The sequence below is a fragment of the Mesoplodon densirostris genome, chromosome 10, assembly GCF_025265405.1.
Source record: "Mesoplodon densirostris isolate mMesDen1 chromosome 10, mMesDen1 primary haplotype, whole genome shotgun sequence".
Classification (NCBI taxonomy): Eukaryota; Metazoa; Chordata; class Mammalia; order Artiodactyla; family Ziphiidae; genus Mesoplodon; species Mesoplodon densirostris.
In genome coordinates this window covers 47,074,994-47,147,082 of record NC_082670.1, presented here as the reverse complement: position 1 = coordinate 47,147,082, position 72,089 = coordinate 47,074,994, and the positions used below count along the sequence as shown (strand labels likewise).

The 72,089-nt window shown below is 40.5% G+C and overlaps 1 pseudogene; it reads left to right on the top strand.

Moving 5' to 3' along the window:
• Nucleotides 1-38,341: 38,341 nt before the first annotated feature.
• Nucleotides 38,342-40,680, top strand: LOC132497920 (malignant T-cell-amplified sequence 1-like; annotated as a pseudogene).
• The last annotated feature ends 31,409 nt before the right edge of the window (nucleotides 40,681-72,089 follow it).

Sequence of the window (72,089 nt, the reverse complement as noted above, 5' to 3'; positions counted from 1 at the left end):
TGGATTGTGTTAAGAAGAGAAGATATGGAACAACAGTGTTTCCCTGCCACAATTGAGCCTGCAATGCTGTAAATCCCAGTGATGAAAAATGTTTCCCTTCAAGCTCTATTTTCCAGAGGGAACACAGTGCATTCTCCCTGCACTTTCTTGTTGAGTTTTGTACTTCCCAGGTGCGGTAGAAGGGATATACTTTTCTTGTTCACATTTACACCTTTTAGTGGCTTAAGGAAAGAAGGCCTCCATTGCCCTTCTTTTGGCATATAGTTGTCCTCAACTGAACGTGGCTTACACTTCCCAGAAGTATCGGGCAGTCCATCATTTACATGTTGCATCCTAGTGCAGAGGCCCATGGCCTTAGACACCGTAAACGCTTCCTGCTTTTAAAGCACCACTTTGACACACGCTGTCTTGTCCCTGCGGCCTGTCTATCTGTGTTACCAGAAAAAGAGAGCTTGAGCTCGAGGCTATTCATTCCATGTGGTTTACCTATTCACTAGCAATCCTTACTGAATCCCTTCAAACCCTGTTTTCCAAAGGGACCACAAAGCACTCCCCCTTTGCCTTCCTTCCATCTTTGGGGCTTCCCTGTGCTGTGGAAGGTAGATACTTCTCTTGTTCACATTGACTTCTTTTAGTGGCTTCCAAACACGCTGAAAGGTTTCAGGTCAGTTTTCAAGCCCTATTCCCCACAAGGAACACAGAGCATTCACCCCTCGCCTTCGTTCTGTGTTTTGGACTTCCCAGTTGTTGTAGAAGGGAGATCCATCTGCTGTTCACATTTACACATTTTAGTGGCTAAGAAAAGAAGTCCTCCAATGACCTTCTTTTTGCATATAGTTGTCCTCAACTGAACGTGGCTTACATGTCCCAGAAGTGGTGGGCCATACGTCGCCTACATCTTAGAATCTAGTGCACAGCCTAGTGGCCTATGACACCATAAACGCTTCCTGGAGTTAAAGCACCACTTTGACACATGCTGCCTTCGACCCGGGGCTTGCCTATTTCTGTGAGGAGAAATGGATTGTGTTAAGAAGAGAAGATTTGGAACAACAGTGTTTCCCTGACAGAATTGAGCCTGCAACTCTCTAAATCCCAGTGAGGAAAAAAAACGTTTCCCTTCAAGCTCTCTTTTCCAAAGGGAACACAGAGCATTCTCCCTGCACTTTCCTTTTGAGTTTTGTACTTCCCAGGTGCGGTAGAAGGGAGATACTTCTGCTGTTCACATTTACACCGTCTAGTGTCTTAAGAAAAGACGGTCTCCTTTGCCCTTCTTTTGGCATATTGTTGTCCTCAACTGAACGTGGCTTACACTTCCCAGAAGTTTCGGGCAGTCCGTCGTTTACATGTTGCATCCTAGTGCAGTGGCCCATGGCCTAAGACACCGTAAACGCTTCCTGCATTTAAAGCACCACTTTGACTCACGTTGCCTTGGACCTGCGGCCTGTCTATCTGTTTGATGAGAAAAAGAGAGCTTGAGCTCGAGGCTAGTCGTCACATGTGGTTTACCTATTCACTAACAATCCTTACTGAATCCCTTCAAACACTGTTTTCCTAAGGGACCACAAAGCACTCTCCCTTTGCCTTCCTTCAGTCTTTTGTGCTTCCCGGTGGTGTAGAAGGTAGATACTTCTGTTGTTCACATTGACACATTCTAGTGGCTTCAGAAAATGCTGAACATTTTCAGGTCAGTTTTCAAACTCTATTCTCCACAAGGACCACAGAGCATTCCCCCTGCCCCTTCGTTCTGTGTTTTATACTTCCCAGGTGTGGTAGCAGGGAGATACATCTGCTGTTCACATTTACAGCTTCTAATGGCTTAAGAAAAGAAGGCCTCCATTGCCCTTATTTTGGCATATAGTTCTCAACTACTGAACGTGGCTTACAGGTCCCAGAAGTGACGGGCATTCCGTCATCTACATCTTAGAATCTAGTGCACATTCTAGTGGCCTATGACATCATAAACACTTCCTGGAGTTAAAGCACTGCTTTGACACAGGCTGATTTGGACCTGGGGTCTTCCTATTTCTGTGATGAGAAATGGATTGTGTTAAGGAGAGAAGATATGGAACAACAGTGTTTCCCTACCAGAATTGAGCCTGCAAAGCTCTAAATCCCAGTGAGGAAAAAAACGTTTCCCTTCAAGCTCTCTTTTCCAAAGGGAACACAGAGCATTCTCCCTGTGCTTTCCTTTCGACTTTTGTACTTCCGAGGTGCGTTAGAATGGAGATACATCTGCTGTTCACATTTTCACCTTCTAGTGGCTTAAGAAAAGATGGCCTCCATTGCCCTTCTTTTGGCATATAATTGTCCTCAACTGAACGTGGCTTACAGGTCCCAGAAGTGACGGGCAGTTCGTCTCCTACAACTTAGAATCTAGTGCACAGCCTAGTGGCCTATGACCTAATAAACGCTTCCTGTATTTAAAGCACCGCTTTGACACACGCTGCCTTGGACCTGCGATGTGCCTATCTTTGTGGAGAGAAAAACAGAGTGTGAGCTCGATTCCAGTCTTTCCATGTGGTTGGTCTATTCACTAACAATCGTTTTTGAATTCCTTCAAACCCTATTTTCCAAAGGGACCACAGAGCACTCTCTCTTTGCCCTCCTTCGGTCTTTTGGGCTTCCCAGTGTTGTAGAAGGTAGATATTTCTGTTGTTCACATTGACACCTTCTAGTGGCTTAAGAAAACGCTGAATGTTTTCAGGTCAGTTTTCAAGCTCTATTTTCCAAAGGGATCACACGCATTCTCCCTGTGCCTTCCTTCTGTGTTTTGTACTCCCCAGGTGTGGTAGAAGGGAGATATTTTGCTGTTCACATTTACACCTTCTAGTGGCTTATGGAAAGAAGGTCTACATTGCCCTTGTTTTGGCATATTGTTGTCCTCATGTGAACGTGTGTTACACATCCAAGAAATAATGGGCAGTCCGTCGCTTACATCTTGGATCCTAGTGCAGACCCTATTGGCCTAAGATAGCATAAACGCTTCCTGGATTTAAAGCACCTCTTGGACACATGCTGCCTTGGACCTAGGGTCAGCCTCTTTCTGTGAGGAGAAATTCGTTCTCTTAAGAAGAGAATGTATGGAACCACAGTGTTTCTCTGTCAGAATTGAGCCTGCAATGCTATAAATCCCAGTGTGTAAAAGAACGCTTCCCTTCAAGCTCTCTTTTCCAAAGGGAACACAGAGCATTCTCTCTGCACTTTCTTTTTGAGTTTTGTACTTCCCAGGTGCGGCAGAAGTGTGATAATTCTGTTGTTCATATTTATACCTTCTAGTGGCTTAAGGATAGAAGGCATACATTGCCCTTCTTTTGGCATATAGTTGTCCTCAACTGAACGTGGCTTACAGGTCCCAGAAGTGAGGGGCAGGCCGTTGCCTACATCTTCGATCCTAGAGCACAGCCTAATACCCTATGACAACATAAACGCTTCCTGTATTTAAAGCACCACTTTGACACATGCTGCCTTGGACCTGGGGCCTGCCTATTTCTTTGATGTGAAAGGGACTGTGTTAAGAAGAGAAGCTATGGAACAACAGTGTTCCCTGGGCAGAATTGAGCCTGCAATGCTCTAAATCCCTGTGAAGTAAAGAATGTGTCCCTTCTAGCTCTCTTTTCCAAAGTGAACCCAGAGCATTCTCCCTGCACTTTCTTTGTGAGTTTTGTATTTCCAGGTGTGGTAGAAGGGTGATAATTCTACCGTTCACAATTACACCTTCTAGTGGCTTAAGGAAAGAAGGTCTACATTGCCCTTCTCTTTGCATATAGTTGTCTTCAACTGAACGTGGCTTACAGGTCCCAAAAGTGAGGGACAGTCCATCGCCTACATCTTGGATCCTAGTGCACAGCCTAGTGGCTTAAGACAACATAAACGCTTCCTGGAGTTAAGTCACTGCTTTGACCCATGCTGCCTTGGACCTGGCACCTGGCTATTTCTGTGACGAAAAAGGATTGTGTTAAGAAGAGAAACTATGGAACAACAGTGTTTCCCGGGCAGAACTGTGCCTGCAATGCTCTAGATCCCAGTGAGGAAAAGAAAGATTCCTTTCATGCTCTCTTTTCCGAAGGGAACACAGAGCATTCTCCCTGCACTTTCCTCTTGAGTTTTGTACTTCCCATGTGCGGTAGAAGGGAGATACTTCTGCTGTTCCCATTTACACCTTCTAGTGGCTTAAGGAAAGAAGGCCTACATTGCCCTTCTTTGGCATATAGTTTTCCTCTACTGAACCTGGCTTACACCTCCCAGAAGTGAAGGGAAGTCCATCGCCTACATCTTGGATCCTAGTGCAGAGCCTAGAGGCCTAAGACAACATAAACACTTCCTGGATTTAAAGCACCCCTTTGACACATGCTGCCTTGGACCTGTGGACTGCCTATTTCTTTGACGAGAAATGGATTGTGTTAAGAAGAGAAGCTATGGAACACCAGTGTTTCCCGGGCAGAATTGAGCCTGAAACTCTCTAAATCCCAGTGAGGAAAACAAAGTTTCCCTTCAAGCCCTATTTTCCAAAGGGACCACAGATCATTCTTCCTGCACTTTGTTCCAGTGTTTTCTATCACTCAGGTGTGGTAGAAGGGAGATTCTTCTGTTGTTCATATTTACAACATGTAGTGGCTTAATAAAGAAGGCTTTCATTTCTATTCTTTTGGCATATAGTTTTCCTCAATTAAACAGGGCTTACAAGTCCCAGAACTGACAGGCAGTCTATTGTTTACATCTTGGATCCTCCTTCAGAGACCCGTGGTGTGAGACACCATTGACAATCCTGGATTTAAAGAACTGCCTTGACACAGGCTGCCTTGGACCTGTGGCCTGCCTAGCTCTGTAATGAGAAAAAGAGAGCATTAGCTCAAGGACAGTCCTCCGGTGTGGTTGGCTTATTCACTAGCAATCGTTGAAGGATGAGGAGCTGGTAGGAATTCATAGCCAAGTGTTGTTTCACAGAATATAACTTGTCCTCCCAACACCATTGTGCCACAAAGAGAAGATGGGCCAAAACAGTGTTTACCAAGGACAACGGAGGTGGTGAATCAGCACTTTCCAATGAGGACAATAAAGTTCCCCAGGAAGCCTCACTTCCCAGCAGGACCAAGCGGTGTATTATCCAGTCGCTTCTGACCCTCCCCTGCACATCCTGTGGACACAGTGAGTCGTGACTTTAGTAACAATTGCCATGCTGGGATGTATGTTGCTTGCATAAGGATATCTAGGTGATGGCTTATGTAGGCCTAGGGGACTGTGTTTCTCCAGAATACCGCTAAGTTAATGGAAATGCAGAATGTTAGGCAGCTGGAGCTAAAGTGTAGTTGCCGCTTGACATAGACCGAGGTCATGGATTCGTTCCCAGACGCCATGGACGGCTAATTGCATTTTTCAGTGCAGCTCATGGTTTCTCAAGAGAGTAGACACCCTTTGCACCACAGAAAGCACAGAACGTTGACAACTGTGTTTGCTTTCAAGCTCTTGCAATCCAGGTGTCTAAACAACGAACACCTTTACTGCCCATCACCGGGAATCTAGTTGTTACCAACGGTAGAAGGCTCTCAGCTCCCCAAAGACACAGGCAGTCCTTTAGTTCGTTTTGGAACCTAGTGCAGACCGGCGTGTCAAAAGAGAGCTGATATGCTTCCTAGAGTTCAAGAACCACAGGGAATAAGGCTCGGTGGTATCTGTTGCATGCTTACTTCTGTCCAGAAAAACGCTGAAGTTTAGCTTGAGGCTAGAGGTCCCGTGTGCTTGGCCCATTTCCTGAAGATTACCAAATGAGGAGCACCCAGCCAGGAATGGCAACCTCCAAGTTTCATTCCTAGAAACTCACGTCATCACACTGGCAATTGTGTTATGAAGAGAAGATGTGTAACAACAGTGTTTCCTGGACAGAATTGAGCCTGCAACTCTCTTAAGTCCCAGTGAGGAAAAGAAAGTTTCCCTTCAAGCCCTATTTTCCAAAGGGACCACAGAGCCTTCTCCATGCACTTTCCTTCTGTGTTTTGTACCTCCCAGGTGTGGTAGAAGGGAGATACTTCTGTTGTTCACATTTACACCTTCTAATGGATTAACAAAAGAAGGCCTCAATTGCCCTTCTTTTGGCATATAGTTGTCCTCAACTGAACAGGGCTTACAAGTCCCAGAAGTGTTGGGCAGTCCCTCATTTACATCTCAGATCCACCTTCAGAGCCCCATGGCCTGAAGCACCATAAACAAGTCCTGGATTTAAAACACCGCTTTGACACAGGCTGCCTTGGATGTGCAGCATGTGTATCACTGTGATGAGAAAAAGAGATCATTAGCTCGAGGCCAGTCTTCCCGTGTGGTTGGCCTATTCAGTAACAATCTTTAAGGGATGAGGAGCTAGCAGGAATTCAAAGCCAAGTGTCATTTCACAGAAAATAACTTTTCCTCACAAACACTGTTGTGCCACAAAGAGAAGATGGGCCACAACTCTGTTTACCAGGGAACACAGTGGCCGTGAGTCAAGAGTTTCCAACGAGGACAATAAAGTTTCCCGGGAAGCCTCAATTTCCAGCAGGACCAAGCAGCGTATTACCCAGTTGCTTCTGACCCTCCCCTGCACATACTTTGGGCACAGTGGGTCATGACATTAGGAACCATTGCCATGCTGAGATTCGTGATGCTTGTGTAAGGATATCTAGGTGATGGATTATGTAGGCCTAGGGGACTGCGTTTCTCCAGAATACCTCTCAGTTAATGGAAATGCAGAATGTTCGGAAGCTGGAGCTAAAGTGTTGATGCTGCTTGACGTAGACCGAGGTCACAGAATCGTTCCCAGAAGCCCTGGTAGGCTAACTGCATGTTGCAGTTCAGCTCACACTTTCTCATGAGTGCAGACACCTTTGCATGATGGAAAGCAGGGAACGTTGACAACTGTGTTTGCTTTCAAGCTTTCGCAATCCAGGTGTCTAAACAACGAAGCCCTTCACTGCCCATCACTGGCAATCTAGTTGTTCCCAACGGTGGATGGCTCTCAGCTCCCCGAAGACAGAGGAAGTCCTTTAGTTTGTTTCGGAACCTAGTGCAGAATGGTGTGTCAAAAGAGAGCTGATATGCTTCCTCCAGTTCAAGAGCCACGGAGACTAAGGCTCTGTGGTATCTGTTGCATGCTTACTTGTGTACCGAGAAATGCTGAGGGTGAGCTTGAGGCTAGATGTCCCATGTGATACGCTTTCTAGAGTTCAAGAACCACAGGGACTAAGGCTCGGTGGTATCTGTTGCATGCTTACTTCTCTCTGGAGAAACGCTGAACGTTAGCTTGAGGCTAGAGGTCCCGTGTGTTTGGCCCATTTCCTGAAGATTACTGAACGATGAGCAACCAGCCAGGAATGGCAACCTCCAGGTTTATTTCCTAGAAACTCAGGTCATCACACTGGCAATTGTGTTATGAAAAGAAGATGTGTAACAACTGTGTTTCCCAGGCAGAATTGAGCCTGCAACTCTCTAAATCCCAGTGAGGAAAACAAAGTTTCCCTTCAAGACCTATTTTCCAACGGGCCCACAGAGCATTCTCCATGCACTTTCCTTCTGTGTTTTGTACTTCCCTGGTGCGGTAGAAGGGAGATACTTCTCTTGTTCACATGTACACCTTCTAATGGCTTAACCAAAGAAGGCCTCAATTGCCCTTCTTTTGGCATATAGTTGTCCTCAACTGAACAGGGCTTACAAGTCCCAGAAGTGACGGGCAGCCCATCATTTACATCTTGAATCCTCCTTCAGAGCCCCGTGGCCTGAGACACCATAAACAAGTCCTGGATTTAAAGAAATGCTTTGACACAGGCTGCCTTGGACCTGCAGCATGGCTATCTCTGTAACGAGAAAAAGAGATCATTAGCTCGAGGCCAGTCTGCTGGTGTGGTTGGCCTATTCACTAACAATCGTTGAGGGATGAGGAGCTAGCAGAAATTCAAAGCCAAGTGTCATTTCAGGGAAAATAACGTCCTCACAAAGACCGTTGTGCCACAAAGAGAAGGTGGGCCACAACAGTGTTTACCAGGGAACAAGGAGGCCGTGAGGCAGCACTTTCCAATGAAGACAATAAACCTTCCCATGAAGCCTCAATTTCCAGCAGGACCAAGGGGCGTATTACCCAGTTGCTTCTGTCCCACGCTTGCACATCCAGTGGACACAGTGGGTCGTGACGTTAGTAAATTTGCTATGCTGGGATTCGTGATGCTTGTATAAGGATATCTGGGTGATGGTTTATGAAGGTCAACGGGACAGTGTTTCTCCAGAATACCTCTCAGTTAAGGGAAACGCTGAATGTTCGGAAGCTGGACCTAAAGTGTAGTTGCCGCTTGATGTAGACTGTGGTCATGGATTCGTTCCCAGAAGCCATGGTAAGATAATTGCATTTTTCAGTGCAGCTCAGGGTTTCTCAAAAGGGCAGACACACTTTGCACGATGGAAAGCATGGAACGTTGACAACTGTGTTTGCTTTAAAGCTATCGAAATCCAGGTCTCTAAACAAGGAAGCCCTTCACTGCCTATACCTGGGCATCTAGTTGTTCCCAATGGTAGAAGGCTCTCAGCTCCCCGAAGACACAGGCAGTCCTTTAGTTTGTTTCAGAAACTAGTGAAGAATAGTATGTGAAAAGAGAGGTGATATGTTTTCTAGAGTTCAAGAGCCCTGGGGACTAAGGCTGTGTGGTATCTGTTGCATGCTTTCTTCTGTCCGGAGAAACGCTGAACGTTAGCTTGAGGCTAGAGGTCCCGTGTGTTTGGCACATTTCCTGAAGATTACTGAATGACGAGCACCCAGCCAGGAATGGCAACCTCCAAGTTTCTTTCCTAGAAACTCAAGTCATCACACTGGCAATTGTGTTATGAAGAGAAGATGTGTAACAACAGTGTTTCCTGGACAGAATTGAGCCTGCAACTCTCTAAATCCCAGTGAGGAAAAGAAAGTTTCCCTTCAAGCCCTATTTTCCAAAGAGACCAGAGAGCATTCTCCCTGCACTTTCCTCCTGTGTTTTGTATGTCCCAGGTGTGGTAGAAGGGAGATATTTCTGCTGTTCACATTTACACCATCTAGTGGCTTAGGAAAAGAAGGCCTCAATTACCCTTCTTTTGGCATATACTTGTCCTCAACTGAACATTGCTTCCAAGTCTCAGAAGAGATGGGCAGTACATCGTTTACATCTTGGATCCTAGGGCAGAGCCTCGTGGCCTAAGACACTGCAAATGTTTCCTGGATTTCAAACACCGCTTTGACACACACTGCCTTGGACCTGCGGCCTGCCTATCTCTGTGATGAGAAAAAGAGAGCTTTAGCTCGAGGTCAGTCGTCCCATGGGGTTGGCCTATTCACTAACAATCGTTGACGGATGAGGAGCTAGCAGGAATTCAAAGCCAAGTGTCATTTCACGGAAAATAACTTGTCCTCACAAAGACCATTGTGCCACAAAGAGAAGATGGGCCACAACAGTGTTTACCACGGACAACGGAGGTGGTGAGTCAGCACTTTCCAATGTGGACAATAAAGTTTCCCAGGAAGCCTCAATTTCCAGCAGGACCAAGCGGTGTATTACCCAGTCGCTTCTGACCCTCCACTGCACATTCCGTGGACACAGTGGGTCGTGACGTTAGTAAACATTGCCATGCTGGGATTCGTGATGCTTGTGTAAGGATATCTAGGTGATGGCTTATGTAAGCCTAGGGGACTCTGTTTCTACAGAATACCTCTCAGTTAATGGAAAGGCAGAATGTTCAGAAGCTGGACCTAAATTGTAGTTGCCGCTTGACATAGACCGAGGTCACAGATTCGTTCCCAGAGGGCATGGTAGGCTAACTGCATTTTTCAGTACAGCTCAGAGTTTCTAATGAGGGCAGACACATTTTCACGATGGAAAGCATGGAAAGTTGACAACTGTGTTTGCTTTCAAGCTCTTGCAATCCAGGTGTCTAAACAACGAAGACCTTCACTGCCCATCCTGTGGCATCTATTTTTTCCCAACGGTAGATGGCTCTCAGCTCCCCGAAGACACAGGCAGTCCTTTAGTTCATTTCAGAACATAGTGCAGACTGGCGAGTCAAAAGAGCTGATATGCTTCCTAGAGTTCAAGAACCACAGGGAATAAGGCTCAGTGGTATCTGTTGCATGCTTACTTCTGTCCGGAGAAATGCTGAACGTTAGCTTGAGGCTAGAGGTCCCGTGTGTTTGGCCCATTTCCTGAAGATTACCGAACAACGAGCACCCAGCCAGGAATGGCAACCTCCAGGTTTCTTTCCTAGAAACTCAGGTCATCACACTGGCAATTGTGTTATGAAGAGAAGCTGTGTAACAACAGTGTTTCCCAGGCAGAATTGAGCCTGCAACTCTCTAAATCCCAGTGAGGAAAAGAAAGTTTCCATTCAAGCCCTATTTTCCAAAGGGACCACAGAGCATTCTTGCTGATCTTACCTCCTATGTTTTGTACCTCCCAGGTGTGGTAGAAGGGAGATAATTCTGCTGTTCTCATTTACACCTTCTAGTGGCTTAACAAAAGAAGGCCTCAATTGCCCTTCTTTTGGCATATAGTTGTCTTCAACTGAACATTGTTTCCAAGTCGCGGAAGTGACGGGCTGTCCGTCGTTAACTTCTTGGATCCTAGAGCATAGCCCTGTGGCCTAAGACACTGTAAACACTTCCCGGATTTAAAGCACCATGTTGAAACACGCTGCCTTGCACCTGCGGGCTGCCTATCACTGTGATGAGAAAAAGAGAGCGTTAGCTCGAGGCCAGTCATCCCATGTGGTTGGCCTCTTCACTAACAATTTTTGAGGGAAGAGGAGATAGCAGGAATTCAAAGCCAAGTGTCATTTCATGGAAAATAACTTGTCCTCACAAAGACCGTTGTGCCACAAAGAGAAGGTGAGCCACAACAGTGTTTACCAGGGAACACGGAGTCCATGAGTTAACTCTTTCCAATGAAGACAATAAACTTTCCTGGGAAGCCTCAATTTCCAGCAGGACCAAAGGGTGTATTACCCAGTCGCCTCTGACCCACCCTTGCACATCCAGTGGACACAGTGGGTCATGACGTTAGTAATATTTGCCATGCTGGGATTTGTGATGCTTGTGTAAGGATATCTAGGTGATGGCTTATGTAGGCCTAGGGGACAGTGTTTCTGCACATTATCTATCAGTTAAGGGAAACGCTGAAAGTTCGGAAGCAGGACCTAAAGTGAAGTTGCCCCTTGATGTAGACCATGGTCACAGATTCGTTCCCATAAGCCACGGTAGGCTAATTGCATTTTTCAGTACAGCTCAGGGTTTCTCAAGAGGGCAGACAGCCTTTGCATGATGGAAAGCATGGAACGTTGACAACTGTGTTTGCTTCCAAGCTATCGCAACACAGGTGTATAAACAACGAAGCCCTTCACTGCCCATCCCTGGGCATCTAGTAGTTCCCAATGGTAGAAGGATCTCAGCTCCCCGAAGACACAGGTAGTCCTTTTGTTCATTTCAGAACATAGTGCAGACTGTCGAGTCAAAAGAGACTGATATGCTTCCTAGAGTTCAAGAACCACAGGGACTAAGGCTGTGGTATATATTGCATGCTTTCTTCTGTCCCAAGAAACACTGAACATTAGATTGAGGCTAGAGGTCCCGTGTATTTGGCCCATTTCCTGAAGATTACTGAATGACGAGCACCCAGCCAGGAATGGCAACCTCCAAGTTTCTTTCCTAGAAACTCAGGTCATCACACTGGCAATTGTGTTATGAAGAGAAAATGTGTAACAACAGTGTTTCCCAGGCAGAATTGAGCCTGCAACTCTCTAAAGCTCAGTGAGGAAAAGAAAGATTCCCTTCAAGCCTTATTTTCCAAAAGGGAACACAGAGCATTCTGCATGTGCTTTCCTTCTGTGTTTTGTACCTCCCACGTGAGGTAGAAGGCAGATACTTCTGCTGTTCACATTTACACCTTCTAGTGGCTTAACAGAAGAAGGCCTTCATTGCCCTTCTTTTGGCATATAGTAGTCCTCAAATGAACATGGGTTACAAGTCCCAGAAGTGATGGGCAGTCCGTCGTTTACTTCTTGGATCCTAGTGCAGAGCCCCATGGCCTAAAACACTGTAAACGCTTCCTGGATTTAAAGCAACACGTTGAAACATGCTGACTTGGACCTGCGGGCTGCCTATCACTGTGATGAGAAAAAGAGAGCATTAGCTCGAGGCCAGTCATCCCATGTGGTTGGCCTATTCACCAACAATCGTTGAGGGATGAGGAGCCAGCAGGAATTCACAGCCAAGTGTCATTTCACAGAAAATAACTGGTCCTCACAAAGACCGTTGTGCCACAAAGAGAAGATGGGCCACAAGAGTGTTTACCAGGGAATACAGAGGCCGTGAGTCAGCACTTTCCAATGAGGACAATAAACCTTCCCATGAAGCCTCAATTTCCAGCAGGACCAAGGGGCGTATTACCCCGTCGCTTCTGACACACGCTTGCAAATCCAGTGGACACAGTGTGCCATGACGTTAGTAAACTTTGCTATGCTGGAATTCGTGATGCTTGTGTAAGGATATCTAGGTGATGGCTTATGAAGGTCAAAGGGACAGTGTTTCTCCAGAATACCTCTCAGTTAAGGGAAACGCTGAATGTTCGGAAGCTGGACCTATAGTGTAGTTGCCGCTTGATGTAGACTGTGGTCATGGATTCGTTCCCAGAAGCCATGGTAAGCTAATTGCATTTTCCAGTGCAGCTCAGGGTTTCTCAGGGGGGCAGACACCCTTGGCACGACAGAAAGCATGGAAAGTTGACAACTGTGTTTACTTTCAAGCTAACGAAATCCAGGTCTCTAAGCAACGAAGCCCTTCACTGCCTATCCCTGGGCATCTTGTTGTTCCCAATGGTAGAAGGCTCTCAGTTCCCCAAAGACACAGGGAGTCCTTTAGTTTGTTTCATAACCAACTGCAGAATGGTGTGTCAAAGGAGAGCTGATATGCTTCCTAGAGTTCAAGAACCACAGGGAATAAGGCTCGGTGGTATCTGTTGCATACTTACTACTGTCCGGAGAAACGTTGAAGGATAACTTGAGGCTAGAGATCCCGTGTGTCTGGCCCAGTTCCTGAAGATTACTGAATGACTAGCACCCAGCCACGAATGACAACCTCCAAGTTTCTTTTCTAGAAACTCACGTCATCACACTGGCAATTGTGTTATGAAGAGAAGCTGTGTAACAACAGTGTTTCCCAGGCAGAATTGAGCCTGCAACTCTCTAAATCCCAGTGAGGAAAACAAAGTTTCCCTTCGAGCCCTATTTTCCAAAGGGACCACAGAGCATTCTCCATTTGCTTTCCTTCTGTTTTTTGTACCTCCCCGGTGCGGTAGAAGGGAGATACTTCTGTTGTTCACATTTACACCTTCTAATGGCTTAACAAATGAAGGCATCAATTGCCCTTCTTTTGGCATATTTGTCCTCAACTGAACAGGGCTTACAAGTCCCAGAAGTGACGGGCAGTCCGTCGTTTACATCTTGGATCCTCCTTCAGAGCCCCATGGCCTGAGACACTGTAAACAAGTCCTGGATTTAAAACACCACTTTGACACAGGCTGCCTTGGACCTGCGGACTGCCTATTACTGTGACGAGAAACAGAGAGCGTTAGCTCGAGGTCAGTCACCCCATATGGATGGCCTATTCACTAACAATCGTTGAGGGATGAGGAGCTAGCAGAAATTCAAAGCCAAGTGTTGTTTCATGGAAAATAACTTGTCCTCAGAAAGACCGTTGTGCCACAAAGAGAAGATGGGCCACAACGGTTTTTACGAAGGAACACGGAGGCCGTGAGTCAGCAGTTTCGAATAAGGACAATAAAGGTTCCCAGGAAGCCTCAGTTTCCAGCAGGACCAAGCGGCGTATTAACCAGTCGCTTCTGACCCTCCCCTGAACATCCAGTAGGCATAGTGTGTCGTGACCTTTGTAACGATTGCCATGCTGGGATTCGTGATGCTTGCATAAGGATACCTGGGTGATGGCTTATGTAGGCGTAGGGGACTCTGTTTCTCCAGAATACCTGTCAGTTAATGGAAACGCAGAATGTTCGGAAGCTGGACCTAAAGTGTAGTTGCCACTTGACATAGACCGAGGTCACGGATTCATTCCCAAAAGCCATGGTAGGCTAACTGCATTTTTCAGTACAGCTCAGAGTTTGTCATGAGGGCAGACACCTTTCCATGACGGAAAGCATGGGAGGTTGACAACTGTGTTTGCTTTCAAGCTATCGCAATCCATGTGTCTAAACAATGAAGCCCTTCACTGCCCATCCTGGGGCATCTATTTGTTCCCAACGGTAGATGGCTCTCAGCTCCCCGAAGACACAGGCAATCATTTAGTTTGTTTCGGAACATAGTGCAGACCAGCGAGTCAAAAGAGAGCAGATACACTTTCTAGAGTTCAAGAACCACAGGGAATAAGGCTCGGTGGTATCTGTTGCATGCTTACTTCTGTCCAGAGAAACGCTGAACGTTAGCTTGAGGCTAGAGGTCCCGTGTGTTTGGCCCATTTCCTGAAGATTACTGAATGACGAGCACCCAGCCAGGAATGGCAACCTCCAAGTTTCTTTCCTAGAAACTCACGTCATCACACTGGCAATTGTGTTATGAAGAGAAGATGTGTAACAACAGTGTTTCCAGGGAAGAATTGAGTCTGCAACTCTCTAAATCCCAGTGAAGAAAAGAAAGTTTCCCTTCAAGTCCTATTTTCCAAAGGGACCACAGAGCATTCTTTCTGCACTTTCCTCTTATGTTTTGCACTTCCCAGGTGCAGTAGAAGGGAGATAATTCTGCTGTTCACTTTTACGCCTTCTAGTGGCTTAACCAAAGAAGGCCTCAATTGCCCTTCTTTTGGCATATAGTTGTCCTCAACTGAACATTGCTTCCTAGTCCCAGAAGTGATGGGCAACCTGTCGTTTACTTCTTGGATCCTAGTGCAGAGCCCCGTGGCCTAAGACACCATAAACGCTTCCTTGATTTAAAGTACCACTTTGACACATGCTGCCTTGGACCTGCAGCCTGCCTATCTCTGTGAGGAGAAAAAGAAATCGTTAGCTTGAGTTCAGTCGTCCCATGTGTTTGGCCTATTCACTAACAATCGTTGAGGGATGAGGAGCTAGGAGGAATTCAAAGCCAAGTGTCGTTTCATGGAAAATAACTTGTCCTCACAAAACCATTGTGCCATGAAGAGAAGATGGGCCACAACAGTGTTTACCCGGGAACTCTGAGGCCGTAAGTCTGCACTTTCCAATGAGGATAATAAAGTTTCCCAGGAAGCCTCAATTTCCAGCAGGACCAGGTGGCGTATTATTCAGTTGCTTCTGACCCTCCCTTGCACATCCAGTGGAAACAGTGGGCCGTGACGTTAGGAACCATTGCCATGCTGGGATTCGTGATACTTGTGTAAGGATATCTAGGTTATGGCTTATGTTAGCCTAGTGGGCAGTGTTTCTCCAGAATACCTATCAGTTATGGGAAACCGTGAAATGGTGGAAGCTGGACCTAAAGTGTAGTTGCTGCTTGATGTAGACTGAGGTCATGGATTCGTTCCCAGAAGCCACGGTAGGCTAATTGCATTTTTCAGTGCAGCTCACGGTTTCTCAAGAGAGCAGACACCCTTTAAACAACGGAAAGAATGGAATGTTGACAACTGTGTTTGCTTTCAAGCTATCGCAATCCAGGTGTCTAAACAATGAAGCCCTTCTCTGCCCATCCCTGGGCATCTAGTTGTTTCCAATGGTAGATTGCTCTCAGCTTCCTGAAGCCACAGGCAGTCCTTTAGTTTGTTTCAGAAGCTAGTGCAGACCGGCGAGTCAAAGGAGATCTTATATGCTTCCTAGAGTTCAAGAACCATATGGACTAATGCTGTATGGTAAGTGTTGCATATTTACTTCTGTTATGAAAATCCTGGACGTTAGCTTGAGGCTAATGGTCTCATGTGTTTGGCCCATTCCCTGAAGATTACTGAAGTATGAGCACCCAGCCAGGACTGGCAACCTCCAAGTTTCTTTTTTAGAAACTCACGTCATCAAAATGGCAATTGTGTTATGAAGAGAAGGTTTGCAACAACAGTGATTCTTGGGGAGAATTGAGCCTGCAACTCTGTGCATCCCAATGAGAAAAATAAAGTTTCCCTCCAAGCCTTGTATTCTAAAGGGACAGCAGAGCATTCTCCCTGTGCTTTCTTTCTCTGTTTTGTATCTGCAAGGTGCGGTAGAAGGGACATACTTCTGTTGTTTCAACTTTCCACCTTCTAGAGCTTTTATGGTTTTAATCTTTAGACTTGAGCACATTCTGTCCATTTTGCTCCTGAATTTGGGTTGACCATCAGTTTTACTGAGTTATTTGAGATGTTGCATGAAGCTATGAATGAGGGTGTTAAAAGTGACAGCTGTTTCATTGCATGTAGGTACTTAACAAAAGCATTCTACTTCATTTCTTCGATCTTATTTCCATTCCATAGTCCAGAGAGCAATAGCCATCAGAACAACATAGTCATGCCCTTGGCTATATAGTTTCTTTGGTATTAAAGCACTATAGGTGGAATGTGGCTTTTTTCAAAGCTTTCATCCTTGGGTCTTCTGAAATGGGGAATATCCAGAGCAAGACTCAGCCAGCCATAGCTACACCTAAAATCTCTCAGAGGCTTAAGCCCCTTTATGTAGCTTTTTTTTTTTTTTTTTTTTTAGGTCTTTTTTTTTTTTTTTTTGGTATGCGGGCCTCTCACTGTTGTGGCCTCCCCCGTTGCGGAGCACAGGCTCCGGACGCGCAGGCTCCGGACGCGCAGGCTCAGCAGCCATGGCCCACGGGCCCAGCCGCTCCGCGGCATATGGGATCCTCCCAGACCGGGGCACGAACCCGTATCCCCTGCATCAGCAGGCGGACTCTCAACCACTTGCGCCACCAGGGAGGCCCATATGTAGCTTTTTATGTGACAGAATTCTCATTTGTATCTGTCCACAGATCCCAAATACATAGTTAAAGTTACCTGAGTCACAGGAATTAGCTCTATATTATCAAGGATTTGGACATATTTAAACCCATTTCTGTGGTTTAATTAACATAAAACAACCACCTGTTAAAGGCCTGCAGAACAAGTTAAGTCTTCTTGGTCAACTGACTCTGTGACTATAACCTGGGAGAATGTCTCTAAGGGAACTGTCTTCCTGCTGGCCATTTGATACTTTGAGAGGAGCGGTTCAAATATGGGTTTGTGTTTCCAATTAACACTTACTTTAAGTAATGAAGTATAAAGCAAAGTTGAGATCCATTAGTATCTTTGTGGGAAACAGAGTCGTTACTGAATGACCACATATTCTACGCATGCAGTGTGGAAAGTGCCCCATAGTGCACACACCAAGGCTGAGAGAATCTACCCCATGACAGTCAGTTGAGGAGATTACATTTCCCACATCACCAAGTTTATCATCCACTCAATGGTCATTCTCTCACAGCAGACCCAAGACTGCTCATGGATGGTTTACAGGGTAACAGAACCAGGGCCTAATAAGACCTGCACTAGTCCTACAGGTGCATAGACTTTATCCATCAGCAAAAGCATCCTGATGTGAAAGATGCATAGCCTAGTAGAATAACTACATGTTTAATCTATTTTGAATATACCCTCACAACAAAACCTACAATCTATGGATGAGCCAGCAAACACTATCTTTCAATGTGTGCATGAGAATGATGTGGACCCAGATGGCTCATAGTTGACTCACATGACTGTGAGAATTAAAATGACATGGAGAGATGTTCAGTAGCAGGTCAGCCACACATTCAGAGATATTTTAGTTTCTCTGAATATTTATATGAGCCTGTTCCAAAGCTTAACCCACAAATAACAAATTGACTTAGTAGTGCTTACAAAAGGAAGCAAGAAATCACTCTGTTAGTGTCTAGGTATCTCACAATCTCCCCAGAAGTCAAATAAGTTATTCAATACATTATTTGCATATGATTTGAAAGAATGTGATTCCAGGGATAAAAGAATATAAGTGATGTCTTTATTACTTTGGACATACTCAGAGAGAATAGTCTCCAGAAATGGCTAAACATTAAATGCACTTGGAGAACTTATATATATATATATATATAATTGTGTGTCACCCCTCACTACTGGGTCAGAACCTGAGAAGAGGGAAGTGCCAAGAAATTTGTGGGGATTTTTTGTGTTTTGTTTGTTTGTTTGTTTGTTTGTTTTTGCAGTACACGGGCCTATCACTGTTGTGGCCTCTCCTGTTGCAGAGCAACAGGCTCCAGACACGCAGGCTCAGCGTCCATGGCTCACGGGCCTAGCTGCTCTGTGGCATGTGGGATCTTCCCAGACCGGAGCATGAACCCGTGTCCCCTGCATCAGCAGGCGGACTCTCAACCACTGCACCACCAGGGAAGCCTGAAATTTGTGTTTTTGGAAGTTTTTAAGGAAATTCCCAGGTGATTCTCATGACCACTCAAGTTTTGGGATGCAGTATGAAGGCAGCACTTCTCCAACCTAAATGTGCAGTGGAATCACCTGGGGTGTGTTAGACTGAAGATTTTGAGTCACACAGTATGGAGTAAGGCATGAGATTCAGAGTATCCATGAGCTGCCTAGGTTAGGTGAGGCTGGAAAATGGTGTGGGCAGAGGCGGAGATCAAGAAAGGCTTCATGGACCAGCTGATATCTGAGCTGGGTCTCCAAGTGTAAGTTATTGATTAGGCAGGGCCCGGCTCTGAGTAAGACTCAAATACATGATGAATGAATGAAAGAATGAATGAACATCTCCCCCAAGAAGAGCAAGCTGGGGCAGTCTGTCCAGGCCAAAGCTTGGAAACACAGGGCACACTGGGGGAACAGTGGAGGGAACAGTGAAGAAAGGCTTTGGCATGATGTTTGCCTCACCCCTGTCATGGTTGTCTTGCTGACTCAATATCCTTTATTCTGGCTGCTCAGGAGCCCTTGTCTGTCCTCTGCTCTGGGACACTGCTCATTAGCAACACCCAACTCAGTATTCCCATGTGCAGTTGCACTCACCTTGAGGGGGTTATGTGAAGAAGGGGAGGTCAGTGTGCAGTTCAAGGATGAAAAGGGGAAGGAGAGGATGCTGGAAATTCCCACAGCACTGGGGTCATGGGTTGGGAACCTGCTGGGGTGGGTTAGAGAGTTTTTGCAGCTCAAGGATCCAGCTGGTTGTGGCTTTCCTCACAGAGAGGGATATCAGCAAGAGAAGACCGTCATGGGTAAGGGCTGAACTGAGTTTGGGAAGAGATGACTTTGAGAGGCTTGGGAGACATGGGGCAGAGATGTCTGGGAGGAGTTGGATGTAGAGGATAAAGGTGTAAAGGAGGATCAGGGTTGAAGCTTGTAACTCATATGAGATGTGGAGGGGTACAGTGGGAGGGATGTGAGGATGTTGAGAAAGTTGCTTAAGTGAGGTCCTCAAGGTGAAGACACATCAATGTTCATTTCACAGCCTCCTGGTGCCTAACACCTCCCAGCTCAGGAAGGCCACTCAGTAAACATTGACCCAAATTCACCTATATTTCTTTGAATCACTGGAATATAATTTGCTGAATTCAACAGATTGGTCACCCAAACTCAGGTGAATTAGCTAGGAAAGTGAAATCAAGGTTTATAAATAAAAGCATACATAGAGACTCAAACAAAACTAAGACTCGGCATTAAAAACTAAGACTCTCAACCTCATAAACTAAAAACTAAGCCCACTGTAGTAGTTATATATTTCTTTTTTTAAGGAACCTCCATACTGTTCTCCATAATGGTCATACCAATTTACATTCCCACCAACAGTGTAGGAGGTTTCTCTTTTATCCACACCCTCTCCAGCATTTATTGTTTGTAGAGTTTTTGATGATGACCATTCTGACTGGTGTGAGATGAGACCTCATAGTAGTTTTGATTTACATTTCTCTAATAATTAGATATGTAGAGCATTTTTCATGTGCTTTTTGGATATCTGTATGTCCTCTTTGGAAAAAATGTCTGTTTAGGTCTTCTGCCATTTTCTGATTGGGTTGTTTTTTTGAAATTGAGCTGCATGTGCTGTTTGTATATTTTGGAGATTAATCCCTTGTCAGTTGCTTCATTTGAAAATATTTTCTCCCAGTCTCTGGATTGTCTTTTCATTTATTTATGGTTTCCTTTGTTGTGCAAAAGCTTTTAAGTTTAATTATGTCCCATTTGTTTTGTTTTTTTCTTATTAGTCATTAATTTTGTACACATCAGTGTATACATGTCAAGCCCAATAGCACAATTCATCACACAACCACCCCCAACACCCCACTGCTTTCCCTGATTGGTGCCCAAACGTTTGTTCTTTACATCTGTGTCTCAATTTCTGCCTTGCAAACTGGTTCATCTGTACCATTTTTCTAGGTTCCACATATATGCATTAATATACGATATGTGTTTTTCTTTCTGACTTACTTCACTCTGTATGTCAGCCTCTAAATCCATCCACGTCTCAACAAATGACCCAATTTCATTCCTTTTTATGGTTGAGTAATATTCCATTGTATATATGCACTACATCTTCTTTATCCATTCGTCTGTTGATGAACATTTAGGTTGCTTCCATGACCTGGCTATTGTAAATAGTGTTTCAATGAACATTGGGGTGCATGTGCCTTTTTTTCTTTTTGTGTGGTACATGGGCCTCTCACTGTTGTGGCCTCTCCCGTTGTGGAGCACAGGCTCTGGACGTGCAGCCTCAGAGGCCATGGCTTACAGGCCCAGCCACTGCACAGCATGTGGGATCTTCCCAGACAAGGGCACAAACACGTGTCCCCTGCATCGGCAGGTGGACTCTCAACCACTGTGCCAACAGGGAAGCCCGCATGTGTGTTTCTGAATTATGGTTTCTCTGGGTGTATGCCCAGTAGTGGGATTGTTGGATCATATGGTAATTCTATTTTTAGTTTTTTAAGGAACCTCCATACTGTTCTCCATAGTGGCTATATCAATTTACATTCCCACCAACAGTGCAAGAGGGTTCCCTTTTCTCCACACTCTCCCCAGTATTTGTTGTGTATAGGTTTTCTGATGATGTCCATTCTAAATGGTGTGAGGTGATATCTAATTTTAGCTTTGATTTGCATTTCTATAATAATTAATGATGTTGAGCAGCTTTTCATGTGCTTATTGGCCATCTGTATGTCTTCTTTGGAGAAATGTCTGTTTAGGTCTTCTGCCCATTTTTGGATTGGGTTGTTTGTTTTTTAATATTAAGCTTCATGAACTATTTATATATTTTGGAGATTAATCCATTGTCCGTTGATTCACTTGCAAATATTTTCTCCCATTCTGAGGGTTGTCTTTTTTTCTTGTTTATGGTTTCCTTTGCTGTGAAAAAGCTTTGAAGTTTAATTAGGTCCCATTTGTTTATTTTTGTTTTTATTTCCATTACTCTAGGAGGTGGATAAAAAAAGAACTTGCTGTGATTTATGTCAAAGAGTCTTCTTCCTATATTTTCCTCTAAGAGTTTTATAGTGTCCAGTCTTACATTTAGGTTTTTAATCCATTTTGAGTTTATTTTTGTGTATGGTGTTAAGGAGTGTGCTAATTTCATTCTTTTACATGTAGCTGTCCAGTTTTCCCAGCACCACTTACTGAAGAGGCTGTGTTTTCTCCATTGTATATCCTTGTCTCCTTTGTCAGAGATTAGTTGACCATAGGTGCATTGGTATATCTCTGGGCTTTCAATCTTGTTCCATTGATCTATGTTTATGTTTTTGTGACAGTACCATATTGTCTTGATTACTGTAGCTTTATAGCATAGTCTGAAGTCAGGGAGAGTGATTCTTCCAGCTCTGTTTTTTTTTTTTTTTTTTTTTTTTTTTTTCCCCTAAAGACCGCTTTGGCTATTCAGGGTCTTTTGTGTCTCCATGCAAATTAAAAAATTTTTTTCTAGTTCCGTAAAAATGCCATTGGTAATTTGATAGAGATTGCACTGAATATGTAGATTGCTTTGGGTAGTATAGACATTTTCACAATATTGATTCTTCCAATCCAAGAACACGGTATATCTCTCCATCTGTTGGTATTGTCTTTAATTTATTTCATCAGTGTCTTATAGGTTTCTACATACAGGTCTTTTGTCTACCTAGATAGGTTTATACCTAGGTGTTTTATTCTTTTTGTTGCAATAGTAAATGGGTGTGTTTCCTTAATTTCTCTTTCAGATTTTTCATCATTAGTGTATAGGAATGCAAGACATTTCTGTGCATTGATTTTGTATCCTGCAACTTTACCAAATTCATTGATTAGCTCTAGTAGATTTCTGGTGGCATCTTTAGGATTCTCTATGTATAGTATCATGTCATCTGCAAACAGTGACAATTTTACTTCTTCTTTTCCAATTTATATGCCTTTTATTTCTTTTTCTTCTCTGATTGCTGTGACTAGGACTTCCAAAACTATGTTTAATAACAGTGGTGAGAGTGGACATCCTTGTCTTGTTCCTGATCTTAGAGAAAATGTTTCAGTTTTTCAAAATTGATAATGATGTTTGCTGTGGGTGTGTAGTATATGGCCTGTATTATGTTGAGGTAGGTTCACTCTATGCCCACTTTCTGGAGAAAGAAAATTCATTTATTTTATAAATAAATTTATTTTTTATCATAAATGGGTGTTGAATTTTGTCAAAACTTTTTCTGCATCTATTGAGATGATCATATGATTTTTATTCTTCAATTTGTTAATAGGATGTAACACATTGATTGATTTGCATATATTGAAGAATCCTTGCATCCCTGGGATAAATCCCACTTAATCATTGTGTGTGATCCTTTTAATGTGTTGTTGGATTCTGTTTGCTAGTACTTGGCTGAGGATTTTTGCATCTATATTCATCAGTGATATTGCTCTGTAATTTTCCTTTTTTGTAGTATCTTTGTCAGGTTTTAGTATTAGGGTGATGGTGGCCTCATAGAATGAGGCTGAGAGTGTTCCTTCTTCTGCAATATTTTGGAAGCGTTTGAGAAGAATGGGTGTTAGCTCTTTTCTAAATGTTTGATAGAATTCACCTGTGAAACCATCTGGGCCTGGACTTTTGTTTGTTGGAAATTTTTTAATCCCAGTTTCAATTTCATTACTTGTGATAGGTCTGTTCATATTTTCTATTTCTTCCTGGTTCAGTTTTGGAAGGCTATACCTTTCATTTCTTTCTTTTTTTTAATTGGAGTATAATTGCTTCACAATGGTGTATTAGTTTCTGCTTTATAACAAAGTGAATCAGTTATACATATATATCTGTTCCCATATCCCTTCACTCTTGCGTCTCCCTCCCTCCGACCCTCCCTATCCCACCCCTCCAGGAGGTCACAAAGCACCGAGCTGTTCTCCCTGTGCTATGCGGCTGCTTCCCACTAGCTATCTACCTTATGTTTGGTAGTGTATATATGACCATGCCTCTCTCTCGCTTTGTCACAACTTACTGTTCCCCTTCCCCACATCCTCAAGTCCATTCTCAAGTAGATCTGTGGCTTTATTCCTGTTTTACCACTAGGTTCTTCATGACTTTTTTATTTCTTAAATTCCAAATATATGTGTTAGCATATGGTATTTGCCTTTCTTTTTCTGACTTACTTCACTCTGTATGACAGACTCTAGGTCTATCCACCTCATTACAAATAGCTCAATTTCATTTCTTTTTATTGCTGAGTAATATTCCATTGTATACATGTTCCACATCTTCTTTATCCATTAATCTGATGATGGACACTTAGGTTGTTTCCATCTCCGGGCTATTGTAAATAGAACTGCAATGAACATTTTGGTACATGTCTCTTTTTGAATTATGGTTTTCTCAGGGTATATGCACAGTAGTGGGATTGCTGGGTCATATGGTAGTTGTATTTGTAGTTTTTTAAAGGAACCTCCATACCGTTCTCCACAGTGGCTGTATCAATTCACATTCCCACCAGCAGTGCAAGAGTGTTCCCTTTTCTCCACACCCTCTCCAGCATTTATTGTTTCTAGATTTTTTGAGGATGGCCATTCTGACTGGTGTGAGATGATATCTCTTTGTAGTTTTGATTTGCATTTCTCTAATGATTAATGATGTTGAGCATTCTTTCATGTGTTTGTTGGCAGTCTGTATATCTTCTTTGGAGAAATGTCTATTTAGGTTTTCTGCCCATTTTTGGATTGGATTGTTTGTTTTTTGCTATTGAGTTGCATGAGCTGCTTATAAATTTTGGAGATTAATCCTTTGTCAGTTGCTTCATTTGCAAATATTTTCTCCCATTCTGAGGGTTGTCTTTTCGTCTTGTTTATGGTTTCCTTTGCTGTGAAAAAGGTTTGAAGTTTCATTAGGTCCCATTTGTTTATTTTTGTTTTTGTTTCCATTTCTCTAGGATGTGGGTCAAAAAGGAACTTGCTGTGATTTATGTCATAGAGTGTTCTGCATATGTTTTCCTCTAATAGTGTGATAGTTTCTGGGCTTACCTTTAGGTCTTTAATCCATTTTGAGCTTATTTTTTGTGTATGGTGTTAGGGAGTGATCTAATCTCATACTTTTATATGTACCTGTCCAGTATTCGCAGCACCATTTATTGAAGAGACTGTCCTTTCTCCACTATATGTTCCTGACTCCTTTATCAAAGGTAAGGTTACCATATGTGCATGGGTTTATCTCTGGGCTTTCTATCCTGTTCCATTGATCTATATTTCTGTTTTTGTGCCAGTACCATACTGTCTTGAATACTGTAGCTTTGTAGTGTAGTCTGAAGTCAGGGAGCCTGATTCCTCCAGCTCCATTTTTTGTTCTCAAGAATGTTTTGGCTATTCGGGGTCTTTTGTGTTTCCATACAAATTGTGAAATTTTGTGTTCTAGTTCTGTGAAAAATGCCAGTGGTAGTTTGATAGGGATTGCACTGAATCTGTAGATTGCTTTGGGTAGTAGAGTCATTTTCACAATATTGATTCTTCCAATCCAGGAGCATGGTATATCTCTCCATCTATTTGTATCATCTTTAATTTCTTTCATCCGTGTCTTATACTTTTCTGCATAGAGTTCTTTTGTCTCCTTAGGTAGGTTTATTCCTAGATATTTTATTCTTTTTGTTGCAATGGTAAATGGGAGTGTTTTCTTGATTTCACTTTCAGATTTTTCTTTATTAGTGTACAGGAATTCCAGAGATTTCTGTGCCTAAATTTGTATCCTGCTACTTTACCAAATTCATTGATTAGATCTAGTAGATTTCTGGTAACATCTATAGGATTCTCTATGTATAGTATCATGTCATTTGCAAACAGTGACAGCTTTACTTCTTCTTTTCTGATTTGGATTCCTTTTATTTCCTTTTCTTCACTGATTGTTGTAGCTAAAACTTCCAAAACTATGTTGAATAAGAGGGTTGAGAATGGGCAACCTTGTCTTGTTCCTGATCTTAGTGGAAATGGTTTCAGTTTCTCACCATTGAGGACCATGTTGACTGTGGGTTTGATATATATGGCCTTTATTATGTTGAGGAAAGTTCCCTCTGTGCCTACGTTCTTCAGGGTTTCTATCATAAATGGGTGTTGAATTTTGTCAAAAGCTTTCTCTGCATCTATTGAGATGATCATATGGATTTTTTCCTTCAATTTGTTAATATGGTGTATCACGTGGATTGATTTGTGTGCATTGAAGAATCCTTGCATTCCTTGTATATACCCCAGTTGACCATGGTGTATGATCCTTTTAATGTGCTGTTGGATTCTGTTTGCTAGTATTTTGTTGAGGATTTTTGCATCTATGTTCATCGGTGATATTGGCCTGTAGTTTTCTTTCTTTGTGATATCCTTTTCTGGTTTTGTTATCAAGGTGATGGTGGCCTCATTAAATGAGTTTGGGAGTGTTCCTCCCTCTGCAATATTCTGCAAGAGTTTGAGAAGGATAGGTGTTAGCTCTTCTCTAAAAGTTTGATAAAATTCGCCTGTGAAGCCATCTGGTCCTGGGCTTTTGTTTGTTGGAAGATTTTTAATCACAGTTTCAATTTCAGTGCTTGTGATTGGCCTGTTCATATTTTCTATTTCTTCCTGATTCAGTCTTGGCAGGTTGTGCATTTCTAAGAATTTGTCCATTTCTTCCAGGTTGTCCATTTTATTGGCATAGAGTTGCTTGTTGTAATCTCTCATGATCTTTTGTATTTCTGCAGTGTCAGTTGTTACTTCTACTTTTCCATTTCTAATTCTTCTGATTTGAGTCTTCTCCCTTTTTTTCTTGCTGAGTCTGGCTAATGGTTTATCAATTTTGTTTATATTCTCAAAGAACCAGCTTTTAACTTTATTTATCTTTGCTCTCATTTCCTTCATATCTTTTTCATTTATTTCTGATCTGATTTTTATGATTTCTTTCCTTCTGCTAACTTTGGGTTTTTTTTGTTCTTCTTTCTCTACTTGCTTTAGGTGCAAGTTCAGGTTGTTTACTCGAGATGTTTCCGTTTCTTAAGGTGGGATTATATTGCTATAAACTTCCCTCTTAAAACTGCTTTTGCTGCATCCCATAAGTTTTGGGTCGTCGTGTCTCCATTGTCATTTGTTTCTAGGTATTTTTTTATTTCCTCTTTGATTTCTTCAGGGATCACTTCGTTATTATGTAGTGTATTGTTTAGCCTCCATGTGTTTGTATTTTTTACAGATCTTTCCTGTAATTGATATCTAGTCTCTAGAGTTGTGGTTGGAAATGATACATGATACAATTTCAATTTTCTTAAGTTTACCAAGGCTTGGTTTGTGACCCAAGATATGATCTATCCTGGAGAATGTTCCATGAGCACTTGAGAAAAATGTGTATACTGTTGTTTTTTGATGGAATGTCCTATAAATATCAATTAAGTGCATCTCATTTAATGTATCATTTAAAGCTGGTGTTTCTTATTTATTTTCACTTTGGATGATCTGTCCATTTGTGAAAGTGGGGTGTTGAAGTCCCCTACTATGAATGTGTTACTGTCAATTTCCCTTTTATGGCTGTTAGTATTTTCCTCATATATTGAGGTTGTCTTATGTTGGGTGCATAAATATTTACAATTGTTACATCTTCCTCTTGCATCAATCCCTTGATCATTATGTAGTGTCCTTCTTTGTCTCTTTTAATAATCTTTATTTTAAAGTATTATGTCTGATATGAGAACTGTTACTCCAGCTTTCTTTTGATTTCCATTTGCATGGAATATCTTTTTCCATTGTCTAACTTTCAGTCTGTATGTGTGTCTAGGTCTGAAGTGGGTCTCTTGTAGACAGCATTTATTTGGGTCTTGCTTTTGCATCCATTCAGCCAATCTGTGTCTTTTGGTGGGAGCCTTTAGTCCATTTACATGTAAGGTAATTATCAATATGTATGTTCCTATTCCCATTTTCTTAATTTTTTGGGTTCGTTATTGTAGGTCTTTTCCTTCTACTGTGTTTCTTGCCTAGAGAAGTTCCTTTAGCATTTGTTGTAAAGCTGGTTTGGTGGTGCTGAACTCTCTCAGTTTTTCCTTGTCTATAAACGCTTTAATTTCTCCATGAAATCTGAATGAGATCCTTGCTGGGTAGAGTAATCTTGGTTGCAGGTTTTTCTCCTTCATCACTTTAAATATGTCCTGCCAGTCCCTTCTGGCCTGTAGAGTTTCTGCTGAAAGATTAGCTCTTAACCTGATGGGGATTCCCTTGTGTGTTATTTGTTGTTTTTTCCTTGCTGCTTTTAATATGTTTTCTTTGTGTTTAATTTTTGACAGTTTTATTAATATGTGTCTTGGCGTGTTTCTCCTTGGATTTATCCTGTATGGGACTCTCTGTGCCTCCTGGACTTGATTAACTATTTCCTTTCCCATATTAGGGAAGTTTTCAACTATAATCTCTTCAAATATTTTCTCAGTCCCTTTCTTTTTCTCTTCTTCTTCTGGAACCCCTATAATTCGGATGTTGGTATGTTTAATGTTGTCCCAGAGGTCTCTGAGACTGTCCTCAGTTCTTTTCATTCATCTTTCTTTATTCTGCTCTGCAGCAGTTTTTTCCACTATTTTATCTTCCACGTGACTTTTCCATTCTTCTGCCTTAGTTATTCTGCTATTGATCCCATCTAGAGTATTTATAATTTCATTTATTGTGTTGCTCATCATTGCCTGATTCATCTTTAGGTCTTCTAGGTCCTTGTTAACTGTTTCTTGCATTTTGTCTATTCTATTTCCAAGATTTTGGATCATCTTTACTATCATTATTCTGAATTATTTTTCAGGTAGACTGCCTATTTCCTCTTCATTTGTTAAGTCTGGTGGGTTTTTATCTTGCTCCTTCATCTGCTGTGTGTTTTTCTGTCTTCTCATTTTGCTTATCTTACTGTGTTTGGGGTCTCCTTTTTGCAGGCTGCAGGTTTGTAGTTCCTTTTGTTTTTGGTGTCTGTTCCTAGTGGCTAAGGTTTGTTCAGTGGGTTGTGTAGGCTCCCTGGTGGAGGAGACAGTGCCTGTGTTCTGGTGGATGAAGCTGGATCTTGTCTTTTTGGGGGACATGTCCACGTCTGGTGGTGTGATTTGGGGTGTTTGTGGCCTTATTATGATTTTAGACAGCCTCTCTGCTAATGGTTGGGGTTGTGCTCCTGTCTTGCTAGTTGTTTGGCATAGGGTGTCCAACACTGTAGCTTGCTGGTTGTTGAGTGAAGCTGGGTGCTGGTGTTGAGATGGAGATTTCTGGGAGATTTTCACCATTTGATATTATGTGGAGCTGGGAGGTCTCTTGTGGACCAGTGTCCTGAGACACAGCACTGACTCCTGGCTGCAGCACTATGAGCATTTCATCCACAAGGCTCAAAATAAAGGTGAGAAAATATAGAAAGAAAGAATTAGTTGAAGTAGAAAGAAAGAGAGAAAGAAAGAAGGAAAGAAAGAAAGGAGGGAGGGAAGAGGGAAGGTAGGAAAAAAAGAAAGAAGATAAAGGAAAATAGAATATCATATGATAAAATATAATAAAGTTATTAAAATAAAAATATAATTATTAAAAAAAAGAGACAGATAGAACCCTGGGACAAATGGTGGAAGCCAAGCCATAGAGACAAAATCTCACACAGAAGCATACACATACACATTCACAAAAAGAGGAAGAGGGGAGAAAATCATAAATCTTGCTCTCAAAGTCCACCGCCTCAATTTGGGATGATTCGTTGTCTAAAGGAGGGAAGGAAAGAAAGAAAGAAAGAAGATAAAGTAAAATAAAATAGAGATAAAATAAAATGTTATTAAAATAAAAAAATATTTATTAAGAAAAAAATTTTAAAAAAATATGGATGAATAGTACCCTAGGAGAAATGGTGGAAGCAAAGCTGTACAGGCAAAATCTCACACAGAAGCATACACATACACACTCACAAAAAGAGGAAAAGGGGAAAATATCATAAATCTTGTTCTCAAAGTCCACCTCCTCACTTTGGGATGATTCTTTGTCTATTCATGTATTCCACAGATGCAGGGTACCTCAAGTTGATTGTGGAGCTTTAATCCGCTGCTTCTGAGACTGCTGGGAGAGATTTCCTTTTCTCTTCTTTATTCTCACAGCTCCCAGGTCTCAGCTTTGGATTTGGCCCTGCCTCTGAGTGTAGATTGCCGGAGGGCGTCTGTTCTTCGTTCAGACAGGACGGGGTTAAAGGAGCAGCCGCTTCGGGTACTTTGGCTCACTCAGGCCTGGGGGAGTGAGGAGTATGGAGTGCAGGGCGAGCCTGTGGCAGCAAAGGCCAGCGTGACGTTGCACCAGCCTGAGGGGCACTGTGCTATCTCCTGGGGAAGCCATCCCTGGATCCTGGGACCCCGGCAGTGGCGGGCTGCACAGGCTTCCCGGAAAGGGGGCATGGACAGTGACCTGAGCTCACACACAGGCCTCGTGGCTCTGGCAGCAGCAGCCCCAGCGTCCCACGCCCATCTCTGTTGTCTGTGCTTTTAGCTGCGGCTCGCGCCCGTCTCTGGAGCTTCTTTAAGCAGTGCTCTTAATCCCCTCTCCTCATGCACCAGGAAACAAAAAGGGAAGAAAATGTCTCTTGCTTCTTCGGCAGGTCCAGGCTTTTTCCCAGACTCCCTCCCAGCTAGCCATGGTTCAGTAACCCCCTGCAGGCTGTGTTCACACTGTGAACCGCAGTCTTCTCCCTGTGCTCTGACTGAAGCCCGAGCCTCAGCTCCCAGCCCCACCCGCCCCGGTGGCTGAGCAGACAAGCCTCTTGGGCTGGTAAGTACTGGTCGGCACTGATCCTCTGTGTAGGAATCTCTCCACTTTGCCCTCCACACCCCTGTTTTTGTGCTCTCCTTCACTACTCTGAAGCTTTCCCCCTCCGCCCATGAAGGGGCTTCCTAGTGTGTGGAAACGTTTCCTCCTTCATGGCTCCCTCCCACTGGGGCAGGTCCCGTCCCTATCCTTTTGTCTCTGTTTATTCTTTTTTCTTTTGCCCTATCCCAGTACGTGGGGAGTTTCTTGCCTTTTAGGGGGTATGAGGTCTTCTGCCAGTCTTCAGTTGGTGTTCTGTAGGAGTTGTTCCACGTGTAGATGAATTTCTGGTGTATCTGTGGGGAGGAAGGTGATTTCTGTGTCTTACTCTTCCGCCATCTTCCCCTGAGCTCCCCAGAAGGTTATACCTTTCTAGAATTTGTCCATTTCTTCCTGGTTGTCCATTTTATTGGCATAGAGTTGCTTGTAGTAGTCTCTTAGAATGTTTTGTATTTCTGTGGTGTCTGTTGTAACTTCTCCTTTTCATTTCTAATTTTATTGATTTGAGTCCTCTCCCTCTTTTTCTTGATGAGTCTGGCTAATGGCTTATCAATTTTGTTTATCTTCTCAGAGAACCAGCTTTTAGTTTTATTGATCTTTATTATTGTTTTCTTTGTTTCCATTTCATTTCTTTCTGCTCTGATCTTTACGATTTCTTTCCTTCAGCTAACTTTGGGTTTTGTTTATTATTCTTTCTCTAGTTCCTTCAGCTGTAAGTTTAGATTTTTTATTTGAGATTTTTCTTGTTTCTTGAGGTAGGCTTGTATAGCTATAAACTTCCCTCTTAGAACTGCTTTTGTTGCATCCCATAGGTTTTGGATTGTCATGTTTCCATTATCATTTTTCTCTAGGTATTTTTTTTATTTCCTCTTTGATTTCATCAGTGATCTCTTGGTTATTTAGTAATTTATTGTTTAGCCTCCATGTATTTGTGTTTTTTACGTTTTTTCATCCCTGTAATTGATTTCTAATCTCATTGCATTTTGGTCATGCTCGATATGATTTCAATTTTCTTAAATTTACTGAGGCTTGATTTGTGGCCCAAGACGTGATCTATCCTGGAGAATGTTCCATGCTCACTTGAGAAGAAAGTGTAATCTGCTGTTTTGGGATGGAATGTCCTATAAATATCAGTTAAATCTATCTGGTCTATTGTGTCATTTAAAGCTTCTGTTTCCTTAGTTACTTTCATTTTGGATGATCTGTCTATTTTTGTAAGTGAGGTGTTAAAGTCCCCCACTATTATTGTGCTACTGTCAATTTTCTCTTTTATAGCTCTTAACAGTTGCCTTATGTATTGAGGTGCTCCTATGTTGGGAGCATATATATTTATAATTGTTATATCTTCTTCTTGGGTTGATCCCCTGATCATTATGTAGTGTCCTTCCTTGTCTCTTTTAACATTCTTTATTTTAAAGTCTATTTTATCTGGTATGAGAATTGCTAATCCAGCTTTCTTTTGATCTCCATTTGCATGGAATATCTTTTTCCATCCCCTCTTTTTCAGTCTGAATGTGTCCCTAGGTCTGAAGTGGGTCTCTTTTAGACAGCATATATATGGATCTTGTTTTTGTATCCTTTAAGCAAGCCTGTGTCTTTTGGTTGCAGCATTTAATCCATTCATGTTTAAGGTAATTATCGATATGTATTTTCCTATGACCATTTTCTTAATTGTTTTGGGTTTGTTTTTGTAGGCCCTTTTCTTCTCTTGTGTTTCCCACTTAGAGAAATTCCTTTAGCATTTGTTGTAGAGCTGGTTTGGTGATGCTGAATTCTCTTAGCTTTTGCTTGTCTGTAAAGCTTTTGATTTCTCCATCAAATCTGAATGAGATCCTTGCCAGATACAGTAATCTTGGTTGTAGTTTCTTCCCTTTCAACACTTTAAGTATATCATGCCACTGCCTTCTGGCTTATAGAGTTTCTGCTGAGAAATCAGCTGTTAGCCTTATAGGATTTCCCTTGTATGTTATTTGTTGTTTTTCCTTGCTGCTCTTAATAATTTTTCTTTGTCTTTGTTTTTTGCCAATTTGATGACTATGTGTGTCGGCATGTTTCTCCTTGGGCTTATCCTGTATGGGACTCTCTGCACTTGCTGGACTTGGGTGGCTATTTCCTTTCTCATGTCAGGGAAATTTTCGACTATAATTTCTTCAAATATTTTCTCTGCTCCTTTCTCTCTCTCTTCTCCTTCTGGGACCCCTATAATGAGAATGTTGTTGCATTTAATGTTGTCCCAGTGGTCTCTTAGGCTGTCTCCATTTCTTTTCAATCTTTTTTTTCTTTATTCTGTTCCACAGCAGTGAATTCCACCATTCTGTCTTCCAGATCACTTATCCATTCTTCTGCCTCAGTTATTCTGCTATTGATTCCTTCTAGTGTAGTTTTCATTTCAGTTATTGTATTGTTCATCTCTGTTTGTTTGTTCTTTAATTCTTCTAGGTCTTTGTTAAACATTTCTTACATCTTCTTGATCTTTATCTCCATTCTTTTTCCGAGGTCCTGGATCATCTTCACTATCATTATTCTGAATTCTTTTTCTGGAACGTTTCCTATCTCCACTTCATTTAGTTGTTTTTCTGGGGTTTTATCTCGTTCCTTCATCTGGTACATAGCCCTCTGCCTTTTCCTCTTGTCTATCTTTCTTTGAATGTGGTTTTTGTTCCACGGGCTGCAGGATTGTAGTTCTTCTTGCTTCTGCTGTCTGCCCTCTCTCCAATTTGTTTATTTTTGTTTTTATTTTCATTAGTCTAGGAGGTGGGTCAAAAAGGATCTTGCTGTGATTTATGTCAGAGAGTGTTCTCCCTGTTTTCCTCTTAGAGTTTTATAGTATCCGGCCTTACATTTAGGTCTTTATTCCATTTTTAGTTTAGTTTTGTGTATAGTGTTAGAGAATATTCTAATTTCATACTTTTACTTTGTAGCTGTCCAGTTTTCCCAGAACCACTTATTGAAGAGACTGCCTTTTCTTCACTGTATATTGCTGCTTCTTTTGTCACAGATTAGTAGTCCATAGGTGTGTGGGTTTATCTCTGGGTTTTCTATCCTGTTCCATTGATCTATATTTCTGTTTTTGTGCCAGTACCATACTGTTTTATGACTGTAGCTTTGTAATATAGTCCGAAGTCAGGGATCCTGATTCCTCCAGCTTCGTTTTTCTTTCTCAAGATTGCTTTGGCTCTTCAGGGTCTTTTGTGTCTCCATATAAATTGTATTTTTTTGTTCTAATTCTGTGAAAAATGCCATTTGTTGTTTGATAAGGATTACATTGAATCTGTAGATAGCTTTGGGTAGTATAGTCATTTTGACAATATTGATTCTTACAGTCCAAGAACATGGTGTATCTTTCCATCTGTTTCTGTCATCTTCAATTTCTTTCATCAGCATCTTATAGTTTTCTAGGTATAGGTCTTTTGCTTCCTTAGGTGAGTCTATTCCTAGGTATTGGATTATTTTTCATGTGATGGTAAATGAGATTGTTTCCTTAGTTTCTCTTTCTGACGTTTTGTTGTTAGTGTATAGGAATGCAAATATTCCTGTGTATTAATTCAGTTTCCTGCAACTTTACCAAATTTATTGATGAGCTCCAGTAGTTTCCTGGCAGTGTTTTTAAGATTTTCTATGCATGTCATCTGCAAACAGTGACAGTTTTACTTTTTTTTCCAATTTGGTTTCCTTTTATTTCTTTTTCTTCTCTGATTGCTGTGACTAGGACTTCCAAAACTATTTTGAACAAAAGTGGTTACAGTGGGCATCCTTGTATTCTTCCTGATCGTAGAGGAAATACTTTCAGTTTTCACCATTGACAATGATGTTAGCTGTGGTTTTTTCATATATGACCTTTATTATGCTGAGGTAGGTTTCCTCTATGCTCACTTTCTGGAGAGTTTTTATCATAAATGGGTGTTGAATTTTGTCAGAAGCTTTTTCTCCATCTATTGTGAGCATCATATGGTTTTTATTTTTCAGTTTGTTAATGTGGAAATGTGGACCCCAATGCTCATGGAAGCATTATTTAAAATAGTGAGACATGGAAACAACCTAAATTTTTATCGACAGAAAAATGGATAAAGAAGACATGGTATATATATATATATATATATATATATATATATATATATATATATATATATATATATATATATATATATAGTGTTATTACTCAGCCAGAAAAAAAGAATGAAATAATGTCTTTTACAGCAACATGGATGGACTAGAGATTATCATACTAACTGAAGTCAAACAGGGAAAGTCAAATATCACATGATATCATTTATATGTGGAATCTATTAAAAATGATACAAATGAACATCTTTACAAAACAGAAACAGACACACAGATCTAGAAATTAAACTTATGATTATCAAAGGAGAAACATGGAGGGAAATGATAAATTAGGAGATTGGAGTTAACCTATACACACTACTATATACCAAATGCATAACAACTAATAAGGACTTACTGTATAGCAAAAGGACCTCTACTCAATATTATGTAATAACCTATATAGAAAAGAATCTGAAAAAGAATATATATATATATCTTATTCACTTTGCTGTATACATGAACTTAACACAGCACTGTAAATTAACTATACTCCAAAATTAAAAAAATTAAAAAATAAACCCAAAAAACAAAACAAAACTAAGCCCACTATGGCACTCAGGGCCTTTGCATTTGCTGTTTTCTCAGTCTGGAATAATCTGCCCACTGTATTTCTTGATTTCTAAACACTTTCTGAAATTTGCTCAAATGTCCCTCCTGACTTTATTTTTCTCCATGGCACATAGCACTGCCTGACTTTGTGTACATTTTATGTTTTTCTCTGGGTCCCTCATGAGTATGTCATCTGCATAAGAATGGGTACCTCCCTCCTCCTGCTTAACCACTGCTATGTCCCAGTGTCTGGAAAGGGCCTGGCACATTATAGGGCCTCAGTAACTATGTGCTGGTTGAAGGAACATTGAGTGTGTAGTGGAGACAGCTGGATTCATCAAACATAGTCCCAGATCAAGAATGAAGGAGTCAGAGGACAACATGCTGAAGATCTTGGCTTCTTGTTCTGGAAATGTCTCATTGTTATTGCAAAGATGCAGCATCACACCCAGGAAAAGCAGCTGCTCTGTGTTTTGCACAGTCCTAAATATAATAACCCACTACCTCCCACAGCTGGAATCAGAAGGCTGGGTGTGTTGTCCAAGGTTCTCAGAAACATTTTGCATCCTCCCACTTTCTTCTGTTATCTCCCTACAAAACTCTTATGTCTCAGGACACCTCCAACCAATACCATCCATTTGGTGGGAGCTGAGCTGTCAATATTTCCAGCTTAGAATGACCATAGCCTGTGCTTTGGAACATGGAAAACATTCCCGTCTATTCCCAGCCAATCCAAATCTCAACTGCTCCTCAGCTCCTGCAGCCCAAAGATATCTTCTGAGTCTCATTCAGCAGATGTGCTCCTATAAGTGTTGGGTACTGAGGCTCCTCCAATCACCATAATACACCCAACCCTACATGAAGAGTCCATGGTCCTCTGTGAGTGGAGGGGCCCCTCCCATGCACTTCTTCTGGGACTGTTGCTGGAACTCCTTCCTCTTTGAGCCAGTGCAAGGAGCTTGACTTCTCCATGCCTGTGAGTGTGGAAGGGTAGGAGAGGACAAGTGGCTTAAAGAGTCCAGTCCATTCTGCATCATGTGAGCCCATGATCCTGGTGAGTGGAAGCAAAGTGGATAGTTGGAACATTGGGTCGGGGGGACTTGGCCTGCCTAGTGGGTCAGGATTTAGGGCATATTCAAATGGAGGCTGAACCTACTGGAAAATGTTGATGGTCAACAAACTCTTTCTGCATCTCCATATATAAACACTCTTACTTCTGGCAACAGGGGGAGGGCAAATTATGTTCCAGAAAACTCCTCTCTAACCTCTGGGGAACATTTTGACAGTGTCTATGAAGATGCAACAAACCTCTGCTTTGGTTAAGAAGAAATTGGATGATTTGAATATTGGCTTCAAAGGTACATTTTGGTAATGTACTACAGTATTTCCAAATTAAATCCTATTTTATGATTTAGAACCTATTGTACTAAAAGGACTGATAAATTATTTAACTCAGGAATTGGTAAAAATAAAAGTTAAGAGCTGAACAGTTTTAACATCAATTTCTATTTTTATAAATTTTACATTTTAGTCTACAACTGGGGCATGCATATCTATTTATCTATCTACTTTTCTCCCTCTCCCTCTCTCTGTAGTTTTAAGACGGGTGTCACTATTTGATAGGTGCCTATTCTCCTGCAACATACAAGCTTCATTCTTTAGGAGAAGTTATAATATTTGTTCATAACTGTGTAACTGAGGAAGTGATGTATGAGTGGGCTGGGGCCACTGAGATGTGGTGAAAGAAGGTAGGGAGTTGCCCAGGGAGGCTGGGCCCTGGCCTCTGGGCTCCTGCTTTGCCTGGACACTTGGGGCACCCTGATTCACTATTGATGTAGTAAGAGGGGGTCAAGAGGAGCAGTATGAGCAGCCCTAGCTGATGTCTTCCATATACCTCTCTCCATTTACATCATGGGCAAAGAGATCTCTCAAAGGTCTTAAAAGTTATGGATTCTTCTGTTTTCCTTAGTCTTCATTAGTCTTCTCGCCAAGGATGTCACTAACTTAATCAGTCTATGTATTATTAACATTAATATATATTATTGATATAAATATTCTATTAATATAAAATAGCATATCATATTTTATATACCCTTTTACATTTTGTATACATATTGTATTAATTTGTTGTAATAAATTAAATTAATTAATATAAATTAATTAGTATAATAGTGTTAATATGTATTACACCTGGGAGTCAGGCCTTTGCCTCTTGTATGGTCAGCTTCTGCCCAATGAGCCACAATTTCTTTGTCTGAAAAAATGAAGACTTGATGCCAAAGTGAAGTGGGAGGAGGGGGCAGGCAGAGAAGATCTTGCGATTACAGTGATGACACCACAACTGAATCACTCATGTGGAACACGAAGTATGTTCTCAAGAGCAACTTGAACTCCAGAGTCTTAGGGGAGTGGATGCAAACCACCTTGCCCACCCCATGTACCCCATCTGGAGTGGGGAGTGAAGAGGAGGAAACATCCTTCAGGTATTTCTTCTTAGGACCCTCTCTGCCCTTCCCAGTCATTGTTTGAATATTATTTTTTTTGCCATCTGGAGGTCAATTTACCGCCCTACCACTGTTCTTCTCTTTCTTGTCTCTCTTTTATTTCCTTTCCTTGATTTTCTCAGGTCTGATGTCAGTCAGGCTCGGGCCCACAACCAATCTTAAGAGCCCTTCTTTCAAGTCAGCAAGGTGTCTATGTTGTTCTTCTTCCTCCTTTCAGAGTCTGGCTGCTCAGTACCTTCTGTGACTGCAAAGTCTTTCCCTACTTTAAGTTTCCTCCCCTCAGATCATCAGATCTGCAGGAAAACTAAGAGCATTTCTGAATTTACCTGAGTATGAGTGCTAGAGTGGATTAGATGTTGTTAATGCTTTCCACTTAAGCATGGGCAGTGAAATAAGAAAAAAACAAAACTCCCTTAAGGGCCTCCCTGGTGGCGCAAGTGGTTGAGAGTCCGCCTGCCGATGCAGGGGATACGGGTTCGTGCCCCGGTCTGGGAGGATCCCATATGCCGCGGAGCGGCTGGGCCCGTGAGCCATGGCTGCTGAGCCTGTGCGTCCGGAGCCTGCGCGTCCGGAGCCTGTGCTCCGCAACGGGGGAGGCCACAACAGTGAGAGGCCCGCATACCGCAAAAAAAAAAAAAAAAAAAAAAAAAAAGAAAAAAAAAATTCCTTAATAAGATTATCATGACTAAATATATTCAAATTTGAGGGAGCCGATTCTCATATACTCAATTATCTATAGTTTTACAATAAGAGATTTCTAACTTCATATCTGCAAAGATTGGTCATTGGGAAATTTATTAGATGTCTTTTTTTCAGAAGGCAGACTAAACAAAGGACTTAATGTAAAAAACACTTGTAAAATACCTAATTTAGTCAAAATTGTCCATCTACTTTTAAAGTGTTATTGTGTAACCATCCACACAAATGTGAATTGCCAAAGGAAAGTCAAATAGAGACCTCTTTTTGTTCAGCCGAAAAGATGACAGTAAGAGGTAAGGAGAGGAAGCTGGCCCAACGTGAATGGTGGGATCAGGCAGTTTCAAACCTTATGGAGGAAGCAGTGGTAACAGCTTTGCCACTTCCTCCCCAGTGCTGGTCTCTAAGACCCCCACATGGGCAGGTTTTCTTGGTAAACTCAGGGTAAGTATATCAGCCATTCATTAGGCACTTCTTTAGCTTCATGCATGAGCTTCTAGGTTCACAAATTAGAGTCTCTGTCAGTCACTAGGTTGTGCTTTGTTCTTTCCTCAACTGAGGTTTATTCTGGTGCTTACACTTCCCGAGTGTACAGGTTGACAGAGGTATTACTTGAGACTGGGCTGTGACATTCCAGTGTCTGGCATATAGCAGGCATTCCAAGGACATTTATTGGGGAAAAGGAGGGCTAAATTGTACAAGCATATACTCCTAAGCTGATTTGCATAGCTTGTGACTTCAACGTAGCTCCAAAGATCTCTCTCCCTGCAGTGGGCACTATAAGCTCTCACAGTTTGTTTTATCTACATGCACTTTTTCCCTCTGATAATAACACTCATGAGAGAAACTGAATCATGTGGGTACTAACTTTCAACAAGAGTTGTCTCAGTACCACTCAGCTCAACATGTCTATTCACTTTCTGCATAAAGGTTTTAGTCAAATACTCTGTTTAAAAAAGTACAGAATTTATATTGTCTAAAGTTAAAACTATTTGCTCTTGCTCTACAAGAGCAATTTCTCCACCTGGACACTAAAGAGATTCTGCGCTGGATGATATTTTGGTATGGAGGCTGTCTTATGAGTTGTGGGATGTTGAGCAACACACATGGTGTCTATCCACTAGCATCTCCTCAGTTGTGATAACCCAAAATATAGCCAGACACTGCCACTTGTTGCTTGGGGGTGGTGGATTGAGGCAGGATTGCCCCAGTTGAAAATCACTTCTTAAGTGGCACCAGCAGATTGCAAGGAAAAGCAAAGTTTCTCTTCCTTACAGAGAAGCTAACTGACAGGTGGAAAAGCGGTGATGCAAGGGATTTTGGGGCCACACTGCCCCCCATTTAGCTGACAACAAGAACCTCTTCATGGGCTAGGTGGAGTACCCATAGTGTCTGAAATAGGTGGTGGTCCAGCTGCCAAAACTCTCACAGATGACAGGATAGTAATTGCTAGTCACCACTGAAACAAGCAGAGGGGCTTCCAGGTATAAAGAAAGCAGAAAAAGCTGAAAACCACACCCTGACCCAGGGTTTGTTAGTCACAGTAGCCAAGCTCCAAGCTCTACACAAAGTTAGTCACCCACCCACGAGATGTCTGCTAGGCTGTGGGAGGTTAGGGATGCGAGGGAGACCCTAAAACCTGGTAGAAGAATTCAGGTGGATGCCTCTGAACTTTGAACCCCAGGCTCTTCTGACCCCTCTGAGCCTTCATTTGTTCAACCATCCTTATTAAGAACAGGTGCTGTCCCTCCTTTCTCTTCTTGCAACTAGAATGATTGCTCCATCCCTTCATCTTTTCAACTTCCACTCTGGAAAGAAATTGGTAACCACAAACAGCCCCCGAAAGTGCCACAGTGTTCACATGAGTAGTCAAAGGAAGTAGTTGGAGGAGCAGAAGTAGTCAGATTTCCCTAGAGGCCCTAAACTGTGGCCAGCTATCTAACTTCCAGGTAGCAACAGCAGCTGTGACTATCCCTTTGGCATTCCAGGTGTAGGGGGTTTGCTGGGCCTTTACTAATTCTATTTTTTCCCCATTCCCAACTCTTCCCTTTCATTATCCCTTCACCTTGAATCATGTTCAAGAAATGTAATAAAAAAAGAAAATGTGTCTAATTGCATACAGTTTAAAACCTGTTATTAAAGGTCTTAAGAACCAGTAGAGCAAGTCCTAGGCATTGAACCATGCTTTAATCAAATCACACCTAAGAAGGATCTAGTTAAAATAGTGGGATGCCATGTACATATAGAAATTTTTACAGTGAATGGAGAGTTACTTTATTTAGAAAAAGAGAAGGACCTTTTTATCCAACCCTAAGGTTACTTCACAAATAGAGACAAAAAATCCCCTTCTTGCTACACCAGCAGGTTGATAAAGGAGCCATCAAATTTGTACTCAGAGGAGCAGACATCATATGTCTAGGCTTAACTTCTCCAGGAGCTAAGCTTTACTCTGCTGCAGTAGATATGATTGTTGGAATCATGGCAGAAGGAAAATACCTTGCTCTGTGTGTTGAAATCATGAAGACGTCTGTAGATGATACTGTGAAAGTCAACAAGGGAATTGACATTTAAAATATCCATTATTTAAGTGATGGGCTGTGGCATATGAAAACATATAAATAAGTCTCAGAAGGAATGCACTTGGGCTCAATATGGATAGAGTGCAGTATCTGTGTTTGTGTGATAGCATGAAGATAATAACTCTGTGATTATGTAGAATAAATTCAACAGATGCTAAAAAGAAAACAAGAAGTGTTGCCACCTTGCTTGGAGACAATGAAGATGTTTCTCTACAAGACAATATCCTTTCCTTTAACACCTGTCCCTGTCTCCTCTCCTGGCCAACAGGTTATTATAACTCTCCCAAAAGAATTTCATGACCCAGCCAGAGTGTGCTAGTGGGAGCCAAGAGAAGACAAATGGGACTGAATTCTAAGGCTCAATCCAGGGCCAGATCATAAAGTTGAACAGGAGAGTTCACTGATTTGTGTGCTCTCCCATGATACAAGATTTAACACCCTGGCATATTCCCCAGGACATCATGTGACCTTGCTACTGAGGTGGCTCCAAGAAACATGGAAAAAGTGATGGCCCAGGCCAAATGAAGCTGAAATGCCAGAATTACCATGGCTTACAGTGGAGGAGGAGGGACAAGAGGCCATGTGGAGTCAGTAGCATGTGCCAGAACAAGGATCACAGGTCAGACCCCTGGGGTTACGGAACAAGGCCATGTTGTCACATCAGAGGAGTATGTGCCTTTACAAAAACAACTCCTGGAGTTATAACTGGGCCCTGGTAGAGAGAGAATTCCTGTCCATGGGACACCAAGTGACCATGCATTGGGAAAGTACATCATGAGCTGAGTTCTATCAGAACCACCAAGCCATAAGGTCAGGAACCACCAGTGGCAGGTACACTGTTGGAATCAGGCACAAACACCAGAGGGTACAGGCAGCTGCATGAACAGGTGGCCCAAACCCCCAAGTTACCTACCCCTGCTGCACTAGCACCCTGCCTGAGCCAACATCTACTGCTATAGGGAGGATTCCTTATTACCAATCTTGGCTTATGGGTGGGCTGGCTAAATTTGTGGGTGTGCAAGCCAAAATTCAGATGTCAACTTCGCTGGAGCCTCACTCAGCAGTGTCTGCAAAAGACAGTGCTGAGAGAAAATGCTTCCCAATAGGGGATTTACCAGGTCATCAACCTTGTGTAGAAGAAGTGGGTCAGGGTTAAATACTTACTGACCCATGAGAGTTGTGAATTACATGGTTTGTTTTTCAGGAGCCTGGAAGTTTGGGAACAAGGTCTGAGCTACTGGTTTGTGGTTGGATGACCAGGAATGTGTGCAGATTGCTGTGTCACATTCATGTCCACCAGAGAGCTCCAAGAACAGAAGAGGAACTAAAGGACTATGTAGGACAGGTGATGTTGGCCAGTCTTTGTCACAGGCCACCTCAGTGCTAACAGGATGGACACACAAGCCGAATGGCTACAGTGTGAAAGATGGAGCTCAACAATGTGTACTATTACTGATTAAGGCTGATTTAGCTACTGTCATTGCTGAATGTCTAGCCTGCATGCAAGACAAACATCCTGAGCCACCTGTAAGCATCACTCTGAGGAGACCAGCAAGATACCCACTTATCTATAAGCTGTTTCACAGAAATAGACAATTACTCTGGGTTTGAGTTTGCCTCCCTAACTGCAGGGACTCGGGCAGCACCACTCTCTGAAGCTTATGGAATGTTCCACTGGTATGAGTGCCACAGAGCACAGCACCAGACCAAAAGAGCCAACCCCATGACAAAGGAAGTGCAGGAGTGGTCTCTTGACCCAGGACCCTCTGACTGAGTCACACACAGCATCTTCAGTAGCTGACAAAGTGTTGGGAAGGTCCGTGGTTTCGGTAGCCCCGGGTTGGAAGTGTGCTCCATGAGGATGGACATTGTCTTCTGATTCACAGTGTACACTCGGTACTTAGAATAACAATCTGGAGGCTCTCTGCAATTCAGCAATTTGAAAGCTAAAGCAATTTTCTCTGAAAATCATAACTAAACATCTAAACAGTGTCTCCCCACCCCAGACACTGACAGAACAGATCATTCATTATTTTGGAGGAGAGGAGGTATGGGGGTGAGTGTGTGAAGAATGGGGAGAGGAGGGGTTCAGTGTTTAGCAGCTCACAAGTCCTGCTCCAGCTGCTGTTCTCAAGGGCTCGGCACCATCAGTGCTGCTGACCTCAGCACAGGGGGTCCCTCAAGGCTAAGGTTTGGGGCATGATAATTAACTCATTTAAATGAATGAGTTGCACTCACTAACCTTCTCAGTGAGAGAGCCTGAGGATTGTTAAAAAGACCACACTGGGTTTTAATGATACAGAGTCAAAGCAACATTCTAAGCAGACTCTTGGGATAGGTGGAGACAACGTACATGATGCTACTTCAGTTCTGACACCTTTAAAGTATTGGAGGCAGTGACACATGATGGAAATGCATTTTCTATGTTCAGGTACTAGTGACTATTGTAAAGGTAACTGCTGAATTATCTCCACAGTACAGAGGAAGCGTTTTTGAATTCTGTCTCCCCAGGTGCCCTGGAGAAGATCCACTTTCATCTGCCTCATATGAACAAGAAGTAGAAACTTTTCCACTGCTAACATCTGGAAATCTTTGAGGGAGTGGTGAAAATCAGTGAAATAATGTAATGATTCTATAGAGTAACATTAAAAGGAATAAAAATGAAAACACATGAAGGTTCATATGTGCCCAATGCTACATATTAAATTTCAATTTCAGTTACTTCTGAATTGTTTGTGAACTGAATTGAATGTTGTGTTGGGTATGGCAGGGAAGGAAAGAGATGATATTGGCCAAAGATTGTTGAATTATGTTTTAAAGACATAATTTTTTAAAAAATGAAACTTCTCTCCAATCATTAGAAAAACACTTACTAATTTACAGACATTTCCCCAAAGTTTAAAAATTCTTTAAGAGCAATAGTCTAGGGGTTTTTTGGGGAAGATGAAGCAACGAGGGTCTGAAGTTTTAATAGCCAGTTCAGGGACACTTCTCAGCTGAGGTCTCGCTGCATGTGAATGTCTGGAATAGGACTGAGTGGGGAAGAGGTCAGGTTTTCAGGGCACATTTACTGGTTCACTTTGTTCTCTTTCCACATCTCTGCCTACTCAGAGCTCCCCTCTCACTCCTTCATGGTAGAGAGGGGAGACAGAGGAGGCTCCTCAAGCCTCTACACACAGAGAGGCAGCTACTGGCTCCTGCAGGCTTCAAAACCCTAATGTTATGAACTGACTCATAATAACTTTGTTTTTATCATTAATGTGCTGGATATTTTTATTACAATTAATCTGAAAACTGGTTATTACCACCAATTTCAATAATAGAATTAGCTGCAGGAGATACTTGAAAGCCTAAAGTTTAACCTAAACTTCTGATTTTCTACTTTTCTTTAAGAAACTTGTTACAATGAAGTTTTTGCCTCAAAATTTTAAGGAATTCAAGACAAGACTAGAATATGTTAAGATAGCACAGAAACTGCCCAGTGACTGGGTTTTACTCACTTTAAATAAAATTCATATCTGAAAAATTAGAAAATTTCAATAATTATGTGCTTCTAGGGAAAGCTTTTTCCCTGTTATGATATAGCAGTAGAAAACCCCAAAACAGGAAATGGTGATACCTCAAAGTCATGCTGTTTCATGAAAAAGCAAGTTGCAAAGTAACACATAGAATTTATTTAACAGAATTAAAAATGAATCTATATTATCTGTGTGTGTAAATAAATATATATTTGAAAAAAATTTAAGTTGGAGGAATTTATACAAATGACCTATGTATACCTTGACAGTGGTGAAAGAGAAATTTTACTTTTACTCATTATTTATTTTTTGTGTACTTGTAACTCTGGATGAACTTGAACGAGAGTGTACACTGTTTATATTTTTTTTTTTTTTTGCGGTACGTGGGCCTCTCACTGTTGTGGCCTCTCCTGTTGCGGAGCACAGGCTCCGGACACGCAGGCTCAGCAGCCATGGCTCACGGGCCCAGCCGCTCCACGGCATGTGGGATCTTCCCAGACCGGGGCACGAACCCGTGTCCCCTGCATCGGCAAGCGGACTCTCAACCACTGCGCCACCAGGGAAGCCCTATATTTTTAAAAAGCAATTTTACATGTGATTGTATAGAACTATCTTGTCATAAAGCCAGCCAATGTATTTCAGAGTCAAACAAATGGTAAGTTATGTGGAAGACAATGGATCTTTATTTAAGGATTAAATACAGACCATAGTCACAGCACAAATAGTGAAACTCCGGTTACACACTACTGTATACTCTAGTTTTTAGAACATTCCTTGAACACTCCCTGGGTTTAAGCCGGCCTTGAAATCAGTTATTTGCCCAAAGCAAGTCAAAATTTATGCCAGGTTCATAAAAAACACGTTTTAAACTAATTTGGCTATGAGTATATCTCAGGGGAAGAATATGTACATTTTATTCTCAAAACTTGTTTGGGCCTGTTCTAGCATGGATTGTTCCATTAAAAACAAAACACCCAAATCAATATTAAAAAACATCACTTTTGGGCTTCCCTGGTAGTGCAGTGGTTGAGAGTCCGCCTGCCGATGCAGGGGACACGGGTTCGTGCCCCGGTCTGGGAAGATCCCACATGCCATGGATCAGCTAAGCCTGTGAGCCATGGCCACTGAACCTGCACATCCGGAGCCTGTGCTCTGCAACAGGAGAGGCCACAACAGTGAGAGGCCCGTGTACCGCAAAGAAAAAAAAAAACAAAACACCACTTTTGCATACCTGAAAACATCCTCCATTTAGTGCTTTCTCTTTTTCTGTCATCTGTCAAACACCATATAAAATAAATAATAAAGTCGACCCCACAGAAGAAGATCAAGAAGGTCTAGTAATAAGATAAAATATTCTGAAGAGGGTGGAATCAGGGCATTTAATCTTATCTGAATAAAATCTTGTGCACAAACACATTTTATATGTGACTTCAGGGATACCCCAGGAAACTGGAAGCTCCCTATGCCCCTCAGATTAATACCTTCTGGCCTGAGAGGTGAAAGAACACAAAGGTATTTCTACCATCTTCCTCACTCAGACCTCTGGTTCCATCATAGCCACACCCATGAGAAGGAAGATACACACTCAGCACACACATACTGCCCCAACTTCACTGTAGTCATATGTGTTATAAGGAGCAGGCCTGCCAAACTGTGCCTCTGCTTCCTACCTCCTGCTGGGCATTGTGAGATGACCCAGGAGATTTAGAAAACGCACAAAGGAGAGTGCCAAGTCATCAGAGCAGGCCCAAAACACAAGGGAGTGAAGAAACAGGAAGCAAGACTCGGCCCAAAGAATGACACTTCTGATGGTCTTTTTGCTAACAGATGTGAGTGAAACCATCCTGCTTCCTGCTGACAACATCTCTGTATCTGAAGGCAACTTCTGTTTGCCTCACAATGAAATGCAACTGCTTGTCAAAAAGCGGATCTCAACAAGTACATCAAGAATACATCTACAAATGGAACTATTCTCACAGAGCACCCCTGAACTCTAGTGGAGGACCTAAGACACCTAAAATGATGAAAAATCCCCATACAACTGGGTAGGACAAAAGATAGAAAAGAGGAAGTGGGAAGGGTTCAGCACCTCTAGCAGGAAGCTGAAGGAGAGGAGAGGTTCCCACACTCAGAGAAGACCCTTCATGGTGGGGAAAACAGGTGGGGCAGAGAAGGAGCTTCAGAGGATCAGAGGGGAATGCAACAACCAGTCTATGGAAGGCAAGACAGAGTAAAATCTGCACACATGATCTGTGCCATAGTCCCGCACACCCTAGTGTGTTTCCTCGTGTGTCTCCTGGTGTGGAGTGGGGCTGGGTGCTGGGAAGTGGGGTTTGGAGGGCAGACCCAGGGAGGGTACAGCTGTTGTCTGTGAAGAGACAGTCTGAAGGGACAGGAGTAAGGAGCTCCACCATTGGAAAAGTTTACAGAAAACTACTGGGCCACAATAGAGGCAAGGAGCCATTGGAGAGTGGCGTGCAAGGAGTGGGGCCACCTTTGTAACCACCTTCCCCACCAGCAGGTCCATTCCTCCATGAGCACTTGGAGGGGCATCCATCTGAGCAGTCTCGTCCACCCTCAAGACAAAGCCTCCTCCATCCACGCAAGCATTGGGGTCCTGAGTGCTGTCCCTGCCAAAGCCTACTTGGTAATCAGCCCTGGGCACCCCAACCTGAGATGGGAATCTGCTACTGCTGGTGGGGGCTGAGTGCTAAAGCATGGAGTTAGGAGAGTGGACCCAGGGAGAGGACTGCTGTTGGCTGTGCGCCAATGGCCTGAAGGGACAAGAGTGAGGAGCTCAGCTGCACAGAGACAGCCTGAGGGGTTAGGAGTGAGGGGCCCCATGGCCAGGAATGCTCCTGGAGGAAGCATGGTCTGCCTTGGAAATGAAGCACCATTGTTGAGTAGTACACAAGGGACAGGACCACAATCCCCGACTCCCTCTCCACATGCCAACCTCTGCCTCTACAGGCACTGGGAAAGACTCCCACCAGAGCGAGCACACCCCATTCTGTTGCAACTTCCTGATGGTCTCTGCTGCTGCAGGCACTAGAGAGGGATCCCATCAGAGTGAGTGGCCTGCCCCAGTTATGGCCACCTTATCCCTCCCTGGCCTGAGCAAGGAAGTGTACCTCAGTCATCTGCTACAGTCGCCACCCTCTCACTTGGGCAGGGAACAGACTCCTGTGGGTGGCCCACAAGCAGAGTTGGGGCCAAAATCAAAACTGAGCCCCAGGAGCTGTGCCATTAGGTATGGAAATCTCTCCATGCAGCTGCACAAGCTGGAGATTAAATCCCAGTGATCAGCTTGGTAAACCCTGCATTTGTGGAATATCTGAATAGACAATGTGTTCCCACAGCTGGTACTCATCTAGCTTTAGAAGCTGTGGACTTTGGGGACAAGTACACTTGGGAATTGGGCCAGGTCAGAGTCTGAGCTGCCACCACAGTGCCCACAACAGGTCTAGAGACCTACCTAGAGGTACTGGAGGGCCTCTTGGGGAGGCAGAGGTTGGCTGTGGCTCACTGTGGGGGTAAGGACACTGATAACAGAGGCCTCAAAAATTTTTGATTTTCTTTTGTTTTGTTCTATTCTTTTTTTTTTTTTTTTTTTTTTTTTTTTTTTTTTTTTTTTTTTTTTTTTTTTGCGGTATGCGGGCCTCTCACTGTTGTGGCCTCCCCCGTTGCGGAGCACAGGCTCCGGACGCGCAGGCTCCGGACGCGCAGGCCCAGCGGCCATGGCCCACGGGCCCAGCCGCTCCGCGGCATATGGGATCCTCCCAGACCGGGGCACGAACCTGTATCCCCTGCATCGGCAGGCGGACTCTCAACCACTTGCGCCACCAGGGAGGCCCTGTTCTATTCTTGTTTTATTTATTATTATTATTATTTTATTTATATTTTCTGGCTTAAAAATTTTTAATACATTTTTAATTTTTCTATTTTTCTATTTATTTATTTTTTGTGTGTTTCCTTTTTGCTTTATTTGGTTTATTTTACCTTTTTTCTTTTTTAACTCATTTTTGTGTTTTATTTATTTAAGTTTGCTTTCTGTTTTTGTTTTTATTGTTTGTTTTCACTTCGGGGTTCTTTGTCTGTTTGGTTGGTTTCTTGTTTTCTATTTTCTTTGGGATTTTTTGCCTTTTCTTGGTTTGTTTTTGTTTGTTTAGTTTTGTTTTTATCATTTGCCTTGGGTTTTGTTTGTTTTCTTTTCCCCTTTTTTTTCTTTTCTTTTCTTTTTTTTTTTTTTTTTTGACTGTGCTGTGCAGCTTGCAGGGTCTTGGTTTTCCAGCCAGAGGTCGGACCTGAGCACCCAAGGTGGGAGTACCAAGTACAGGATTCTGGACCACCAGAGAATTCCCAACCCCAGGGATTATTAACCACCATGGTCTCTCCTGGAGGTCTCCATCTCGACACAAAGACCCAGCACCACCCAACTGCCTGTAGGCTCCAGTGCTGGACGCCTCAAGCCAGACAACCAGCAAGACAGAAACAGAGCCAAACCCATCACCAGACAGGCTGCCTAAAGTTGTACTAAGCTCACAGACACCCAAAAACACACCACCTGACACCACCCTGCCCATCAAAGGGACAAGACTCAGCTCCACCTCCCAGAATGCAGGCACAAGTCCCTCCCACTAGGAAGCCTACACAAGCCCCAGGACCAACCTCACCCACCAGGGGTTGGACACCAGAAGCAAAAGGAATTACAATCCTGCAGAAAGGAGACCATAAACACAGTAAGTTAGACAAAATGAGAAGACAGAAAAATATGTTGCAGACGAAGGAACAAGGTAAAAACCCACAAGACCAAATACATGAGAGGAAACAAGCAATCTACATGAAAAAGAATTCAGTGTAATTATAATAAAGGTGATCCGAGGTCTAGGAAATAGAATGGAGGCAGAAAGGTATCAGAAAGATACAAGAAATATTTAACAAGGACCTAGAATAACTAAAGAACAAACACAATAACTGAAATGAACAATACACTAGATCAAATCAATAGCAGAATAACTGAGACAAAAGAATGGATAAGTGAACTGGAAGACAGAATGGTGGAAATAACTACCAAGGAGCAGAATAAAGAAAAAGAATGAAAAGAAATGGGGAAAGTCTCAGAGACCACTGGGACAACATTAAACACACCAACATTTGAATTATAGGGGTCCCAGAAGAAGAAAAGAAAGGGAAAGGGCCTGAGAAAATATTTGAAGAGATTATAGTTGAAAAATTCCCTAACAACATGGGAAAGAAAATAGCCACCCAAGTCCAGGAAACACAGAGTCCCATATAGGATAAAGCCAAGGAGAAACACACCAAAACACATATTAATCAAACTGACAAAAATTAAATTCAAAGAAAAATATTAAAAACAGCAAAGGAAAAGCAACAAATAACATACAAGGGAATTGTCATAAGGTTATCATCTGATTTTTCAGCAGAAACTCTGCAGGCCAGAAGGGAGTGGCATGATATATTTAAAGTGATGAAAGGGGAAAATCTACAACCAAGATTACTCTACCCAGCAAGGATCTCATTCAGATTCGATGGAGAAATCAAAGCTTTACAGACAAGCAAAAGCTAAGAGAATTCAGCACCACCAACCAGCTTTCAACAAATGCCAAAGGAACTTCACTAGGCGGGAAACACAAGAGAAGAAAAAGACATACAAAAATAAACCCAAAACAATTAAGAAAATGGCAATAGGAACATACATATCAATAATTACCTTAAGTATAAATGGATTAAATGCTCCAACCAAAAGACACAGGCTTGCTGAATGGATACAAAAACAAGACCTGTATAATATGCTGTATACAAGAGACCCACTTCGGACCTACAGACACATACACACTGAAAGAGAGGCGATGGAAAAGTATTTCCATGCAAATGGAAATCAAAAGAAACCTGGAGTGGCAATACTCATCAGACAAAATAGACTTTAAAATGAAGACTGTTATAAGAGACAAGGAAGAAGAGACTCTACATAATAATCAAGGGATCAATACAAGAAGAAGATATAACAACTGTAAATATTTATGCACCCAACATAGGGGCACCTCAATACAAAGGCAAATGCTAACAGCCATAAATAAAGGAGAAATTGATAGTAACACAATAATAGTGGGGACATTAACACCTCACTGACACCAATGGACAGATCTTCCAGACAGAAAATTAATGAGAAAACACAAGAGTTAAATGACACATTAGACCAGATTGAATTTGTTGATATTTATAGGACATTTCACCTGAAAACAGTAGAATACACTTTCTTCTCAAGCACACATGGAACATTCTCCAGGATAGATCACATCTTGGGTCACAATCAAGCCTTGATAAATTTAAGAAAATTGAAATCATATCAAGCATCTTTTCAGACCACAACACTATGAGATTATAAATCAATTACAGGAAAAAAAAAAACTAAAAAATTACAAAAGCATGGAGGCTAAACAATATGCTACTAAATAACCAATGGATCACTGAAGAAATCAAAGAGGAAATCAAAAAATACCTAGAAACAAATGAGAACAAAACACGATGACCCCAAACTTGTGGGAAGCAGCAAAAGCAGTTCTGAGAAGGAAGTTTACAGCAATATATTCTTACCTGAAGAAACAAGAAAAATCTCAAATAAACAATGTAACCTTACAGTTAAAGCAACTAGAGAAAAAAGAACAAACAAAACCCACAGTTAGTAGAAGGAAAGAAATCGTAAAGATCAGAGCAGAAAGACGTGAAATAGAAATGAAGAGATCAATCAAACTAAAAGCTGGGGCTTCCCTGGTGACACACTGGTTGAGAGTCTGCTTGCCAATGCAGGTGACATGTGTTCATGCCCTGGTCTGGGAAGATCCCACCTGCGATGGAGCAGCTAGACCCGTGAGCCATGGCAACTGAGCCTGCACGTCCGGAGCCTGTGCTCCACAATGGGAGAGGCCACAACAGTGAGAGCCCTGCATACAGCAAAAAAAAAAAAAAAAAAAAAAAAAAAATGGTTCTTTGAGAAGATAAACAAAATTGAGAAAGCTTTAGCCAGATTCATCAATACTAAAAGGAAGAGGACTCAACTCAATCAAATTAGAAATGAAGGGCCTCTCTGGTGGCGCAGTGGTTAAGAGTCCGCCTGCCGATGCAGGGGATACGGGTTCATGCCCCGGTCTGGGAGGATCCCATATGCCGCGGAGCGGCTGGGCCCGTGAGCCATGGCCGCTGGGCCTGCGCATCCGGAGCCTGTGCTCCGCAACAGGAGAGGCCACAACAGTGAGAGGCCCACATACCGCGAAAAAAAAAAAAATTAGAAATGAAAATGAAGTTACAACTGACAGCACAGAAATACAGAGGATCATAAGAGACTACTACAAGCAACTCTATGCCAATAAAATGGACAACCTGGAAGAAATGGACAAGTATTTAGAAAGGTACAACCTTCCAAGACTGAACCAGGAAGAAATAGAGAATATGAACAGACCAATCACAAGTAAGGAAATTGAAACGGATTTAAAACATCCAAAATAAAATAGTCCAGGGCCAGATGACTTCACAAGTGAATTCTATCAAACATTTAAAGAAGAGTTAACACCTATCCTTCTGAAACTCTTCCAAAAAATTGCAGAGGAAGGAACACTCCCAAGGTTATTCTATGATGCCACCATCACCCTGATAATAAAACCAGACAAAGATATCACAAAAAAAGAAAATTACAGGCCAATATCACTGATGAACATAGACACAGAAATCCTCAACAAAACACTAGCAAACTAAATCTAACAACACATTAAACGATCATACACCATCATCAAGTGGGATTTATCCCATTGATGCAAGGATTCTTCAATATACACAAATCAATCTATGTGATATACCATATTTACAAATTGAAGAATAAAAATCATATGATCATCTCAATAGATGCAGAAAAGTTTTTGACAAAATTCAACACCCATTTATGATAGCACATTTATGATAGCACAGGGGACTATACTTGATGCTCTGTGGTAACCTAAACTGGAAGGAAATCCAAAAAAGAGTGGATATATGTATCCGTATATCTGACTCATTTTGCTTTGCAGCAGAAACTAACACAACATGGTAAAGCAACTATACTCCAATAAAAATTACTGAAAAGAAAAATCATAAAAAGGCGAATCTCTTCTGACATCCATAAATTGTCCCTTCCTGGATGTCACTCCTGTAACCTATGACTATGTTGTTTATTGCACTGGCTGCTAATAATTCTATTAATGGAGATATAATTGCCAAGAGTTTGAAATCCCAGGGGTCTGTGAGGTCCCATCACCAATTAACTCCTAAGAGTCATATCTGAATTAAGTGAAAATGCTCATTACAAACCCAGGTTTGAAGGACACAGAATAAAATTAGAATCTTTAGAAAGTCTAATTTTAAAGGTATTTGTTTTCCTTTAAAATCTGATAAGAAAATTACCCTCTTGTTTATCTTAAGAATAAAGATGGAAAAGTACTTATTGAAAATAAGCTAAAACGTTTGAGACTTTGAAGAATGGAATTAAAAGAGAACGGCTCTCATGCAGAGTACCTAGGCTGGATTTGAGTCGCTGAAAGGGAAAAGAACACTGGTTCAAGAAAGTATCTTATTATTGGAGCTGGGGTCACCTGCCATTTAGTCAAATTTCTTTTTTCCAAATGCAAGATTGACTTGTACAGACACACGGATACAACGATCATATCTTTGGATTTACAGAGAGTTGTCATAGCCACCACTTCAGACCTTCACCTTGCAGGGCACTCAAGATACTCAGGATTCTGTCCTATGCTTCCTTGGGAAGTGACTCCCATAAGGTCTCTCCAATGGTCCTAGTTCTTCTATGGTTTCAAACAGCCCTTAAAATCACTCAAGAAAACTCTCTTCTCTCCCACCACATAAAATGTCCCCTCATGTGTCATAGCTCCTCAATATCAACGTGGTTGCTATTTTTTAAATCAATCTTAAGATATAGTCTTCTGACTCTAATTTTATTATAATAAAGTCAGTGGTTTTATATAATATTTTACTGGTGTTATTAATATGTCAGATTCAGAGAAAGAATTCAAGGATTAACACAAATAATTATCCTCCCATCCGTATGAATTATCTAAATGTTATCTCAATTGGTAATGAATGTACAGAGCCTTTGTTTAGGGAAAAAAGGGAAAGAAATGTAAGGAATATGGATCAAACTTAACTAATAACATTAGAAGTGGTAGATGTTCTTTGAAGGAAAGAACATAAAGAATTATGAATTAGAAAACTGTCTTCCAAAGTGAAATAAAGTGAGTAAAAGCTATGAGAAAATTCTCATGAGTGGACATTTTAGGGAAATTAGATAATCTTTGGTAAAACCGACTTGACTTTCATTCAGCTGGTAGAAATAGTGCTATAATTTTAATCTTTAGAGGTTTTAAAAAAAGTTAATGTCTTGAAATCTCTGAGAAGGTTATAATATGAGTATAAGATTCAAGAACCTAAAAATATAAAATAGTTTATATTGTGCCTCTCACTCCCTTCATTCTTGTTCAGGACCCTCTGTTTTCACAGTTAGCCACTGTGGTTGGTTTCCCAGGTATCCTTCTGAAATGTCTGTTTATGTATATACAAGCAAATATGAATATCTCTTTATCCTTCACTCCCCATTTAAAAATATGTATGGTAGTATACTAAGCACAATGTTTAATTATATCTTGTTTATAGTCAGTTGACCATACCTTGAGAAAAGTCCTCTATCAGATCACTGTTTCCTGCAAAACAGTCCACCGAGCGGATGATGCACTATAATGTACTTTACCAATTTAAATTGAAATAAACAGTAATATTCAATGATCTCTTGACATTACAAACAATGCTGCAACACATAATCTTGAAGTATGTTATTCCATTGCTGGAAAATGTATAGGAAAATTTCTAAAGGATTTGTAGCCTGAAATATTTCTAACTGAAATAGCATTTGATATGATGTTACCAGTAAGATAGCATGTTACTAAATTCTTCTGATGAACCTAGCAATGATCTTTTATCTTTCTTCTAAACTCAACCTTTCCTCTACCAGATTTCTCCCCGATCTGTATTTTAAAACATTCTCCAGTCTCTTATACCTTTGTAACTTAAATCTTAAGTTTGCTCTTCTTCTTAATGCTGTCCCTCATCCTCATTCCTATCACAGTCTGACTTGGTCTGTGCCTGCTGTATCCACTACTCCCTTTGTCCATCATTGCTCAAGGTACCCCACTGGAGATAGAATCAACATGGCTAGATATCTTGTTGAGTATAGAAAAATGGACTATGGATGATCTTGAGCCAAGATGAGAGGAGACATCCACAGAGGAGTTTAAAGTAGTTGGGGAAGAAGGAGAAGAGGAGAATTTAGGTTTTATCCATGGTCATCATTCATGTGAAGATTCTACTGTGCCCTGACATAACAGCAGGAGAAGACAGGGTTGGAGACAAGTACTTGGAAGAGTAGTCCAGAAATTACAGCTGAAATGATAGGCGGAGACTCCAAAGGGAAGAGTGAGGGAGAGTCTGCTGTGAACCTGCTGTGAATGCTGGGAAGAGACACACATGCGTCCAGGAGGCAGTAAAAATGTAGGAAGGCAATAATAGGCTTCCCAAAGGAAGGAGAGATTGTCATGGTAATGATGATGTGTCTGTAGTAGCATATGTCTCAGAGATGGAGGAGAATGGAAAAGAGGTAATGGGAAGGGAGATTAGAGATCATTAAAAAGTCCTGCAAGTTGTTTCATGAGAGGCTTAAGTGCAGAAGCCAGACCATAGGATACAGTGAAGGACAGATAAAAACTGATAAATAAAAACCATACATGTTAAAACTGAGATTTTTTGTTTGTTTGTTTAAATGCTCTTTCAAGGAACATAGAAATGCAACTGCAAGTGAGAAGACATTGATACTTAGGTGACGGCTCACAAGAATAATTTCCCTACCTTAAAAGAGATTCCATCAGGAACAATTATGTGCAGAGGCAAGCAAGGAGGCCACATGACACAGTGGTGGAGTCAAATGTGGTCAGGTAGAGACTCTGAGCCTCCTGGGGAGGAGGGTGTTTGTGCATACTACACATGTCATGTGCTGATAATGTCAAGTAGGAGCTATCTGAGTCTTTGAGAGTTACTTAACGTGAATTGAAGTTTTAACTGGAGCTATATAAAGCATAATAAAACTGATTTCAGCAACATGGGGAAGGAGTGTTGAGAGCAGGGTACACGTCTTCCACCAGAACAAAGCCTGCTGCATTTGGACAAGCCCCTTCTATTTCTGAACTGCACTTGCTATATAGTGTCTTTTTCTTTCTCTGCTTAAAATCCACACATTTCTTAAACTCTCCAAGCAGTCATACTCGTGGCTTTCTTCCATGGATGTAGAATTTCTGGTCTAAGTATTCTATGCAGCCTTTCTATGTGAACTTCAGAAAAAAGTGAACATTCTGTTTGAGGTAATGATTCTGGAAATTTAAAACTTAATATATTTCAGCTCATACTGACCAAAAGTGCTGTACCTGGCCTTCAGCCTTCTGTGTCCTTAAGGTCCTGTGATCTCTCTAGTGCCTCAACCACTGCAGTATAACTGCTGGGACTCTCTGCTATTCCCCTATGTGGTCATGTGAAACTTAATGTGCACTATTAAGGTTGAAATGCAATTGCAAGTGAGAAGACATTCTCAGGATCACAGACTGCCAGCAGTGATCTAGGTCCTGACTCCTCCCCTTTCCTCCTCTTCCCGCCATCATTTATGGCCCTCACTCATTACTATAGAGCCACCATGTTCCTTCACCATCCAGATTTGTGCCCATCTCAAGGCCGTTGTATGTTCTCTTTCCTGTGCCTAGAATGCCCTTGCCCTAGAACTTCAAATGGCTGATGTCTTCTGCCCATTTGGATGGCAGCTCAGATGTTAGTACCTCAGAGAAGACTTCTTGGACCATCCCATTTAATACTGGCTTTTCCCTATTACTATTTTACATTATCCTGATTTGTTTCCTTCATAGCACTTCTCAAAGCTATTTTTTATTAAATTTTTATTTACAGGTGTCTGTGTACTCCACCAAGCAGCAAGCAACACAAGAGCAGGATCCCTTTCTGTCTCATTTATTAATGTGTCTCCAGTGATTATAATTCTCATATTCAATAAATAATAAATATTTATTGAATAATGAATGGAAGGGACTTTAAAGTCCCTTTAACTCAAATCCATTGATTAGAAATGAGAAGGTAGACTGGTGGATAAAGATAGAGGAAGAGTAGGACATGGAGCTTACCTTCTCCCTACAGATATACCAAAAATACATCTACATGTGGAATGACTCTCATAAAACATCTACTGAATGCTGGCAGAAGAGCTCAGACCTCCAAAAGGGCAGGAGAACCTCCACATAACTGGGTAGGAAAAAAGAAAAAAGAAAAAAGAGTGAAAGAAAGGAAGCGGGATGGGACCTGTGCCCCTGGGAAGGAGGTGTGAAAGAGGAAAGTTCCCACATACAGGAAGTCCCCTCACTGGTGGGGAGATCAGCCAGGACAGAGGGGAAGCTTCAGAGCCTCAGAGGACAGTGCAGCAAGAGGTTTGCAGAGGGCAATGCAGAGAGAGACCTGCACAGACGATCAGTGCTGACCAGCACTCTCCTGACTTGTCTATTGAGGTGGGTGGGGCTTGGTGCTGAGGCTTGGGCTTGCGAGGTCAGACCCTAGGAAGAGGACTGGGGTTGGCTGTGCAGAGACAGCCTGAGGGGGTTAGGGTGTGGTGTGCCACAATGCAGGGAGTCTGGGAAGAAGCCTGGGACCACCAGAGAGGCAAAGCACAATTGTTGAGGAGCATGCAAGGAGAAGGGCAGGCCCACCTTAGGAGCTTCTTTCTTCATGCTATGGGGAAGGACGCAAGCTGCTCCTGCCATCTCAGACTCCAGAGGAAAGTGTGGACCCCTGCTTCTACTGAGGGTCCTGTGAGAGGTTGCAGGTCACTGCCCCCAACTTTCCAGGAGCATGTGAGAGCTGCCGACACCAAGGGTCCTGCAACATGGTATCAACCACTGCCCCTGCCACCCTGTGGGTGAGTAGGGCCCACCACTAGTGCTGAGTGTCCTGTGACCTGGTGCCAAATACTGCCCTTGCCTCCTAGGGAGGACATGCAGCCAGCTGCCTGCTCTGAGGGACCTGCATTCAGGAGCCAAATGCTGCCCCCACCTTCCTGAGAGTGTGTGTTTGGGCCATGCACTTGCACACCACTTATCAAGAGGATAATGGCCAGCACACACTGAGGAAAGAGATGGCAAACATCCAAACAAAAACAGCCCTCACGCCAAAAAAATATTAAACCCACACAAGTTACACAGGGATGCCCCTAAGACTACAGTAGACATTTGTTTTTCCTAATGTCAAAGATTAAGAGAAATGTAAGCAAAATGAAGAAGCAGAGGAACCACTCTCAGTGAAGAGACCAAGAGAATTCCCCTGAAGGAACAAACAATAATACAGACCTCTTCAGTCTAATAGACACTGACTTCAAAAAGGAGGTAATGAAAATACTCAAGAAATTGAGAAAGGTTATCAACAGAAATTCAGATTACTGTAAAAAGGAACTAGAAGCTATAAGGAGGAGCCAAGAAAAATTAGAAAATTCATTTGCTGAGATGAAATCTGAGCTCAAGGCAATGAATAGCAGAATGAATAATGCAGAAGAAAGAATAAGTGACCTGGAAGATAGAATAATGGAAAATACCCAATCAACACAGCAGACAGAAAGCCAAATGAAAAAAAAAATGAAAACAATATAAGAGACATACAGGATAATATAAAGTGGGCCAAACTATGCATAATAGGGATTCCAGAAGGAGAAGAAGGAGAAAAGGCAGTTGAAAATGCATTTGAAGAAACTATGGCCGAAAACTTCCCAAACCTAAAGAAGGAAACATATATCCAGATACAGGAAGCACAGCAGGTCCCAAACAAGATGAAACCAAATAGACATACACCAAGACGTATCATAATAAAAATGGTAAAAGTTAAAGGTAAAGAGAGAATTCTAAAGGCAGCAAGAGAAAAACAAAGAGTTAATTACAAGAGAACCCCCATAAGGCTATCAGCTGTTATTTTTTTGTTTTGTTTTTTGTGGTATGCGGGCCTCTCAATGTTGTGGCCTCTCCCGTTGTGGAGCACAGGCTCTGGATGCACAGGCTCAGCGGCCATGGCTCACAGGCCTAGCTGCTCCGTGACATGTGGAATCTTCCCAAACAGGGGCACAAACCCATGTCCTCTGCATCGGCAGGTGGACTCTCAACCATTGCGCCACCAGGGAAGCCCTATCAGCTGTTTTCTCTACAGAAACACTGGAGGCCAGAAGGGAGTGGCAAAATACATTCAAAATTTTGAAAGAGAAAAGTCTGAAACCTAGAATGCTCTACCCAGCAAGATTATCATTTAGAATAGGAGGAGCAATAAAGAATTTCTCAGACAAGAAAAAACTAAAAGAATACAAGCCTATCATAAACATATCTGAACAGAAATATTGAAAGGTCATCTCTAAACAGAAAAGAAGCAAGAAGATATAAGGAGGAGGAAATCAAAATTGTAAAGTAAATCACTTAAATTAGCCAGTATACAGCTCAAAAAAAAAAAAGAAAAGATAACCAAAAAAACAAAATCCCTATATGTGAAAGCAATGATAATCACAAGGAAGGGCAAAAGGATAAAAACGAAGATGTAAAAATGGACATCAAAATCATAGTATGGGGTGAATGAGAGTAATAAAATGCAGATTCTTTTTCTTTCTTTCTTCTTTCTTTCTTTCTTTCTTTCTTCTTTCTTTCTTTCTTTCGTCAATGTGTTTGAGCCTATATGACTATCAGCCTAAAGCAAGCAGATATAGGAAGGGGTTAACATACTTGAAAAACAGAGCAACCACAAATCAAAAACAATAGATTCACCAAAACTGAAAAGAAGAGAAGACAAGCATAACAAAAAAGGAGATCATCAAACCACAAAAAGAAAAACAAAAAGAACGGAACAAAGAAGAAACAAAGAATCAACTGGAAAACAGGTTTGATATGGCAATAAATATATATGTATCAGTAATTACTTTAAATGTCAGTGGACTGAATGCTCCAATCAAAAGACATACAGTGGCAGACTGGATTAAAAAAAAAAAGAGCCTACAGAATGCTGCCTACAAGAGACCCATCTTAGGGCAAAGGACACACATAGATTAAAAGTGAAGGGATGGAAAAAGATATTTCAGGCAAATTGAAATGACAAGAAAGTGGGAGTTGCAATACTCATATCAGACAAGATAAACTTTAAAGTAAAGACTATAAAGAAAGATAAAGAAGGACACTATATAATGATAAAAGGATCAATACAAGAAGAGGATTTTACACTCATCTACCCATATGCACCTAATATAGGAGCACCCAAATACATAAAACAAATACTAAAAGACATAAAGGGAGAAATTGTTGGAATTACAATAATAGTAGGAGAATTTAACACCCCAGTCACGTTAATGAACAGGTGTTCCAGACAGATAATCAATAAGGCAATATAGATCTAAAATGATACAAGAGAATGGTTAGATTTAATTGATATTTTCAGGACATTACATCAAAAACAAAACAAAACAGAATACACATTCTTTTCAAGCACATATGGAATATTCCCTAGGATTGACTACATACTAGGGCACAAACTAACCTCAACACATTTAAGAGTATAGAATTTATTTCAAGCATCTTCTCTGGCCAAAATGGCATGAAACTATAAATTAACCATGGGAAAAGAAATGAGAAAAAATAAAAGACTACATGGAGACTAAGCAACATGCTACTAAAAAACCAACAGGTCAATGAGGAAATCAAAATGGAAATTAAAAATACCTTGAGACAAAACACAACCATACAAAAATCTATGGAATGCAGCAAAAGCAATTCTTAGAAGGAAGTTCATAGCGATACAGACTTTCATCAAAAAACAAAAAATAAGGCTTCCCTGGTGGCACAGTGGTTGAGAGTCCACATGCCGATGCAGGGGACACAGGTTCATGTCCCGGTCTAGGAAGATCCCACATGCCACGGAGCGGCTGGGCCCGTGAGCCATGGCCACTGAGCCTGTGCATCCAGAACCTGTGCTCTGCAATGGGAGAGGCCACAACAGTGAGAGGCCCACGTACTGCAAAAAAAAAAAAAAAAAAAAAACTCAAGTAAACAACATAACCTACCACCTAAAAGAATTAGAAAAAGAAGAAGAAACAAAACCTAAAGTCAGCAGAAAGAAGTAAATAAAGATCAGGGAGGAAATAAATAAAATCAAGTTTAAAAATCAATAAAAAATTCAATAAATCCAAGAGCTGGTTCTTTGAAAGGGTGAACAAAATTGACAATGCTCTGTCAAGGCTCACCAAGAAGAAAAGAGAGAAAACCCAAGTAAACAAATAAGAAATTAAAAAGGAGAAATCTCATCTGATATGACAGATATACATAAAACTATAAAAGAATACTATGAAGAACTATATGTCAGAAAATTTGACAACCTAGAAGAAATGGGCAAGTTTCTATTAACATAGAGACCACCAAAATTGAATCAAGAAGAAATAGATGATTTGAACAGACCAATCACTAGCAGTGAAATAGAGTCTGTAAAAGCAAACAAACAAAACAAACTAACAAACAAAAACCTCCCTACAAACAAAAGTCCAGGACCAGATGGCTTCACAGGCGAATTCTACAAATATACAAAGAAGAACTTCCACCAATTCTTCTCAAACTCTTCCAAAAGATTGAAGAGGTGGGAACACACCCAAAGACATTCTATGAAGCCGCCATCACCCTGATACCAAAAGTGAGAAAAAGACACCACCAAAAAAGGAAATTACAGGCCAATATCTTTGATGAATATAGATGTAAAAATTCTCAACAAAATATTAGCAAACTGAATCCAACAATACTTAAAAACGATCATTCACCATGACCAAGTGAGATTCATCCCAAGTTCACAAGTATGGTACAACATTCACAAATCAATCAATGTAATACATCACATTAACAAAAGAAAAGTAAAAAACCACATGATCATTTCAATAGATGCAGAAAAAGCATTCAACAAAATTCAACATCCATTCATGATAAAAAAAAACCTCTTACCAAAATGGGAATCAAGGGAACATTAATAAAAGCCTTTTATGATAAACCCACAGCCAATATAATATTCAACAGTGAAAAGCTAAAACTTAAATCTGGAACAGGACAAGGATGCCCACTCTCACCACTTCTATTCAGCATAGAATTGGAAGCCCTAGCCATAGCAATCAGACAAGAAAAAGAAATAAAGGGTATACAACTGGGAAGAAAAGAGGTAAAATTGTCACTATATGCAGATTACATGATACTATATATATAGAAAACCCTAAGGCCTCCACACAAAAATTACTAGATCTAATAAATGAATTCAGCAAAGTAGCAGGATACAAGATCAACATTCAAAATTTTGTTGCATTTCTTTAACTAGCAATGAAATATCAGAAAGGGAATGTAAAACACAAAAAAATGGCATACCTTTTAAAATAGCACCAAAAAATTAAATTAAATTAAAACCCTAAGAATAAACCTGTGAAAGACATATATGCTGAGAATAGTAAAACATTAACAAAGAAAATTAAAGAAGATTCAAAGAAATGAAAAGAAATCCCATGCTCTTGGATTGGAAGAAATAATATTGTTAAAATAGCAATACTACCCAAAGCAATCTACAGAATTAATGTGATCTGTATAAAAATACCCATGACATTTTTCACAGAGCTAGAACAAATAATCAAAATATTTATATAAAACCATAAAAGACCCAGAATTGTCAAAGAAATCCTGAGGAAAGAAAAGAAATAAAAGCAGGTGGCATAACTCTCCCAGACTTCAGACAATACTATAAAGCCACAGTAATCAAACTAGTGTGGTATTGGTACAAACACAGACATATGGATCAATGAAACAGAATAGAGACTCCAGAGATAAACCCACATACCTATGGTCAATTAATCTTCAACAAAGAAGGCAAGAATATAAAATGGTAAAAGGACAGTCTCTTCAGCAAGTGGTGCTGGGAAAGTTGGACACCTGCTTGTAAATCAATGAAGTGAGAACACAACTTCACACCATGCACAAAAATAAACTCAAAGCAGCTTAAAGACCTAAAAATAAGACATGACATCATAAAACTCCTAGAAGAGAGCATAGGCAAAACACTCCCTGATAAAAAGGCAACTTATGGAATGGGAGAAAAAATTTTCAAATGATGCAACAGACAAGGGTTTAATTTCCAAAATATACAAACAGCTCATACAACTCAACAAAAACAAACAAACCAATCAAAAAATGGGCAGAAGGCCTAAATAGACATTTCTCCAAAGAAAACACACAGATGGCCAGTAGGCACATGAAAAGATGCTCAACATCACTAATTATTAGAGAAATGCAATGCAAAACTACAGAGAGGTACCACCTCACACCAGTCAGAATGACCATCATTAAAAGTCTACAAATAACAAATGCTGGAGAGGATGTGGATAAAAGGGAACCCTCCTACATTGTTGGTGGGAATGTAAGTTGGTGCAGCCACTATGGAAAATACTGTGGAAGTTCCTCAGAAAGCTAAAAATAGAATTACCATATGATCCAGCAATCCCACTCCTGGGCATATACCCGGGCAAAACTATAATTCAAAAAGATACTTGCACCCCTATGTTCATAGAAGCACTATTCACAATAACCAAAACATGGAAACAACCATTGGCAAATATCCATTGACAGATAAATGGATAAAGAAGATATGGTACATATATACAATGGAATACTACTTAGTCATGAAAATGGAATGAAATAATGCCATTTGCAGCAACATGGATGTAACTAGAGATTACCATACTAAATGAAGTAAGTCAGAAAGAGAAAGACAAATACCATATGATATTACTTATATGTGGAATCTAAAATATGGAACATGGGGGCTTCTCTGGTGGTCCAGTGGTTAAGACTTCAAGCTTCTACTCCATTGGGGCACAGGTTCAATCCCTGGTTGGAGAACTAAGAACCTGCATACCACGTAGTGTGGCATAAGTTAATTAATTAATTAAATGTGGCACAAAAGACCCTATCTACAAAAAAGAAACAGAATCACAGACATAGAGAACAGACTTGTGATTGCCAAGGGGGAGGGGTGTGGAGGAAGGAACGATGGGGAGTTTGGGATTAGCAGATGTAAACTATTATATATAGGATGGATAAGCAGCTAGGTCCTACTGTATAGCACAGGGAACTATATTCAATATCCTGTGATAAAACATAATGGAAAAGAATATAAAAAATGTCTATGTGTGTAAAACTGAGTCACTTTGCTGTACAGCAGAGATTGGCACAATATTGTAAATCAACTTACTTCAATTAAAAGAAGAGCAGAGGAAAAAAAAAGAAAAGGAAAAAAAAGAAAAGAAAATGAAATAACCAGGGGGCAAAATAAAAACACGAGAAATTAAATGAACTACCAAGTGTCACCCAGGTGGCTACCTCAAGCCAATCCAGAGACAGTAAACTCTACACTTCAGAGCAGAATCATCTACTAATGACTGATCAAGAAAATAAACCCTGAGATTCAGGAAAAAAATGGTGTCCACAATATAAACTGTGGGAACATTTAGTGTGACTCACAGACCAACAGCTCTTTTGAAAACAGGAGCAAATGTTGCTGCAGTGAACTGATAGTCCCCGAAGGATTCAGTTTCAGAGGTTCCTATGTCCTTACCCAAAATTTGTTGGCATAAAGTTCAGCTAAGAGAAAAATAAAGTATTTTAGTGTGCTTCCTGATGTTTGTTTTTCTTTTAATATGTTCAAGAGGGAAACAAAACAAAATACCTTCAAACATGTGTGGTTAAATGATTTAAGATTATTGATACAAAAATTATAATTTTCTCTAAAAATGAAATATTACTCTGACTTTCAACTAGAAGAGGAACAGTGTCTGGGCTTCCTCACCTACCATTGGTAATAGAAAGCTGAATAAAACGCATGAAACTGTTTTCAGGTACTGGACACCAGGCAGTGCAGGATCTATGTTCCTAGATTGAAAGTCATTACACAAATCAGTGTAACAACACATGTGGCATTCTGTCTTCAGGCTATTTCCACACTGCTGATGCAGGAAGGGGAAACCCAGATATAGCCCAGCAAAAATCTGAATTGATTACACAGACGAGTTGGGGAAGCCCAGGAGGCTTTAATTTGTGAGGCAGGGCATCAGAAAGAGGGAGCTACTCAGAGAGAAATTTCCACAATTGCCTCATGATCCACTTGAGTTTTTTTGACTACTAATCTGAGCACACATAGGTGAAATTCCAGAAGGCTGGGCATGAATAACTTTTGAGGAAATAATAATTACTGGAGGCCTGTAAATTGAATAATTCTCAAAGTTCATATACGTCTGGGAATCCTCACCAACAAGAGTGGAGAAACCTGCTTGAATATATAGGTCATTCAACTGAAACCCCAGAAAACACACATATTAGAGGTGGAACTAATCACAAACCTTACAATGAAGGATCCTGTAGAACTATATTAACAAAACTTAAAAATAGGCCTTGAAAGGTTTCAACTGATATGCAAGTAATAATTTCCTGCCAGAAAAAATAATCTATCACTTTTTAAAAGCATACAACAGAAAACAAGCAAAAGACACTTCTATCACCTGGGAAATTCCAACTGTGTTAAGATTCCTGTGTCAGACACTAGGTCAGATATATATATTTCTTATTATTTCATACCCACCTACAAAAATGAATGTAAACCTCTTTATATGCACCACAAATACATTAGAATATTCAAGAAATTGACTACTTTCTGGAAAAAATACAAATTATCAAGACCAATATCTAAAGCAGCTAAAACAAAAGAAAAAATAAGCAAGGAAGAATATAAAATAATATTTTCTCAAGAATTACTTCTGCAATATTTTGTAATAACCTCTATGGGAAAAAACCTGAAAAAGATGTATCACTTTTCTGTATACATAAAACTAACACAACATTGCAAATCAACTACAATTAAAAAATAAATTAAAAAGAAAGAATTACTTCTGAAAATCACGTATGGACTATGGAATTAAAGGAACAGCTGACTATGAAAGTAATGGATAGTTTCAAAGAGTCAAGAATAGAAGGAAATCTATATTTTGTGAAGATAATTTAACCCTGATATTAGAACTTGACATAGATGACACAAAACAAAAGCAAACATCAACTTTACTTGCTGCTCAGCATCAAAGTTGTATTTTACTAAAATATGAATTAATAATATATGAATAATTGAATGCTAAAGAACTTTTTCAGAAATTATGAGGTTTCTCAATGGTTAATGAAAGGCACTTAAAACCCTTAAAAATATGACAGTTCACAGGGCAAGAATAATAAAATATAAAATAATTGATTTTCTACTTTCTAGAAAGTACTTAGAACATATATATTACATATAATATATATTATAGATATCTCATTCATAAAAGCAAGTAAAATTTAAAATAAATATGACCTTTAAACATATACAGCATGAATAAATAGAAAACAAATCAAATTTACTAAGGACCATTTAAAAAAAAAAAGGAAGAAAATACCATGATTATGAGAACACCAAATATTATAGAGATAAGTATCTTTCTCAATTCTAACTCTAATAGAATTACAATCAAAATCCCACTATATTTTTGAGAAAGTGACTAAGGTTTAGCTGAAAGTCAAGCTATAATTTTCTTGAAAAGAATGAGTGAAATGTACCTTACTAGTTATATATATATATATATAACTATATATATATATAACTATATATATATATATAGTTTTATATATATATATATATATAACTATATAAAGCTAAATAAAAAGTATGGTTCTAGTACAGAAAAAAATTTTTTTAACTGGAATTAGCCTAAATGTAGATTCTAGGATGACAACATATATGATCAAGGCATTACAATCAGTATAAGCCATTATGAAGCATTCACTAAGTGCTGATGAAATACTGGGTAGTTTAGAAACAAAACTATTTATGTCTTCACTCAATACCATACACAAAAATGAATTTGATGTAAAGTTAAACTGTTTAATAAAAACATATAATCATACATATTATCATATATGTGCATATATATATATGCACATATATGATTATATGATTTCTAGATGGGAAAACATACATAAAAAGGATAGAAGAAAAACTAAAGGAAAAATTAACTACATAAAAATGGAAAACTTCAACAGGTTAATATTTGTATAGGTTAATATTTTTAACATTAAAACATTGAGACAAATTGACTTAAATACGAAGAATAAAACAGATTTGATACTCAAGCTTGTATCCTTTCAATGCATTACTCACAAAATTATATTTACACATGAAAGAAGTAAAATTAAATATATGTGTGTGTATGTATATATATATATATATATATATATATATATATATATATATATATATATATATATATATATGGAGAGAGAGAGAGAGAGAGAGAGAGAATAGTCAAAAATATTTACATGTGAGTTTATTAGGAATGTGAATATATAAAAATGTTAATAGCTCTTTCTTGGTGATAGAGACATACATAGTTCTTGTCTTCTTGGTACTTTATAAATTTTGACAATACATTACTCACATAAAAATAATTATTTATGCTAAAGCAACCAAAATCTAGATGAAAATTTCTGGTATATTATTTTTAATTAGGTAAAGAGTTTTTGGTATTCCTTGGAGTGCATTTATTTTAGAGTTGTTTAATCAAAAGTAAGTTGATATTGTGAAGACAGTGTGAGTCTTAACCATAAGAAAAGTTCAAAAACTGGTTTTAACCATCTCAGATATTTATGGTCATTACTTCCTTTAGTTTAGAGAGCAGGAACTATAGTGACTACAGAATTATTAATCATCCTTTATAGATTTTAACATTTCAAAATATTGTTCTCCACACCTACTGAACCTAATACTATGTTAGTATTATATAATAATATTCTACATTTAACTATACAAAAGCCTATTTTTTTTTAGATTACATACATAATCTGAGAACTGAATCCAGTAAAAGAAACTTTTTCAAATGAACATGGAAGTAAAGGTAGTACTCTTTTTTCCATAATGTGTTAATTTAATTATTTACAAATAATTATTAAAGTCCCTTTGTTCCAATTCCTTCAATTACAGTTCCTGATCTATAGGGGTCACCAGATTTAAGGCTATATATGCTCATTCTTAGCCATCTTGGAGAAAGACATTAATATATTGTCAATGCTGCAATAAGGTTTTGCTCTAATGTGCTTGACATATAGGGGAAATTTTGAATATATTCTGGATTTCACTTGTGTTTACATGTAATTTTATCCACAGAAACAGTTGGTGAATGAATGCACAATTGCACCCAACTGAACCTAACCGGGTAGGAAAACACAAAACACACATTTCATGTACCTAAAATAGCTACTCCATTCACATCAGATATTACAGTTTTGGGGGGGCATTTCAAATCACCCTCTTCCCACTGCTTCACAATCATCCACAGCTGCAATCCTTCTGATACCTAAATTAATCAGCAAACTGCAGGCCCTTTTCAAGATAAAGTGCCAGATTTGTTGTAGTTAAATGTTTAACTATTTAACACATACAATTGTACTACCATTTTTATTAGGGTCTGTCTTAGTCAGTTTGGACTGCTGTAACAAATATACCATAGACTGGGTGGCTTTGACAACAAACTTTTGTTTCTCACAGTTGTGGAGGCTGGGGACTCCAAGATTGAGGAGGCAGCACTTGTCTGGTGAGAGCTGCTTCCTGGATAGATACTCTCTGAGTGAAGAGCAGAGAAAGTGAGCTCTCTGGTGTCTTTTTATAAGGGCACTAATCCCATTCATTAGAACTCCACCCCCCCGACTTAATTACTTCCCAAAGGCCCCACTTCCAAATAACAGCACATTGAGGATTCAGCTTCAACATATTAATTTTCACAAGCATTCAGTCCATAGCAAGATATTATCCTAGTTTTTAAACGTACCAATGACAGAGTTTTTGCATATTGGGTCCTACCCCATCTCCCCACAAGCCCTGTAATTTTGGTTTCGTTGTTGTGGCTTTTTCATTTTAAAATAGATTTTAAGCATGTTTTTCAGCTCTATTGTGGTACAATAGAGGAAAGTCCATACTGTTTTCCATAGTGGTTGTACCAATTTACATTCCCACCTACAGTGCACAAGGATTTCCTTTTTCTCCACATCTTTTATCCTGTTAAGGGCAGCCATTCTAACAGGTGTGAGGTGATATCTCATCGTGTTTTTTTTTTTAAAAATTGAAACCAGTTTATTTTGAAGAAAGAACATTTTTCTTTTCACTTCCAGAGATTCAAAACTTTAGGTATTATGCATGCAATTTTATTAAAGATTGCTATTTATTTTATTAAGAATTGATAATTATTCACCTAGAAACTGTAAAAACTCACTTTTATTGAGAGTATGTTAATGAATGATTTTCTCTATATACTGATAATTTTTTATAACTCTCTGTTAAATTTCTGATACAATTTATCTTTTGGGATAGAGGATAACAATGTGTAATTTGGTTCTACAGGACTAATTTATTATTTTTCTTCTACATAGAAGCTTCAGTCTCTGTGGCTTTGATTTGCATTTCCCTGATGATTAGTGATGTTGAGCACCTTTTCATGTATTGTTGCCCAGTTGTATGTCTTTGAGAAAATGTCTATTCAGTTTCTCTGCTCATTTTCTAATGAGACGGTTTTTGTTGTTGTTGTTGTATTGCTACTGAGTCATGTGGGTTTTTAATGTTTTTGCATATTAAACCTTTATTAGATATTTGCAAATATTTTCTCCCATTAGATAGTTTGCCTTTTCATTTAGCTGGTGGTTTCCTTTGCAGTGCAGAAGCTTTTTAGTTTGATGTGCTCCCACCTGTTTAGGTTTGCTTTTTTGTCTTTGCTTCTGGTGTCAAATCCAAAAACTCATGGCCAAGACTGATGTGAAGGAGCCTATGCCTTATGTTTTCTTGTAGGATTTTTATAGTTTCAGATCTTAAATTTGTCTTTAATCCACTTTGAGTTGATTTTTGCATATGATGTAAGATAGGGGTCCAGTTTTATTCTTTTGCATATGGCTGTCAGTTTTTACAACACCATGTATTGAAAAGACTATCCTTTCCCCACTGAGTATTCTTGGTGCCCTTGTCAAATTTTAGTTGACAGTGAATGCAGGGGTTTAATACTGAGCTCTCATTTTTGTCCTCCTGATCTGTCTATTTTCATGCCAATACCATACTGTTTAGATTACTATAGCTTTGTATTATAGTTGGAGAGCAGGAAGTGTGATGCCTCCAACCAAAGTTCTTTTTTCTCAAGATTGCTTTAGCTAGTTGGTATCCTTTGGGGTTCCATACAAATTTTAGGAGTTTTATTTTTCTATTTTTGTGAATAATATCACTGGAATTTTGATAGGGATTACATTAAATCCTCAGATTGCTTTGGGGGAGTGGAAATTTTGCCAATACTCTTCCAACCTATAAACATGGAATGTCTTACAATTTATTTTGTAAACGTTTGTACATAATTTTTTTCAGCATCTCTGATTATTTTCTTCATGTAAATTCCTAGAAGTAGAATTAATAGATCAAACACCACAAACATTTTACATTTTTAAAAAATTCATATTGCCAAATGATGTTCCAGAAAAAAAGGGACCATCTACATTTTTCCAAGAGTAACATCTAAGAGTGCTGGTCTCTCTGTATCCTCACCACCTTTACTTTTTGCAATTTTTCTGACAACTTGCTAGTTAGATATGTAAAACAAGAACAACAAAAAAAAAAACTATGTTACTTTCACATCTGGATGAAATGTTTTTGGATATTCTGACTAATGGGGAATTCTCAGGTGTAGAATTCTAAATGTTTAGATGTGATTTTACTTAATTATAGATATTTCTTTCTTACAAAATTATTTGTGGTGATTGAACAAATATGTGTGCCTGTGCTTATTTTCCTCCTGGAGTTTGAAGCCTCTGCCTGACACCCTATTGCTTCCCTTCAATATATTACTTTTATTCTCTCACTTCCTTGCCCCTTCACCTCCCCTGACCAGAGACACTCAGAGTTAGTACCACCATCAATTAGCTGGAGTTCCACCAGCAATTCTCAAGCAAGTCTAATGAAAAGTACTGACTAGCCCACTATTTTCAGCTAGTTCCTGAACTATGAATTAATGCAATTTTCCTTACGGATAAATTTTTGTAAAACATGAACTCTGGGTAGGGAGAGTGGATGATGATAGAGAACATTGAAAAAGAGGTGTGGCAGAGACATCCAGTTTGCTCCCAACAGCTTTGCCCACTTCCCTATTAGAGAAACCTAACACTAGATTTTTCTCTTTTTAACATCTTTATTAGAGCATAATTGCCTTACAATGGTGTGTTAGTTTCTGCTTTATAGCAAAGTGAATCAGTTATACATACACATATGTCCCCATATCTCTTCCCTCTAGCATCTCCCTCCCTCCAACCTTCCCTATCCCACCCCTCTAGGTGGTCACAAGCCACTTAGCTGATCTCCCTGTGCTATGTGGCTACTTCCCACTAGCTATCTATTTTACGTTTGGTAGTGTATATATGTCCATGACACTCTCTCACTTTGTCACAGCTTACCTTTCCCTGTCTCCATATCTGCAAGTCCATGCTCTAGTAGGTCAGTGTCTTTATTCCCGTCTTACCCCTATGATCTTCATGACCTTTTTTTTTTCTTCTTAAATTCCATATATATGTGTTAGCAAATGGTATTTGTTTTTCTCTTTATGACTTACTTCACTCTGTATGGCAGATTCTAGGTCCATCCAACTCACTACAAATAACTCAATTTCATTTCTTTTTATGGCTGAGTAATATTCCATTGTATATATGTGCCACATCTTCTTTATCCATTCATCTGTCGATGGACACTTAGGTTGCTTCCACGTCCTGGCTATTGTAAATAGAGCTGCAATGAACATTTTGGTACATGACTCTTTTTGAATTATGGTTTTCTCAGGGTATATGCCTGGTAGTGGGATTTCTGTGTCGTATGGTAGTTCTATTTGCAGATTTTTAAGGAACATCCATACTGTTCTCCATAGTGGTTGTATCAATTTACATTCCCACTAGCAGTGCAAGAGTGTACCCTTTTCTCCACAACCTCTCCAGCATTTATTGTTTCTAGATTTTTTTGATGATGTCCATTCTGACTGGTGTGAGATGATATCTCTTTGTAGTTTTGATTTGCATTTCTCTAATGATTAATGATGTTGAGCATTCATTCATGTGTTTGTTGGCAATCTGTATATCTTCTTTGGAGAAATGTCTATTTAGGTCTTCTACCCATTTTTGGATTGGGTTGCTTGTTTTCTTGTTTTTGAGCTGCTTGTGAAATTTGGAGATTAATCCTTTGTCAGTTGCTTTATTTGCAAATATTTTCTCCCATTCTGAAGGTTGTCTTATGGTCTTGTTTATGGTTTCCTTTGTTGTGCAAAAGTTTGAAGTTTCATTAGGGCCCATTTGTTTATTTTTGTTTTAAAATCCATTTCTCTAGGAGGTGGGTCAAAAAGGATCTTGCTGTGATTTATGTCATAGAGTCTTCTGCCTATGTTTTCCTCTAAGAGTTTGATAGTGTCTGACCTTACCTTTAGGTCTTTAATCCATTTTGAGTTTATTTTTGTATATGGTGTTAGAGAGTGTTCTAATTTCATTCTTTTACATGTAGCTGTCCAGTTTTCCCAGCACCACTTATTGAAGAGGCTGTCTTTTCTCCATTGTATATTTTTGCCTCCTTTATCAAAGATAAGGTGACCATATGTGGACGGGTTTATCTC